The sequence below is a fragment of the Perca flavescens genome, chromosome 7, assembly GCF_004354835.1.
Source record: "Perca flavescens isolate YP-PL-M2 chromosome 7, PFLA_1.0, whole genome shotgun sequence".
In the NCBI taxonomy this organism is placed as follows: Eukaryota; Metazoa; Chordata; class Actinopteri; order Perciformes; family Percidae; genus Perca; species Perca flavescens.
The window spans coordinates 28,229,431-28,301,185 of NC_041337.1; the positions used below are offsets into that span (position 1 = coordinate 28,229,431).

General features: G+C 39.4%; 4 protein-coding genes and 1 non-coding gene across 10 annotated transcripts in view; 2 read left to right on the forward strand and 3 right to left on the reverse strand.

The window, feature by feature from the left end:
* Positions 1-10,400, forward strand: part of ptpn11b (protein tyrosine phosphatase non-receptor type 11b) — a 52,351-nt gene extending 41,951 nt beyond the window's left edge. For 2 of the 3 annotated variants that reach the window (XM_028583480.1, XM_028583481.1), the window contains exons 10-16: positions 1,758-1,889; positions 3,172-3,326; positions 4,534-4,601; positions 4,708-4,859; positions 5,167-5,267; positions 5,391-5,520; positions 7,382-10,400. In XM_028583480.1, coding sequence (XP_028439281.1) covers positions 1,758-1,889; positions 3,172-3,326; positions 4,534-4,601; positions 4,708-4,859; positions 5,167-5,267; positions 5,391-5,478 — 696 coding nt within the window. In that variant the 3' untranslated portion in view covers positions 5,479-5,520; positions 7,382-10,400. Of the gene's footprint in view, positions 1-1,757; positions 1,890-3,171; positions 3,327-4,533; positions 4,602-4,707; positions 4,860-5,166; positions 5,268-5,390; positions 5,521-5,909; positions 6,130-7,381 lie in introns of all 3 variants that reach the window. The other variant, XR_003693008.1, reaches the window with a different exon arrangement.
* trnar-ucu (transfer RNA arginine (anticodon UCU)) lies at positions 3,435-3,526 on the forward strand. The gene is given in 2 exon segments: positions 3,435-3,471; positions 3,491-3,526. It is a non-coding gene; the product is annotated as a tRNA-Arg (tRNA).
* A 1,144-nt stretch (positions 10,401-11,544) lies between the features above and the next one.
* rnf223 (ring finger protein 223) lies at positions 11,545-17,510 on the reverse strand. Its single transcript, XM_028583651.1, has 2 exons — positions 17,178-17,510; positions 11,545-13,261 (listed from the first exon to the last, which is right to left on the reverse strand). The coding sequence occupies exon 2, from the start codon at positions 13,159-13,161 to the stop codon at positions 12,436-12,438; it is 726 nt and encodes a 241-aa protein (XP_028439452.1). The 5' UTR covers positions 13,162-13,261; positions 17,178-17,510; the 3' UTR covers positions 11,545-12,435.
* Positions 17,511-34,920: 17,410 nt separating this feature from the next.
* dennd2c (DENN/MADD domain containing 2C) lies at positions 34,921-56,057 on the reverse strand. 4 transcript variants are annotated; one of them, XM_028583728.1, is made up of 19 exons: positions 55,926-56,057; positions 50,373-51,473; positions 48,868-48,992; positions 47,829-47,911; positions 47,494-47,646; positions 46,491-46,569; positions 46,194-46,238; positions 45,114-45,301; positions 44,260-44,369; positions 43,386-43,455; positions 42,632-42,709; positions 42,085-42,225; positions 41,447-41,595; positions 40,188-40,365; positions 39,883-39,924; positions 39,149-39,257; positions 38,376-38,618; positions 35,854-35,940; positions 34,921-35,763 (listed from the first exon to the last, which is right to left on the reverse strand). In XM_028583728.1, the coding sequence occupies exons 2-19, from the start codon at positions 51,269-51,271 to the stop codon at positions 35,732-35,734; spliced, it is 2,811 nt and encodes a 936-aa protein (XP_028439529.1). In that variant the 5' UTR covers positions 51,272-51,473; positions 55,926-56,057; the 3' UTR covers positions 34,921-35,731. The 4 variants fall into 4 exon arrangements, with proteins under 4 accessions (XP_028439529.1, XP_028439531.1, XP_028439528.1 ...); XM_028583730.1 differs by lacking the exon at positions 55,926-56,057 and adding an exon at positions 54,377-54,712 and having other exon boundaries at positions 45,114-45,298; XM_028583727.1 differs by lacking the exon at positions 55,926-56,057 and adding an exon at positions 54,377-54,712.
* Positions 56,058-58,293: 2,236 nt separating this feature from the next.
* Positions 58,294-71,631, reverse strand: ampd1 (adenosine monophosphate deaminase 1 (isoform M)). The gene is made up of 16 exons (XM_028582251.1): positions 71,496-71,631; positions 68,606-68,614; positions 67,679-67,844; positions 66,825-66,978; positions 65,843-66,008; positions 65,508-65,727; positions 65,036-65,165; positions 64,301-64,495; positions 63,706-63,837; positions 63,123-63,286; positions 62,769-62,895; positions 61,938-62,101; positions 61,644-61,764; positions 59,851-60,024; positions 59,337-59,447; positions 58,294-58,732 (listed from the first exon to the last, which is right to left on the reverse strand). The coding sequence occupies exons 1-16, from the start codon at positions 71,515-71,517 to the stop codon at positions 58,577-58,579; spliced, it is 2,211 nt and encodes a 736-aa protein (XP_028438052.1). The 5' UTR covers positions 71,518-71,631; the 3' UTR covers positions 58,294-58,576.
* Between the last annotated feature and the right edge of the window lie 124 nt (positions 71,632-71,755).

The following is a 71,755-nucleotide window of genomic DNA, read 5'->3' on the forward strand; positions in this document are numbered from 1 at the left end:
CGTTAACACGTCATCTATCTGCATCTCTATAGTGCTGCGTTGATCTCTATAGCAACAAGAACTCACACAGCTCCCCACACACTACTCACAGCTAAATAGCTTATCTAAAAGCTTGAACCCACACAAAACTGGTGTACTCTTAGCAGTGTAAAATGTGCTATTTTACCATCTATTTTTAGGAAAAATGTTTTCACGCTGCCACCCACAGCAGTAATAGTCCAGTCATTTGCGCTGTGTGTCGTTCAGTTCAGTGGTTCAGTTCTGAGGTTATTGTGAGCAACACCTGCAAAAAAAACGTTTTTTAATTAAAAACCCCACATCTATTTGGTTCTATCTGCTTCTGTTCTGAGTTGTAAGTTCTCAGTTGGCTTTTTAACTAAGTGGTTAATATAATCACATTGCAAATGATTACATTATCACATTTTGTCATACGAAAGAATGACAATAAGTCCCCTCAGCATTTATATTTGTGTCAATTTAGCTTTAGTTTTAGCTTTCAGTTTAGTTTTAGTCAACATACAGCATGCATTCTGATCGCGAACATCCTCACCAAGTTATTGAAATACAATAGAAACATTAACGTTTTGTTCAAAAGAGTCACAAATAACATTCCTGATATTACTATAGCAGCGTATAGCGCACATACGAGACTCTGGTGTCGGGAAATAGCTTTTATAGTCAGACAGAAAGTGTGATTAGTGCTCCGTTCATTTCTGTTGTTCTACACATAAAAGGATGAATAGTGTGGGCCTACATACCTTTGTGATTATAGATTATATAGATAAGTGCATGTGAGTGAATATTGGCATGCAAATGAGTTTCTATGTCCTATTCATTGTCTCAATGCGTTGTACGGCCATCATGCAAATGCGCCTATTCAGCTCCAAAGGAGAGGTGAGGAGAGTACCAACGTTAATCCTGGCAGCTGAGGGGGGGTGTTTTTTGTGAATAACTACATCTAAAACCCCTCTATTTGGTTTCCTAAATGTCATGTGCAGAATAGCTTTTTGGGAAAAGTCAGGACAGGAGGGAAACATACCAATAACAATGACAGAGCCATTTACATTTTTGAATCACAATGCCCAATGGTGTCGTCTCTAGTCTTTAGTGTTAAGGTTTTGTAATAAGAGCATGAGCGAAACAATCCACATCTAAAACATTAAATGTTAAAACACGACACTACACAGAGTCAAGTGTAATTAAGCTAGAGGTTGCCTTAATAACCAGATTGGTCACAGAGTGCTTTACAGAGCAAGAGAAGATAGCAGGACAAATAAGAACAGGAAGTGGGTAGTGTTAATGTCTCCCGATGAGCTAAATGTGTTTCAGGCACTTTCTAAGAAACCAGGGGACACCAAAAGTCCCAACTGTTTCAATTTAATGACACAATATTAAGTCCTGGTGTTGACCTTTACAAAGCTGCATTGCTCTAACTGCATGTCAACCATTTTGTTTCTGCATTCTTAGTTGAGAGACAGTACTTGATGGCATTAGCTGATTCTCAGAGAGATGGGTGGATATGCATAGTAGGGATGATGATGGTGTGTGTGTGTGTGTGTGTGTGTGTGTGTGTGTGTGTGTGTGTGTGTAAGTAAGGTGTGGGGGTGGGGAGGGAGATGGCTGACAAGGATAGTATGACTGTTAAGCTGATTGGAAAGCTGCTTGAGATAAGATGGTTGTTTCAATTGTTTAATACCCACCACCCTCCCTCTCCCTTCTCCATCCCCCCTTCTCTCTCTGTTCTTCCTCTGATTTAGAACAAATGTGTTTGTTACTGGCCCGACCTCCACGCCACTAAGGAGTTTGGTAAGGTGCTGGTAAGGAACGTGGATGAGCGGCCAGCACAAGACTACATCCTGAGGCAGCTGGAGGTGACCCGTCTAGACAGGGTAGGGAAAGCTGTGTACTCAATCAGAGTTGACCCACTGACCTGGGGTCAGATTAGCTAACTCTTGACACACACACACACACGCACACACACAATCTTACAGCACGTGCTTGTGCTTACAGAAGGATTGACTGCATGGATCTCAAATACAAGAAGCAGATAGAGAAAAAGCATGTAGCAGAAGTGAACATAGCCTTTTAATATTTCTAGTTTTCTTTCACTGAAGCCAAAAATAAATGTCAATTCTTCTTTATACATGAATACAATAATGAGCAAATTAAGGGGTTGTTGCTCAATTGTGAATTTCCCCTTGCAGGATAAATAAAGGCATTATTCTTCTTCTTCAAGTGTGCACAGTGCCATTGTCCATTTAATGCTTAGTAGAAGCTGTTGCTTTGATCACAGTAGTCAATCAGTTTAACATTCATTTAAAAGGGAGGAATTTAAAACAGTATGTAAAGTCTGCTAAAACTGTATGAGATTAATTTAGCAATATTGTCTCCAAAGAGTATAGGCCCCAAATCATGCTTCTGTTCTGTGTTTATGTGAATGGCCGCTAAATTAAAGAAAATCAACCAGCACTTTGTTTGTTAATATATCACACTCTCACAGTTAATAAAGATTCCTGTCAACGTCCTGTAAAAGCAGAGACTAAAGCGGAAAGAGTAGTCCATCCAATATGTCTGCACATTCAGGTCCACACAATGTAAAGATTTTGTTTCACTGAAATGAGAAAATGTTTTCTCCTATACACAGGAAGGGTTCCTGGTTGCTGTAATCATCTACTTTATCCTGGTCCTATGCATTAGTTCCTCAGCATGAGTCCACTGTAAAAAATTAGGGACAGAATCCACAATTCTCATTTAGCATTAAAACATATTCCAGCATTCACGACTACTAGTACTGGTGTAGTTGCAATATTACTGCAATAACAGTTACAGCAACAAAGCCTGCATGTGACTACCAGAGAGTATCCCTCCATAATAACATCACAGCAATAAACAAGTCCGAGCCAACACAAAGATGAAATGTTATACTGACTTTGGAAAAACAAAGTCTTTAAAGCCATCATATTAGCTTTGGCTGAACTTTGGGGAACCATGCTTGGAATGAGTATTGTGGATTTTGTCCCCTATTATTTTTACAGTAAGCCTGTTAACGAACACTGCAGAGCCAGTATGGAGATGAAGGAGGAGAAAGACATATTAATACTGCAAGTTGTTGTCAAGAAATCTCTTGACAACTTCAACTTATCATCTTTTTTTGCTGTAATTTCCTTGTAGAAAGAGCCTCCTAGGTACATCTGGCACTACCAGTACCTGAGCTGGCCGGACCACGGGGTGCCCAATGAACCCGGCGGTGTCCTCTGGTTCCTAGAGGAGGTCAACCGCACCCAGAGTACCATTCCAGACACCGGACCTATTGTCGTCCACTGCAGGTACAACCGGTTTTACAATATGATGTGTAGAGTTTGGGTGAAAGTTAATTCATGCTCAAGTAGAGGTAGAGGGGACGTAGCAAGACAGTTCAGGTAAAACAGATATGTGGCTCTGTGGCGCAATGGATAGCGCATTGGACTTCTAGTTAAACACAGGAGAAGTGATTCAAAGGTTGTGGGTTCGAGTCCCACCAGAGTCGAGTTTTATTTAAGTAGAACCTACTCTTTTCCTTTTTGTTCTTCTTCTTCTCCATGTTGACTAAATTTTTCCATGAGATGGTAAAATTATTGCAGACACCTGAAAATTTGCTTACTAAATAAAAATGGATGAAATAAGGCTTTCATAAAATATGGTTTCAATTGACCACTTGGGTGTGCTATAATTAAAGTAAAAACTTGTCCTTACTTAATTGTCAATGAGTCTTCACCAAACTAGCAACGGCAAAACTAATTATAAAGACATGGTTATTAATAGTACAAACACACTCTGAATTTGCTCTTAATTTCACTTAAACCTCTATGTTGCCTCTTGCAGCTATTTATTTTTTAGTAACTGTTATATTAAGCTCTGCTTTTGCCAATATACTATTACTCCATGTGCTTTATTTACATTGATCTGATTTACTTACGAAAACGAGATGATACATTTCAAGCGGTTCATCCTAATAAACAAATTTGAATATATATGTCAGCATGAACACTAACTAAACAGTACTACAAAAAGCACAATCTGTTTTAGTTAGACTGTAGTCAGGATTTTGCTTTGATGTATTTTACCATAGCAATCCCCCAAACATTTACTACTGACATGATGACAGATTGACAGAACACACATCTGACTAATGAACTCCACTGATCCGTTGGCTGCTGATACATTATGTTGTTATTGTAGGGAAAATAACACTGAGTTGAGCGGAGTTCTCTTTTGGCTTTTTCTATGAGACACAACAACATATTCAAGTTTATTGCTGTTGGCAAGTGAAAACCTATAATTCATAACCTTAGACTTTCATGTGTCACTTCCATTGTCATGTATGGGTTGAGAAAACTCTTGATGCTTATGTAACACATTTCATAACTGTCTGGATGAAATCAGATATGCTCTTAGAAGTAAGAACATCCATTTTCCACCTTGACATTGACGCTTATTTCCTTTAAGTGCTGTAACTACACATGGTTTGACTTTTCACCCTTGTTGTCCCTGCAGTGCAGGCATCGGCAGGACAGGCACCATAATCGTCGTTGACATCCTTATTGACATTATTAACCGCCAAGGTGGGAGACTCAAATATGAAACTGACACACTGGACTTTTTATATTGAAATCATTGTACTGCATCTCCGCTCATTTTTGGATGTGTGTGTACATGCGCATGTTCTAGGTCTAGATTGTGACATCGACGTCCCAAAGACCATCCAGAGGGTACGGCAGCAGAGATCAGGCATGGTACAGACAGAGGCCCAGTATAAGTTCATCTACATGGCTGTGCAGCAGTACATAGACACGGCTCAGAAGAGACTGGAGGAGGAGCAGGTACTCCACAACATTCCAATGGCTTCCAAAAGAAATGAAAGTACATCAAAAAACACTTTCTGACACAGTGATGAAGGCCTAATATAGGCATAATATTTATGTAAGATGTGTTTGAGTTCACAAGGCCCGGGTGCCAGTACTGTGTGTTGTGTCAGCAAGTTTCCAAAGTGCTGCTCCAATGCTAAATGTAGATGCCATCTGGGACTATTTAAAGTATTTTAAGGTCTTATATCGTAGCTACAGGAGAGTTTGTGAGAGCATTGTCCCGTAAACTGAATTTGCCTCTTGTGTTGTTGTCACTTTGCAGAGGAATAAGTTGAAGGAGAGGGAATATTCCAATATCAAATATCCCCAGATGACCAACTCAAGGTCCAAACCCAGCATGACATCCTCACGCTCTTCTTCTGTGTAAGTATAACACATACCATGATGGTAAAGTGGCAATTGACATGATTATTAAACATGTGATCACAGAACATTAAGCAGAAAATGGGTTAAAGTTGTTTTTTGTTTTGCTGTGTGTTATTGCAGGATGACAAATGATGATTCATCTAGTGTGTACGAGAACATAAACTTTAAAAGCCCTCAGACGTCATTTAGCAGTAACACCAGGAGGTAAAACCATCGCTGTTGACCTGAACATCTCTCTGTCTGCCTCCCTGTAAGTACTTTCGTTTACATAGTTTGCTTTTTACTGTGTGCTGCCTGTGACAAAATACATTCAGCCTCTTTTCTGGCACTTGTTTTGGTATATTTTTCCTGCAAAAGTGAACAAACCCATCAGAGCATCATCACACTTGCTGGAGAACCCTTTTTACTTTAGCACTGCAGTAAAAGGTCTGCATTACAGTAAAAGTGGTAGGGTAGGGTTATTGGTGTTATAGTTTGGATTAAGCTTTAGTTGGAAAAACTAGAGCTATGATTTAACTCCTGTGGAGTTTTAGACCTCTAGTAGTGCTACGGTTTTTCGATGAGTGGGTCCCTGTTTTGTTTATCACGTGCACGCGAAACACACAGCCCATGGTGTCACACTATTCCACTGATCAACAGGTGGCAGTAACACTCCAAGATACAGTATGCTGCATTGCGCCAGCAAAGGTAAAGAAAGAAGAAGAAGAAGAAGAAGAAGAAGAAGAAGACGACAAGCAAGCTAGTTAACATGGATATAGACAATCCTGCATCTTGAATACTTAAAAAAAATGTCTTTGTAAATGTTTATAAGGCGATGGACACAATTGTTATACCCCAAACATACACACAATGTGTTTTGGTGAGTAAAAATGAAAACATAACTTTTGTTTGTTTGCAGGAAAAGTCCACAAGGCCTTTTTACCTTCAGGCTTGACTGAATTTTCCACTAAAATCAAAACTCAAATGTGCTGTTAAATCTTTTACCCTGATTCAAGACAGAGATTTCAGTTTCTTCCAGTGAGTCGAATTAATTTTGTAAGAGTGATGCTCTCTTTTTTTATGGTTCAAATTATAGATTGGCCAGGAGCGACTGAGCTCCCTTAAAAGAAAAGCTGAGCTCCCCTTAAAGCAACAAAAGATTCAATTTAGGTTCAATTTATAATCAGACTTAATTCTCACAGGCTCATTCTTTTCTCTCTCTTGTAGTGATTAATAAAGCAAACAGGGAACCCAGCAGTGTAAAAGAGAGTGAGTCCTGGCTTGGTTTGGGTTCATCCGCATTAGACATATACAGTACCTGCTGTTTTGATCACCAGTGAATGTATATGAAATATGCATTCAATTAATTTATCATATTTTTATTTTATAAGCAGGTCTTTGTGTTTTAAAATAAGCAAATTTTAGCAAAAATTATAGGCTTCTTCTTTGGGGCCTTTTTTAAATGTGTAAGTTAGTACATAATTCTGTATGTTCTATATGTGTTTTTTAGAGTAGTGTTGTTGGAAGTCAGGTCAAGTTGTTATTTCCTTGGTTGTTATGAGTTAAATGGATATTCACCCATTTGACTCATCTTTGGGCCTCTACAAAAAGACGTTTGCTTTTGTCCCAAAAAGTTTTTTTTTGTATTTGCAGTCATACAATATGTGAGAATTGTTACTGCTGTTTGTTAAGCATTTTTCTGGCAGTTAGGTCTCTCAGAGATCTCTTTTGTAGAGGGATATGACAGATACATTGTCTGCACCAATATTAGCTTATTGCAGACATATCAGTATAATTTTATGGGACGGTAAGTAACTACAAAATCTAGCCTAGAAATGACAAATTAAATAAAATGTTTGCCTTAAAAATCTAGTATCACTGTTTTGTTTTTGACCTCACATGCAAAAGTATTATGAAGGCAATAAAGGTTGTTGATTGAAAGCACTGTAAAACATTGAACTAAACTCCGAACCTGTGGACACACTCTTGATAACCTGGCAGGTGTAGTGTATGCTCGGTAAATGCTGCTTTTAGCTCCATATCGAGAGTTACCTCAGGTAGAGGGTTCGTGATTCAAAGTGACACCAGCCATTAACTCCACTTGTCTGCCTGTCGTTTTGTGTTTGCTTCAGTTTCAGCGGAGGTGTCGCTTCATCAGCTCCTAAAAATCCCTTGAGGGAAGAGGGAGTGTGTTGCTCTGACTACACCCCACATCAGTGGACCCTGCCTGGGCAGAAGGTGGCGAGCTGACCCCTCTCTCCCTGCTGCCGTCCTGCTTGACCTCTCTGGAGTCAAACCATAGAGACAATGACTCCTCAGCATAGTGCTCTCGCTAAGGGCCCTTGTCCCCTCTTCCCCTCCCCCACCCACCGTTCCAGCCTCTTCCTCTCTTAACCAGCACGAGTGCCTTGTCACAGGATGTGTCCGTAATCTAGCCTCCCCAAACCTGCTGTTACTTCTTTACTGTTACAATTTCCAAATCCTGGAAATCCAAGTTGACGTGAGAAACATCCAGTTTCCCCTAGGTGTGACGGATAATAAACATGGAGTCTATGGAGTCTGCTGCGGCCTGAACTGAACAGAACTGTACGGAACCCAAGAATAGGTCAACGCTAAGCTGTTTGTCCGCTCTTTGCCAGAAATCAGTCTGTTCGCTATCCCTCTTTCTCTGTCTTTGCCGGCTTCATTTAAACTCGACCTTAGACTGTTTTTGCGGCATTGTGTCTCTCCAGCTGTGTTGGTTATTAATGTGGGTGCTGAGTGATAACAAGGACAGTTACGTAACCTGCTACAGGACCCTGAGGTACAGGGAAGGCAAGCAAGCCCTTTAAAAAATAATTTGACACAATAATTTCAGGTGTGAAAGTGGACTTATTTTTTTTTTTTTTTTTTTTTTAAGATGTGATTGATTTTCAACGTTTTATTGTTAAAGAGTTGTACAGTATGTAACTCCTGCAAATCAGCTGTTCTGTACTTTAACAGGACTGGAGGCCATTAATGGTTAATGGGACACATCAGTCCTGTCTGTCATCAGAACATGGCCTCCAGCTGGTGTTTTTGTCTGTCCATTTAATCAGCTTGTTTTCATTATTTCTTGGTGTTTTTGTTGATACTGTGTAACATATGAGATGTTAATTTTTTTTTTTAAATATATATATACATTGATAAAGGAGCATTAGGATGGGAGAAATCATGTTCAAGTACAAATGTCTAAGCAGCGTCTCCAGCACTAAGTTTGATTTACCGATAAATTGTAATAGTAGTTCCAAGTCCACATTTGACAGGAAACAGGTGGAGGGGATTCCTGAATGGGTGTTTTGGAGTTGAGCTCGGCTGACCGCCGTCTCTCAGCGGCGTTTGACTGGCTGTCCTCGTTAATCGGCAGGTCTGATGCAGTTCAACATCTGTCGCAGGAGATCGTCACAAGGAGACAAGAGAATGGGGGCGATTACAGTGGGCCAGATGGCCATCCGCCTGAGATTGAAGAATAGATTTGTCTCCAAAAAGTAATTTAGAAGATGACCATAATCCAGGCTTGATGATAGTAGGCCGTGTAAGCCAACGTCATCGATGTGATAACGAAGACGGTGGTGTCATGGAGCACTGAACCCTCTGCACGGTCTGGCAGATTGTTTGCTATTTTTAGCCTCCTGAATCAGCACCAAAATATCCTACTCAAATACAAGTGCACATGCGTTTGTGAAATCTAATCTAGCTTGTTTAAAATGTAATGACTTAATGATCCAGAAATCCTTAAAAAACTCTCACAGTAGGAAGATGTCATGATGATGTGTGTTCGGTCTACCTTTTTATTTTTATTTAAAGCATCAAATGAATGAACAGCACCTGTTGGTGATGTTTGTGCTCACTCAGACCATTCCTTCTTTCTCCACCAACGGAAATGTGTGACTAACCAGGTCAAGGACGCTCACAGACTGGACTCGCCTTGTTTTCTTCCTCGTCATAAATTGGCCAGTTTCTGAAGCTGCAACTCGTGATTCTTAAGAAACGTGATTCTAAAATACAGCTAAGTGTGATCAGAATGTACTTGACTAACAGTACTGAGTCATTGCACTGCAATAAACTGTAATTTGTAGTACACAAATACAGTAATACATTAACCTGCCGCAGCCATATCATCCTGTGTGACAACGCAGTTCTTTCATTTATTAAGGTCTCAGTTGAAGCTTTGTTTGTCCAGTGATTTCAGTCACTTGTCTGTCAGCGTGAAGAGTTTTCCAGGTATAAATGGTTGCCAATGTATTTTAATGGTTAATTCCTTTTGTGAATAAAAGCTATGTTTTATGAAATGTGTGGCATCGATGCCCTGTGTCAGTGAAGGCCTATGTCTGTCTAGAAATATGCTGCACCACTTGATGTACTTCAGTTGAATTTGGACATTGAAGCTGTTTGGATTCTTGTAGTTTTTCCTTTTGTCCTTTTCCCATCTGAACTGTGATCTTTGTCCGATGAATGACAAATGACCTTGGTCGTTTTGTTTCTGAACTATCTCGCGCTGTGGATAATTTTAGATTTTTATTGTATTTCACTTTGCCTCTATGGGTCAAAATCTTTTTTTTATGATGTGGTGAAACATCAATACTTGAAAGTGTGAAACTGCTGAATCTTTGGTTGTGTGTGAATGTCCATTGGCTGTGGAAGTATTTTTGGTAGTGCACTAGACTTGTCAGTGTTGTTTCTTTTTTTCTTGTCGTTTCATTTCAAATTGCATTTGAAATTGATTGTTTTGTCCACTCTTGCATTTTATATTGTGTCTGAATTATTACTATTATTATTATTATTATTATTATTATTATTGGTGTAATTTTACCATTGATAAGTACATTTTGAGTTGAACCAGTATACATGGGGGTATGCAGTAGTAATGCGGTATTTTCTTTTTGCTTGTCCTCTTACATTTACTTGAACTTGATTTTGATGTCAATTTTTGGTCGCAGTATGCCTGCAGTGAGTAGTAATATTCTGAGTGCTCCCATGTTGTTTAGTGGAGGCTCTTCCTCTTTTTCCTCTTCTTGCACTGGCTCTGCCCAGACGCCTTCTTGCTGTATAGGCTACAACTGCTGATGCAATGAACAGCCAGAAATGGCACAAAAATGGTTTATTATCATAGAGTTTAATAAAAATCTGCGATGGCACTATATTAAGTAACGTGGATTTTGCTTGTTTCTGTTGTGTTTGCTTTTTAATCTGGAGCAGTTTTGTTTCTACTGGGGGACGGCGAGGAAGAATACATTTTTGGGAAAGGTTCCTGCGCTCCAAAGTGAAAGAGTTATCAGTGTATGAAGCATGCTTCCTGTATCTTGCCTTCAGGTGCGGCCCTGTGGTGGAGCAGAGAACAAAGGACAGTGTGTTATGAAGCTGTTTGTGTTAAACCCTGCTGTGGCTCTCCATCTTATCCTCTCTAGTTGTCTCTTCAGTTGGAGAAGTGCTCTATTGCATGAACTGCATGTTCACCGAGAATATTGCTCAGTGAATACAAGTTAACTAATATCAATATTGAAAAAGCAAGGCAGGAAACGCATTCCAGATAAACACCAATTTAATCGGTAATGACAGATTATTTCATGGTTGAAGTGGCCTGTAGAAATTGTGCGTTATAACCAGTGCATGTATAACTCACGATAAAATTAAAAGAGGGGGGAAACGCAAGAATGACTTTGAAGTGGGTGCTGTTTTTGGTTTATTTTCAGCATTTTAACACAGGAGCCACATTAAGTGTTGAATAAAACAGTTTTAAGTAGCTGATAGCCACATGTGTGTAAATGTGTGGTTTAAATGCCATAGAGCAAAATGAGGCCCATTTACAAGAAACTTTTATTCATTCTTTTATGTGGACTATATATTCTTTTTTTATCTTTATTCATGTAGGGATTACTTTCCACAACCCATATCTGATTAATCATGTTTACTGGCCGGCCGTTCACATGGTGCTTCAGGAAGTAGCACTTTTATTATGGCTGCTCCTAAATGGCTGTTAGAATTTAACCATGTGTCACAAGTGAGATACTTGGAAAACCCCACAGCCTAACTGCTCCTTTATCTGACGCACCTCATCCAGGAATGAATAAAGGCAACTTCCTTTCAAGGTGAAGGAGGGCTTTGCTTTTATAGTCATGGGCTTAAGGTTCAGATAGGGAGGAAATGACAACAAGCGGTCAGTAAAGGGCTCGACTATTTTGCAACTTCACCCCAAAACTAAGCCTTTTTTATTTGCATTTAAGCACGTCGGAAGCTGTGTGTTGTTTGATGGGAATTACTCACACCTGCTGTTCACACAGATTAAACCACTGCTGCAGTAAGTTTAGTTTTTAAGAGAAAATACATGAACAAAACAAATTACAATCAAATGATATCAATCTAAATAATGAGGCTGTCATGCACAAATGTTTAGTTATTTCTCTGGAACATTATCTTTCCTCACTTTTTTATTGTAGTTCTGTAAACAAAGACATATCAAAACATACAAATCAAATGTACAATATATTTTAAGTTTGAGTTCGTAGTACAAAAGTACATAATTGACTATTTGTTGTATTCTTTTAGTTAACATAAGCATTTTAAATGTCACAGTTTGGCTTAGATACACAAGATTTTACATCAACGCTAAATGTTGACAAATCCAAATCCAATTGTTAGAATATGACAAATTCCATCAAACCAATTAGACCAAAAACTCTAATCTAATTTCAAACTACAGGTGTTGATTTAAAGGGCAGACATGTGGATTCTGTGAATGTTTTGTGACACTGAACATGATTTGAGGAAGGTGCCTGCCAGAGTTCATGTCCCACCACTCCTGGGCAGTTAACGGCTGACTACGGTTGAGAAGGATAGCTTTGTGAAGTAAAAAAAAAAAAAAAAAAAAAAAGTGATTCTAATTTAAAAACAAAACCTAATTTAACTGAGTCTGATGACATATCACAAAATAACACACAATTCCAGTAAAAATGGTTTTATCTCTGTGATAAAGTATGCCACAGTGTCGAGCTTGAACCCAACACTTGGGGGCACAAAAGCCAGACATCTAACGAGCCTGAGGTGTGGACAGTTGTGGGTGGCAATAACATTGTACACTAAGCAAAAGTGCAACTATGCACAAAAATGTTAATGTCAAATGTGCCATATACAAGATTATGTACAGTAACAGTGAAGTCCAGTCTATAAGTTATCTCTGGCCGGCCTGGTTGCCTGGGAACCGGCTGAAAGTAGTGGTAGCTGTCGTTGTGGCAGTGGGGTTGATGGGTTGTTTCACACTTTCACAGCGAATGTTCCCAGTGCTGAATATACACTGCAATGGCCACAACACAACTACAACAAGCAGCAGCATGAGCACGATAAAAAGCACCATCCTCTTCCAGTCTGCCAGCCGGCCCATCAGGCTAAAAGTCCTGGGCTGCGTCTGGATCGGAGCATCCATTGTCTTGCTGGCCCCAATGTCAATGCAGACGCAGAAGGCCGTGGGACTATCACGGGCCCCTGCACCGGTGTCGTGCTTGAGGCTTTTGTAGCACAGCTTCTCCCCCTCCAGCCACACTGGCTGCTCCTGCTGCTGGTGGCTGGGCAGCTTGCAGAGGACCTCCCGGCTGGTTGTCAGGGCCGGGGGTCCCTCCTCAGGCAGCGTGGTGGGGTGACGGCAGAAGGGGCAAGAGAGGCGAGTGCTGGCGCCCTCACTGTCATGGTCAGCCACCGAGACTGCCATGAGGCGGGAGAGGCACTCCAGGCAGAAGGTGTGGGTGCACTCCAGCAGCTTGGGGGTTTTGAAGACATTGTCGTAGGTGTTGTAGCAGATGGAGCACTCAGGCTGGCCCACGACTGACACCTTCTTTTTTAGCTCTCCAGCAGTGTCCTGGGGGGCAACCTGCATGTGCCAAAACTGCGGAGACTGTTCCATCTTTGGAAATATAAGCCTACCCTCTCCTTTGTCGAATCTCCTTTGGACTTGTCTGCCCTTTCCTTTCCTCTTCTTGGTCTGTCCTTAACTTCTGAATTATCTTAAAAGAGAACAGATGACAAGTACAAATTAGTTTTCATATTATAGATGGTATCTTACTGCATGCAGGCCTATCGTGAAAATCGTGCAAGTACAAACCATTTTTTCAGTCAATAACCATAATCCCAACACAGGATTTCAGTCAATCAGTGCACATTTTGTGCAGCCCAGTTAAATGTTGAACTTTGCACTATTTTTACCCTCACGTACTGTAGATCACATAATTTTGCAAAGCTGACAGGATTTTGGTTTGTCAATGAGTAATTCAGTCACGGGTGTGATGCAAAATGAGTTCAGTGATATTGTGGATTTACTAAAGCAACAGCAACAACCATAAACAGTGACATGCCAAGACAGGAATGGAAAGGACAATGTCCAGCCCGTATTTAGTGTTGGCAACACTGATGTCCTGCATATGCCCAGCGTTATTGTTTATATGTCACTCAAGTTATTTATAGAACACAAGAAAAGATTTTCGACTCATGATTACATTTTAATCAGGACGCAGACCCTGAACAAGAAAAGCCTAGACAAGTCATATTCGAGACCCTTTATTCCACCATAAATTATAAAAAAATTATAAACTTCTACTGACCAAGTATAAGAGCCCCTGTTGGTACAAATGGGTCAGCTGAGCGTAGAAAAATGAGCAGGCCGTTGTAAACATGAGGACACTGGGTACTTTTTACTTGCTCATAACCTGACATGAGTCAGAAAGCAAACTTTATGGTCCTCACAGTCTCAGGGAACACGATGAGGAAGGATACATTCTCTACAATGTATTGCTTGGGGCAGATAAGCCCCAAAGAGAGCAGCTTTAACTTTTTGAATACTTCTATCCAAATGTTAAGTGCTGAAAACTCAAAATCAATGTTATCTAACCAACGATTAAGCAAGCAAACGTTTTTAAATTTACACTAAAAGAGTATAGCCCACCGGCTGTCTTGCTCACTATTTTAAGCTATAGACGTTGCTCAGGAGCGTGTCTATGTTTCCTTAGCCCTAGTCTACCTCCACAGCGCTGCGGCCCTAACCCTAACCCAAGATGATCAGTATTACTCCATCAATGAATACAAGGTCACATATCCAAAACATAAAATACGACAGGGGGTGGGTATGTGGGCTGAGGGAACATAGGGATGACCCCCAAAATATTACATCAAAAGACCCCAAACTCTCATCTAATATTAAACTACACGTGTTGGTTTAAGTGCAGAAATGTGGCTCCTGTTAAAGTTTATGTGACAATGAACACAATTTGAGGGAAAGTTTGTGTGTTCAGGATGATGGATAGTCAGAGCACAGGTGTTCTCCTCTCTGTGCCCTCTGGGCTGGTCCTGCCCCAGTACCCCCATCTACAGTACACAAAGTCATTGCTTGTTCTCCGTCTAATCGCTCCATCTACCCTTGAAATTCCTACTTCGCCAACTCTCTCTCTTTGTCTCTACTGAATTCAAACATGCTTTAGTAGGATGACGACAGATTTTTCTGTATAATTACACCTGTCTTATCCGTTTAAAGCCTACCCTTATCATGGATCAACTAAGTTTCCCTATTGCTCAAACTGAAATTCTGTTATTGGGTGTGGTTATTTGCTGGAGCCTCCTGTAAGTGTTTCCAGATAAAGATTTTACTCCCAACCATGGAATATTTTTTATGAGCCCCACCTCACCAACCACTGAGATAAAAATACCTGCATCCAGTAGAGTGCAACTAACTGAAAAACTCAAGGAAGTCCTCAGAGTTTTTTAATTATTAACACAGCTGCTTCTCATTGTCAAATGAGGCTGTTTCAAGAAATGACTCGACAAACGGAAGCAAAATCCCCAAAATATCTGGAATAGTAACCATGAAATGAAGCATGCTGTGACAATTTGTGTCAATTGCCTTCTCTAACAACTGCAATTTAAATGAACTACTTTTTTCACTTTAGTTGAGCACTGGATGGTTATTTTGTTCAAATAAAATATTCAAACAGACAAGAATGAACCACAGTTGGGCATAGCTAACGTTGCCTTTGGCTCTCTTTAGCTATGTCGTTATATTTTTGAGTATAGGCCATTATTATAGTATTGACTGAGTTCATTCCAACCCATAAAAGGTATCATGTTAATCAGTAGTTATATGTTTCACATTATTCACGGGTCATAGAGATCAAGCTCAAGGTGAAAAGGAGAGACAGTTTCTCAAAGCCCCAGGCAGCGTTACCTGTAGAATGAGCACTAAGCACATAGCAACCAACTGAGCATTAAACAACACAGTCTCACATAAAAAAGTCAAAAAGCCAATAAGGTGAAAGCGTTTTTAGCAGTGGCCTCCAGCTGTGCTTTGTTGTACTCTTAATGTATCCTCAAATGTCCCTTAGTTTTCAGAATATAGAAGGAATGGATAGTCTAGATGTGAGACTTCTAGTTGTAGTTAAGAGATATGTGTCCGGTAAACAGATGTAGTTTTTTAAAGACTCTTGTAAGACTTTGACTTTAACCCTAACCCTATGTTTCGAAAGAAGAAATAACTAGTTCTTTCTTTAACAATAAAAAGTTAAATTCATGAGCAATTAAATGCACCCCTGCTCAAATGAATACACTCACACACAGGTTTTTTTTTGGTCTGGTATGACCAGTAGCTTATGGTGGCTAATGTTAGCAAACTTTAGCTTGATTCATTGTGATGTTACCGTATGTTTTAGCATGTATCATTATCATATGTATGTTTTCTCGCTTTAAGGTGGAGAAAGGCTAATTTCCTGTGTACTGCTGTTTTAAAGTGAGATGTAAAAAGCACACTGAAGCCTTGTTGTCATCTTTTTTTTTTTAACTGTCCAAAGTGCAGGTAGAGGAAATGTAATCCATAGGTCTTTTAGAGCCAAACTGAAGGGTTGTACAGTGTTCTGTACAACAGAGTCAAATATGAACTCTTTCACGTAAGTCCTTTGCTGAATCCAAAATACCAACTTCAAACGTGGTAGAGGTCCCTTTATTGTGCTTTGTGCTTTAATTTATGGTCCCTTGTCGCCATCAGTGGCACGTTTTTCTCACCTGTCCTACTGACCTATTTGTATTCAAATCAATGCTTGCTGGTCACGAGACCTAATTCAAACTGATGCGTGCTTTTCAAGCTTCATGTAAAATAATGTAGTTTTCTTTTTTCAGCCCCCATTATGTCAGGCAGAGCTGTGTGTATCTTTAGCTCAACTGTCATCCACAAAGCTGCCCTACCTGTTCTCAGTTTGAAAGGTAAATGAAACTTGATCTCTCTGCTGTTTGGAATGGGGGGTAGGGGGAGACTGCTGCGGACAGTTTAACTGAACGTGAGGCTAACTGAGGCAAAACAGACCTGAGCATGTGCAGATAAGCACATGTAAACAGACAATGCAAACGGCACACAGACACTTGGGAATCCTAACTGAATATACAGATTCAATTTCAATTCAATTGTATTTATAGTATCAAATCATAATCATAATCATTCAATCATAATCCATTATCATGGATAATAGTTATCTCAGGACACTTTACAGATAGAGTAGGTCTAGACCACAATCTATAATATACAAAGACCCAACAATTTCACGATTGGAGTTTGTTTTCCACCTCATGATGGATGTTATCCACCTGCATTGTCATTTATTTGCAACTAAATACAGTTAAGGACTTAAGGTAAAGTAAATACCTCATTTATTACAGATGAATCCAACAGTGTGGAGTTAAGTTTCATTGGTATTAGGTTTTAGGAAAATCTCTTCACTCACAGTTCTTAAAAAGAGTAATGTATGGTCTTCACTTTAAAAGAAACAGCTTAAATGAAAATGTTAGTTGCAGTGAAAAAGTTTTTAAAGTAGTGTACTACAACAACACAAAGCCACAAACTGTTACAAAAAGCACAAAGCCAACCTTTAGAGCAAAGGTTCAGTTTACCTGTTAACTGAAGAAGATGTCAGATGATCCTCTCTATCTCTCTGGGCTCAGCTTACTCCCTTTCCACTCCAAAATGCATTTTTCTGAAGTCAAAGTCAACTGACTTCTGGAATGCTGGCAGGGAGTTTGGGGTTTTAATTGTGCCTCTGCTCAGGCCAAGATCCTTCTCTGTACCGGTCTGAATGAATACTCTGCTGGAGTCACAGGTGTGTGTGTGTGTGTGTGTGTGTGTAAGTGGGTGTGTGCTCAGAGGCTGTGTTTGTGATAGCTTCCTGTATCAGCTCTTGGTCCTCCTTCCTTTGTCCGCTTTCCAGTATCACCTGCCCTGCTCTGTCAGCTCCCCTTTTAGCACCTTATGCAAATAGTGTTGAGACAGTGCCTCGGCCTTGAGGTGGTGTCTGGAGGTGGGGAAGGAGGTGGGGGAGGAGGGGGAGGAGGGGGAAGGAAGAAGCTTCAAGCAGAGTAATACACATTGTTACCCACTCACCACCCCCTGTCTCTTTCTATGTTGATATCTTTCTTTTTTTCCTTTTTTCCTGCCCCTACCCTCACAAAACACGCACATACACACACACACACACACACACGCACACACACACACACACATGTCACAAAGTAGGTCCTTTTAAAATTCCCAAGCTTGATACACACACAGAGATGTTGATTTTAGTTTTAAAATGATCTTTAAAGACTGCAGTCCCTCTGTTTTAAAGCTGTTTAACTGTCTAAAACAAGAATGTACATTTGCTGCTAGTAAAACAAAAACCATATCATTTTAAAACTAAAACCAATGTCTCTGTGTGTGTATCAAGCCTGGGAATTTTAAAGGACCTAAAATGTCTACTTTGTGACACAGACACACACACACACACACACACACACACACACACACACACACACACACACACACACACACACACACACACACACACACACACACACACACAAATAATGCAAATACCCCTCACCTCCAGCCCAATATACAGGGTAATAAATCCTTCAACTGACAGCTACATTTATTTTCTTGTCATCAATATCTCATGTCAAAAACTCTACAGGCTGCATCTGTTTTCCCCCCAGAATGACAAAATGCAAGCTGAAATGAGACAGCCGTTGGGGTGTATTACCACTGCGGTGGACCTTAAACACAAAAGACACACAAACTACACAGCTTTTGCATCAGCCAGCGTGCACAGGCTGCACAATACATATAAAAGATTCATTTCCATTTAGTGAGTGATAAGGTAACAGGTGGCGATACAGGGCTGTCTTCCCACAGGAGCACCACTCTCTGTGAGTAGTTGTTTCACTTCCTTACAGTGTTGCTGGTCAGCTTGACACATCAGCACCAGCCAGGCTGATCCACATAATGTGAATCTAGAGTAGCAACTTTGTATTATTATAGTATTTGTATTGAAACCATCTATGTTTTGAAAACCTTCCCAGCTACGCTTACCCAGGCAAAGTAATGACAAAAATGATGTCATGTTTGGTCTTACATGATGAGATCACTATTAAGCAGAAAAGACCATTTCCTTCTAATCTGCCTTTAAAAGACTTTTATAAACATTAATTAAATATTTAATTCAGGAGCTAAATGTAAAAAAAAAAAAAAACATCCACCAGGAAGAGACTTTTTATTTGACTACTCATTTTATTTTATGTTACTGACTAATGGCTCTGGGCCATTAGCAATAGTGTGTCATTGCATAACAGCTGCCTAACTGACTCAGTTCTTTAGTAACCCAGACACAAATACTGTCAGCAAAGTCATTTATTGGTCATTGAGTTGTGAGTGAGAGGGAAGAGAAGGTATACTATCAAAAGCTATTTTATTCCCCCTCCTGGAATGCATGAACTTGGCTTGATAATTAACATGTCAAAGATTTAGTGGCTGGATGGGGGAAAGTAATACACTACACTAAGTTATCTTGTGGGAAGGAGGGTTGGGTGAAGCTGCTGCTGAGGTTCAGGAGGGATACGCACGTGAGCAGGGAAGATGTGTGTGCAGGCAGGCTCTAAAATGACACATTGTTGACTGTCTCGCCACTCTGCCCGACAGTTACTAGATGATATCGTCCAAGGACAAAAACATGTGTTCTTGTATTTTTTGAGGGTAAAAAATACAATGTTACGGCAGCTGGTAGGAATGAGCATGAGGGTTTGTGTACACTGGCTTGATGGTGTTGGTCTTGTGTGTACTATTATACGTAGAAGCGTTTGGTCAATAGGCTATTGTCTATCCCAGGTATGGTTTTTTTGATCGCATTTTCAAGAACTGATCAGGATCATTCTAGCGGTCTATGGTAAGACAATCAACTGAAATGATCAGGACACATTTTGAATCCAAACAAGTGCACATGCTTTTAATTATATTGCTGACTTTTACCTTTGCCAAGGTTTCTGGTTTAATAGAGGAAACCAGAAACCAGAAACCAATTCTGGGAAGGTGACAAGGAAACCATCCAGTCAGGTGCTTTTCCATCTTCCAACACCATGTGCTTATTTACACCTCAGCAACCACCAGCATCATTACGTCAGTTTCTTTCCGATATGAAAACCACTGGCAGGGAGTCTTTATGTGAATTTTGAAACTTCAAATGTAAGAATGAGTTCCGGTAGCAAGGACAATGACATGTCTATAAACTTCCTCTCTCTGTTCTTTCTTAAATATCAACAAGCAACAATAAGTCAACTGTCAACAAGAAGGTGTCAGATCTGAAAGAAGGTCGCTGCTGACCTTTAGTAAAAAGCCCACATCCAATATGTGCTAAAGGTGAGATGTGGAAAGTTGGAAGGCATGTTAGTAGAGCAAGCAGGACGAGGGTAGTTTTGGGGTAAATGGGATATTTGTTTACTAAAATAGGAGCTTAGCGCTACAAATACTGTATATTCTGTAATTTAAGCACAACTATTGTTAATATATACAAATAATGTTTATATTTGAGTCCCTCTATGTGAGATGTAGACTCCAATAAATCACAATGCCAATAAATTGTACTATAAACAAATTAGACTGTGTAATAGATTTCAGATGAGTCACCTATTTCTTAGACAACAGAAAACATATCAAATCATATTAAATTCTGACTGTTGAGGTTCAAAAGGACTTCAAAATAAAGCAGGTACACACAGGAAATATTGATTCACAAGTTTATGAGGGTCTACTTTACAATTTGCGGTAAACCAGTACTTATCTTTATGGCCCATAACTGCAAAACAGTCACGTTCCTCTTCAAATAATCTTTGGCACATGACTGTAGCGCTCTCCGTGTTTTCTTGCCAAGTCATTTATCGAGAAAGAGTATCATTCATTTTCATTAACAAATTAGTTTACCAATCTACGTAAGTTGTGCATAGCTTCCTCAGAAAATAAGATGAGTTAAAGCAGGTTTCAAAGCTCATACTACTTAGGTTTCCGAAAGGATATCACAGTATTTCCAAAACAAAGATGCCACTTTTGAAATCGACTCATGCAATATATCTGTTTGGTTTGAGATTATCATTTTCCAGCACACTGACCTTCACTGGCAACATGCAGCTTTTATGGTTTTATTTACACTGAGTCTATTTCATGCATAATTGCATACAAGCAAAGTGACTCTTGGAAAATGATGACACGTTGTAAAAAGCACCTGTTGTCAAACACACACTCACCTCTCACCTCCACCATGAACATAAAGGATTAGATTATTATTATTATTATTATTATTATTATTATTATTGTTATTGTTATTATTGTATCATGGATTGGAAGCAGCTTATTATTTTTTCCAATACATGTTATTTTCAATCTTAAGTGGTTCCTTGTCTTTGTGTGTGTGTGTGTGTGTGTGTGTGTGTGTGTGTGTGTGTGTGTGTGTGTGTGTGTGTGTGTGTGTGAGTAACATGGATGTGATGAAAAAACTTGTTTTTGCTAATTCGGACTGCAATAGCTTCATAATCTATAGCTTTGTCTAATGTTTAGAATGGATTTCTGCGATGACAGAAAAAAAGATTGCAGAGAGCAAAAGCTGCTTGAATGTGCATATGGGCATGAGAGTATTGTCTGAAGACGTACTTGACAAAAAGTTAACCTATCCATTAAAGCAATTTTTTTTATCAACTGAGCAAGGAGACATATAAATGAGTAATGGTAAATTTCCCAAGGCTGAATTGCCAACTGGGCAACGTGGGGATCTGGCCAGGGCCTCAGGCCCTCTGGGGTTTAGGTGGTAATTAGTTTGTGGTAATTTAATTAATTTCAAATTTGTGTGATATGCACCACTAAAGCTCAGTATAAACTGATAGGATAAAGACATTACGGAGGCTCCTGCAATGTTACCTAATCTTAAGACCCTATCTTGTCAACATCTATCTGTAATACTTTTATTATTCTGATGTGCACATTGCTAAAAATGACAGCAATCCTGAGGCAGTGTAGTACTCCAACCATAGGACATAGTGTATTGCTTGGTGGCAGTACACCCATGCATAGTATCTGATGACTATGGCAACAGGGTACACAAAGGCACAGTGCAAATACAGTAGGAGAAATGTGTGGGCAGGTCAATTGAGGCCAACAGGTCATTTTAATCCAGCCTTCCAGTCTCTCCAGTAGTGGCACTTTTTGAGAGCAGATAATGCATAAATAGATACAAATGCACAAAAAGCAGTAAAACAACATGACATAAACTAAAGACTGAATGCAAAAATAGAACAAAAGTAAGAGGAAACAGGTTTATACAATCTTCATCTCGTTTATCCAGATTCTTCACTCTAAATAATTTCATATTTTGCCTAAAAGTCTTAGACTTCTTACAATGAATATGTATTTAAATGACAAGTTCTGTTATGTATTGTTATTGCATCACTTTGGTTCATATTGCAAGTCTACTACTGTCTGGCAATCCCAAACGAGGGATCCCTAATTGTTTCAGTTAAAGGTTTATTTTTTAACAAAATTAAAAGTCGAAATACAGTATGTTGTGACTGACTTTGAACATGCAGTGAGATCCAACCAATAGGCCCTGCTCAGAGACCCAACAGTAAGTGACATGGTGATGTACTGTCCTGTACTGTCGGTGCTTTGCTGTGAACCCCCTCTGCGGTGCCCAGGAAGCGTTGCCCCCAGAGGGCCAAAAGACTATTTGTCCCAGCAGACTCCAGCTGTGTTCAGATGTGCTCTCACTGACCAGTCGCAGCTCCCTCATGCATCACTGAGTGAGTTTTCCTTCTTAATTGTTGATGTGCTATTAAATATTTGAATTCTGCTGTGGTCGATGTACATCTGGTCACATTTCCATCTTATTTATTTAAGTTTGCCTTAATATGATAGTAATTATTAGGCTATTTGTTTGATTGTGCTAAAGAAACCATGCATTGGGTTCAGTCGAGACAGAAAATATACAAATGATTTGTATTTTCCCCTTAAGAACTCTTTTATGAGGCTTTTTAGCCGAACACTTTCCTTATACCAGCATTCATTCAAACAGTTGTTACAAATCTATAGAAGGCTTTAAGACCTTTCAGTGGAGCTGGTGAAAGGCCTAGCAGCAGCATTGTGTACCGTTCACAGGTAATAAAGTGATGTTTGACTGAGGAAAGTAGGAATGGATTGACAGCAACCCAAGTGGGACAAAATACACAAACGAATAGTCAGTGGTGGTTGAAGTACTCCTATTCTTCACTTAAGTAAAAGTACCATTCCAACTATGTAAAGCTACTCAGTGACTAATAACTAGTACAGTGTTGAGTAAATGTACATTACAAGTAGTTATTTTACACTAGTATGAATAATCATCATTATGCCAGAAATGAGCAGTGTGGAAGTTGTAGCATATATGTAGCAGTAACATTAAACTGGGGACAGTCGCAGTATTAATAGTGGTGGAAGTAGTAGACTCAGTCAGCAGTAGGCCTACTTGAAGCAGCTGTAGTTTTGCCTGTTACTCTCTGTGTGTCTGTCTAAAAACATTCTTTGGATTTCTGGAACAAGTCACAGCTTTTGGTCTTCTCAAGGTTGAATAATGTGAATGTAACAGTGTAAGTATGTTCACAGGGAGCTTTGACCTAATCTCTGAGTCATGAACAAAAGTAATTGTACTGCAAACACTTAAGAGATCAACGTTGAAATTTTAGTCTGGCTCTTTTTTTTTTAAATTTGGTAGACATTATGACAATATTTTCCACAAACCTGTTTGATTTATTGGCCTTGATGTGAGTTGCTATAAGTAAATCATCAGGACTTTGTATCATTTATCAAATCTCTTCTATAGTCATCCATCAAGGGAAGTGAAATGAAACTGCTTGTCTCTAAAGAATGTGTCTTGGCAGATAGAAAATAGGAGTAAATATGCATCAGGCCTCTGATATTCTCAGATGGGCAATATTCTATATTTTTGTTATTGTCCACAAATCCCATGAACAGACCAAAACCAACAATAGGTCTTTTTCACAGAAGATATTTTGAGCTGTTTGAGCTCAATTGCACCTCTGCTTTTCCTGTCTCTCAACCTGTCTGTAGCTTTCAGCTCCAAGCCTATTGGTTCCTACTGAAGATGTAAATCTTTAACAACAAACTGCCTCGATTATATATTGTTAATTTAAAGCTTTAGTGTGTAACATTTTATATTAATAAATGTTTGATACATTCAAGCCATTGCCAAATGAGTTGATACAAAACTAATTTCAGCTCCACAACATTCTCTCTGCATTTCTCAGTATGGCTATGTTTAGAAAATTGTGTCATCCGGTGACTTTTGCGCGCAGAAATTCGAGAGCAGATAATTACCTCTTCTGAGGAGTCCATCATGTTTTTTTAATCCTCCGTGTCCTCCTTGGCTACAAGCAACTGTGTGGAGGAGGGGTGGGGGTGGTGTGCGATCATAGAAGGCTTGTATCATGTGGATGTGCTGACTGTTTTCTTGTCATTACTAGAATTCCTCATGGGGGAGACAGAAACTAAGCACTAGCTTTAATAATAATAATAATTATAAATATTATTATTATTATTTCTATTTCTGTGAACTGTAGTCTTTAAGCAAGCCTTACTCAAACAGAAGTAAAATTTTAGCGGTGGATTAATCCACCAGATTTATCCTTTAACCTGAGCCTGACAAGTCTTAGTTCATAACACTGATATGTGATTCTGTGTGTTGTTTCATGCGGTAGCCGAAGTCTATCCTGTACAATTTTTAAAACCGTAATCTGATATTGTTAAACACCACAGTCAGACTCTGTGTAATTAAAGGTTAAATAAACAGTTCATTGTAGTAATAATTTTCCTCCCTCTAACACTTGTCCTATTCATGGATGGATTACTGACAGGCCTACCTAAACAACTATAAAGTCTGGGTGTCTGGTAGGAATAGGCAGGCGGCTGTGTGGACACTGGCTTGATGATGTTGGCCTTGTGTTTACTGTAATATGTAGAAGGGTTTGGTCAATAGGCTATTGTCCATCTCAAGTATGATTTTCTTTTTGATTGTTCACATTTTGAAGAACTGATCAGGATCATTCTAGCTGTCTAATGGGAAGACAATAATCTGAAATGATCAGGACACATTTTGAATCCAAACAAGTGCACATGCCTTTAATTATAATGATGATTATTACCTTATTATTGCCAAGGAGGTCATATTGTTCATGAAACTTGGTGGAAGGATGTAGCATGTGCCAAGGAAGAACCCATTACATTTAGAAGCGGAGCCGATTCACAGGGCGGATACACAAATTTATTGCAAAACCAGAAAAATCAGTTCTGGGGAGGTGACAAGAAGGTAAGTAAGGTGCTTTTCCATATTCCAACACCATGTGCTTCTTTACACCTCACCAACCACCAGCAGCATTACGCCATTTTTTACCATTGTGAAAACCACTGGCAGGGAGTCTTTATGTGAATTTTGAACCTTCAAATGGAAGAATGGGTTCTGGTAGCAAGGACAATGACATGTCTATTAACAACTTCCTTTCTGTGTCCTCTCTTTAATGCCAACAAGCAACAATAAGTCAACTGTCAACAAGAAGGTGTCACATCTGAAAGAAGGTCGCTGCTGACCTTTAGTAAAAAGCCCACATCCAATATGTGCTAAAGGTGAGATGTGGAAAGTTGGAAGGCATGTTAGTAGAGCAAGCAGGACGAGGGTAGTTTTGGGGTAAATGGGATATTTGTTTATTAAAATAAGAGCTTAGGGCTACAAATACTGTATATGCTGTAATTTAAGCACAAATATATGTGTAATCTCTCATCAGTTTATATTTTATTATATATATTTTGAGTCCCTGTATGTGAGATGTAGACTCCAATAAATCACAATGTCAATGTAAATTTATTTATTACATGTAAACCCAACGTGCTTTGCATTAAAAACAGCATACACATTAAAACAAGATAATAATAGAATAGGAATACACAACAAGACAAGCAACCAAAACAAACAAGACATACAAGTGCGACCATACTGTACACGCACACGCACACGCACACGCACACGCACACGCACACGCACACGCACACACTGTAATTAAACAAATGCCTGAGAAAATAATAAAGGTTTTGAGTTTGTTTTTTTGTATGTTGACACCGTTGTGACGGACCTCAGGTCATCAGGCAGCTTGTTCCAGAGAGCAGGACCACAGTAACTGAAGGCCCCCTCACCAGACCTGGATCTGATTCTGGGTACAGCTAGAAGGCTTCTGCCTGATGACATTAGAGGCCTGATGGGCTTGTGAACAGTGAGCAAGTCAGAGATGTACTGAGGAGCTAAACCATTACGTGCTTTATAGACTATTAGCAGGATGTTAAAAGTGATTCTGTATTGTAAAGAGAGCCAATGAAGTGTTTTCAGTCCTGGAGTAATGTGTTCAAATGTATGTGTAAGTGTAAGGACTCCGGCTGCTGCATTTTGAATGAGTTGGAGGTGTCCTACTGATTTGTGAGTTTGAGAAATGAATGTTCAAAGTTTTTATATATTATAAGTATATATAAGTGATAAAATGCTGTTTTGGTGATATTGGTGATGTGATTTTCAAAATTGAGATCAGTATAAAAAAATAATGCCAAGATTTCTGACTTGCTCACTGTATTTCAGAGACAGTGAATCCAGGTGTAAATAAATATTTTGTCTCTGATTTTTAGGACCAACCACAAGAATCTCTTCTGTTCTGTATTTAGCTGTAGAAAGTTTTTGGACATCCAGAAATTAATTTTGTCAATACAGTTTACTAGTTTGTTAACAGAGCTGAAATCATCGTAAGAAAGTAAGATGTACAACTGTATGTCATCGGCATATAACTGGTAGGATCTTTTGTGTTTCTTAATGATAATACCAAGTGGAAGCATGTACATTTTGAAGAGTAATGGTCCAAGGACAGAGATTTTTTTTCTGTAGATTTAAAACTACCTATTGAAACAATGCCAATACATTGTACTGTAAACGCATTAGACTCTGTATTAGATTTTGGTTGAGTCACCTATTTTTTTAGAGAACTGTGGTCAAATCGAATTCTGACTGGTGAATTCAAAATAAAGCAGGTAAACACAGGAAATATTGATTCACATGTTTATGAGGGTCTACTTTACAATATACGCTAAACCAGTACTTATCTTTATGGCCCATAACTGCAAAACAGTCACGTTCCTCTTCAACTAATCGTTGGCGCCTGACAGTAGCGATCTCCGTGTTTTCTTGCCAAGTCATTTATTGAGAAAGAGGTAATTATTATTAATTTTCATCAACAAATTAACATTAGTTTACCAATCTACGTAAGTTGTGCATAGCTTCCTCAGATAAGAAGATGAGTCAAAGCAAGTTACAAAGCTCATACTACTTAGGTTTCCAAAAGGTTATCACAGTATTTCCAAAACAAAGATCACACTTTCTGAAATCAACTCATGCAATATATTTATTTGGTGTGAGATTATAATTTTCCATCACACTGACCTTCACTTTCAACAGCTTTTATGGTTATATTTACACTAGTCTATTTTATGCATAATAGCATACAGGGAAAACGACTCTTGGAAAATGATGACACGTTGTAAAAAAACACCTGTTGTTACACAATCCCTGTCACACACAAACACACATACTGCACACACTCACCTCTATTGCCCATCATGAACATAAAGACTTGGCGTCTGTTATATTTTGTGCATTTCATGAGTTTTTTCCGACATACAATGCTATGACTTTTTTCAACATACTAAACTATGACTTTAAGATGACTTTTTTTGACAAACTATACTATGAGTTTTAGTTTTTACATACTACACTAAGACTTTATGACTTTTTTTTTTACATATAATACCATGACTTTTTTATGACCTTTTTCGACATACTACGCTTTTACTTATTACGATATACTAAACTAGGACTTTTTACAACTTTTTTTTTGTCTTCACTAATATGAACAATAAATACAATGCCCAACCAGCTTTACAAATGGCTCAGTGAGATAAGCTTCTTGAAATAAAATGAATATTGGAGGTTAAGGGTTCAATTCTATGACTATGACTTTTTCAACATACTATACTAAGTCTTTTATGATGTATTATACCATGACTTTTTCATGACTTTTTTTGACATGCCACACTATGACTTTTTTACATCCAATATTATTACTTTTTTATGACTTTTTCGACATACTATGACTTTTATATGACTATTTTCGACATACAATACTATGAATTTTGTAAGCCTTTTTTTTCCGACATACTATACTATGACTTTTATTTTACATACTATACTATGACTTTTTTATGACTTTTTTTCAACATACATACTATGACTATGACATACTACACTTTGACTTTTTTTGACACACTAAACTATGACTTTCTTATGACTTTTTTCGACATACTATATTATGACTTTTTTTATCACCTTTTTCGACATACCATACTTTTCGATATACTATGCTAGACTGCTTTCAACGTAAGTTGTTTGGTGGCAGTGTGGATCCGTGATTAGCACTGCTGCATCTTGCACCAGCAAGTAGGCACTGCAGACTCTCCCCTTTGATTCAAACCCCAGTCTGGGCAGTTTGCATGTTTTTCCAGACTTTCTTTGGCATACATGACTTTTTATGACTATTTTTGACATACTATACTATGACTTTCTTATCACTTTTTTTTGACAAACTATATAATCAATTTTTACGACATACTATACAATTACTTTTTTTCAAAATACTTTACAATTTTTTTTATCAATTTTTTCAACATACTACACTATATAATACTATACTATGACTTTTTTCGATATGCTTTTTACTATGACTTTTCTTTTTTTTAAACTTAAAATATTCCACTTTTTAATAATACGTTATTGGTATCGTTCAACATTTCAATGACATTCATACTAATTAAAACCATTCCCACTTTTCCAACTTTTCTCACTACTTCACCTTCTTCTTACGCCGTTACGCCAGCAATCCAGTTTGGCTTTAGCAATTTAGCTTTTCAGCATTCACAAGCATTTTCTGCAGAAAATGCACTTTCTAGTTTATTGATAGTTTGCCTTATGGCAGTAATTATTATTTACCGTAGGACCAATAAATTGTATTTTTCTCTCAAGGACAACGATATGTCTGTTTATGTTTTACTTTTTCATTGGTGGTTGAATTACTCATATCCTTTACTTAATTAAAGGTACCATTCCAACTATGTCAAGGTACTCAATTACAAGTAAAGATCCTGCTTTCAAAACCCTACGTAAGTAAAAGTACTCATTATGGCACCTGTGCTATGACTAATATCAAAATATATCGGACATTATTAAAATGTTGTATGAATAATCATCATTGTGTCAGAAATGAGCAGTGTGGAAGTTGTAGCATAGATGTAGCAGTAACATTAAACTGGGGACAGTGGCGGTAGTGGCAGAAGTAGAAGACTTAGTCAGCAGTCTCTGGCAACGCTAGCCTAGCAGTCTTGTAACACTGCTGCTTGAAGCAGCTGTAGTTTTTGTCGGTTTCTGTATATGTCCGTCTAAAAACATTCTTTCTATGGAAAGGAACAAGTCACAGCTTTTGGTCTTCTCAAGTTTAAATAGTGTGAATGTAACAGTGTAGCATGTTTACAGGGAGCTTTGCCTGTTGCTGCCTCAACAATGTGAACTGTTGCAAAGACCCAATCTCTCAGACATGAACAAAAGTAATTATACTACAAACATTTTAGAGATCCACTTTGAAATTGTAGTCCAGCTTATTTTTCTTTATTTGGTAGACATTATGAAAATATTTTTCACTAACCCATTGTTTGATTTATTGGCCTTGATTTGAGTTGCTATAAGTAAATCATCAGGATTTTGTATCATTTATCAAATCTCTCCTATAGTCATCCATCAAGGGAAGTGAAATGAAACTGCTTGTCTCTAAACAGTGCATCTTGGCAGATATGTAGAGAAGTTGCATCAGGCCTCTGACATTCTGTCAACAAATCCCATGAAAACACCAAAACCAACAATAAGCCTTTTCCACAGCAGATATTTTGAGTTGTTATCAATTACACCTGTGCTTTTCCTGTGTCTCTGTGTTTAGCTCTCAGCCCCAAGCCTATTGGTTCCTACTAAATATGTACATTTTGAACCAAAAAATGATTATATATAGTTAATTTAATAATAATAATAATTATTATTATTATTACTATTATTATTTCCTAAAACAGCTGTGAACTGTAGTCTTTAAGCAGACGTTACTCAAACAGAAGTACAATTTCAGCGGTGGATTATTCCATCAGACTTATTCTTTAACCTGAGCCTGACAAGTCTTAGTTCATCACACTGATATGTGATTCTGTGCGTTGTTTCATGTGGTAGCGGAAGTTCATCCTGAACTGTAATCTGATATTCAGTTATATTCAGTTATATTCAGTCAGACTCTATGGAAATAAAGGTTAAATAATTTCCTCCCTCTAACACTTGTCCTATTCATGGATGGATTACTGAACCGGCCGACCGGGCACAGGCCCAGGGGCTCAGAGTGTCAGGGCCCCCCTGGCCTTCACATGCAAAATGTCACTCAAAGACATAATGTCACTCGAAGACAATGATATGTCATTACATTACATATCATTTAGCTGACGCTTTCATCCAAAGTGACTTCCAAAGAGACAAAAAGCAACTATTTACAGATGCAAAATAATCACAAGGAGACAAACCACAGAGAGATCATTACAAAGTGACTAAGAACAACAACAACAAAAAAAATAGGTTAAACAACTATAAAGCCTGTGTGCTAGCTTCTATGTAGGAGAGGTGGTGGGGCCTTTTGCACGTCTGTGCCCAGGGGTCCATTGTCTTACAATCCACCTTTGGTCTTACTGAACAACTTCCATCCCTTAATACAACAGATATCTAGATATAATGATACGTAAACATATATCTTGTTTCTGATTGAAACAGAAAAGTTCCAGGAAGACTTTCAGTGCATTAAAAGCTCAGCTCTGCAGGTCCTTTCCTGTCAGTGGAAGCACATGGAGACAGTGCCCCCATGTGGTCACAGGTGTGACATACTTGTGTGATGTTGCTTGAAAAACTCTGGTATGCTATCAAATTGCTCATAGAAGATTACTGATTTTATTGACCTAAAACGCACCTCTCATTCCAACAACCTCCACTATTCAAATGTTTGTATTTTGGTACGAGTGGATTAGGGCTATATTTATAGATAGATAGATAGATAGATAGATAGATAGATAGATAGATAGATAGTCTTTATTGTCCACTTTGTTTTCACAGTCTGTACAGGGCCTCACCAATATACATACATACACATACAGTAAACATAGACACCTTCACCCCAATCACCCTATAATGCACAGTTCCCTCCAGTCCGTTGCATTCCGTATCTACGTCCTGATGGAAGCAGTGTGAAAAAGGGGAAGAGGGGATGACTGGGGTAATGTGTGATTGTCCGTGCTTTGCGTTTGGTGGCTTTGCTCTTAAGGTGTGATAGGTTTGGTTTAAGAAGAACCTGTTCTGCCAGAATCCTTGCTCCTGCACCCTGCTCTCTCAAGGTGTGCCATTAAATACACCAATCTTCTGGTGGATTGACTCCTTTGTGCAGACATTATTTTCAAACTAATTATTCAGGAGATTCCTGTTTTTGATTTCAGGCCCCTAATCGTATGAAATGGACATATTGAATGAGGTGAGATCACAGCTACTTGCTGAAGAGGCAATTTAGATAATATGCTGGGAAATGTAACTGTAGAGTTGATTTGTAATGCATTCATCATGCAAAGGGGCTTTTGTTCGAGTGCTTTAAGTGGAAAAGCATGATGGGAAATCTTTGCAGAAATCCTGCAAGTGTCATCATATACATCACTCAAATGATATAGGGTTAGTGATTAACATTTAAAATAAAGTTTGACAGCATAGAAAAGTTAGATCTGTGTTTTAATCAGTTGCCAATTTATTTTTAAGGTGCTCAAAAAAACAATATCAATTTTTTATAAATATTTTTGCCCTCACCTAACATTAGAAAAATACTAAAGATGAGATTTGTTGTGAAGATTTATTTTCTAGATAACCTTCTCAGGTTTATTGAAATATTTTACATAATTTAATTATTGGTTACTACATCTATATTGCATTCTGTTCCTTAAAGGTCCCATGACATGGTGCTCTTTGGATGCTTTTATATAGACCTTAGTGGTCCCCTAATACTGTATCTGAAGTCTCTTTCCTGAAATTCAGCATTGGTACAGAATTACAGCCACTAGAGCCAGTCCCACAATGAGCTTTCCTTAGTATGTGTCATTTGTGTGTCTGTAGCTATTGAGGAGAAGAGAGGGGGGGGGGCAAGGTGGAAGGTGGGGGTGTGGCCTTGACCAACTGCCACTTTGCTCGTTTGAAAGCCATAATGTCTCTCTCTCATGGGCAGTGTTAGGGCGTTTTCACACATACCTTGTTTGGTCCGGACTTTCTGACTTTTTAAGTTTGATCCGAACCAAAATTACAGGTGTGAAACCTCCACCGGACCGCGGTCCAGATCAAAAGACCAAATTTTGGTCCGATAGAAAGAGGTGGTCTCGGTCCGGACCAAACTAAACCATGGTCCGGTTCGTTTATAGTGTGAAAGCATTTTTTGGATGGTTCGGACTTTTGGACCAAATACAAGAAGCTCTGGCAGGCTCTCCTTGTGTTACAAGACCGGGGAAGCTCCTTTAAGGTGCTTAGTGAGAGAGAGTGACGGTGAATGCGTTCAGAGAAGACAGCTGTCGGCTATCAGAGCAGAGAATACATCAGCAGTTTATTTGTTAAGTGGTAAATGTACAGCGTAGGTTTCAGTTTGTCTCTGAATAAATGCTCCAGAAAGAAAGTTCCCGTGTCTTGCTTCTCAACATCACAACAAAACAAAAAGGGCCGCGGCAGTAGGGGGAGAGCAGCAGTCAGTAGGGGGAGAGCAGCAGTCAGTAGGGGGAGAGCAGCAGTCAGTAGGGGGAGAGCAGCAGTCAGTAGGGGAGAGCAGCAGTCAGTAGGGGGAGAGCAGCAGTCAGCAGGACGTAGGTTTGTCACGTATAGATCTTTAGTGCGCTTGCAAAACTGCAGTGTGAAACCACAACTTACCGGATCAAATGTATACAATGTAACAAAAACATGAACCTTGGTCCGGACCTTGGTTCGGACTTTCATGTGTGAAAACGCCCTTAGTCATCTTACTTTAAAAAAGTAATTAGTTACATTTACAAATTACTTCTCCCAAAAAGTAATTCACTTAGTAACTCAGTTACCACATTGTAAAAGTAATTCGTTACTCAGCAAAGTAACTATGACGTTATTTTTTATGTTCTATAACGCTATTACGTTCTATAACATCTTCAAATATGTTTATATTAACTGATTGAAGAATAAAAACACTATATACAGTATTTTAGAACATTTGGTATTTAGGATAGCTCTGAATGACTCAGACTCCACAGTGGACAGGGGTAGCATGTTTTCAACAACATACCTTGCAATCAATGTGTTCAGCTCGGCCTTGGTCACCTGATCTGACCCGAAAAATCGAGCGTTGCTTGTTTTAACAGAGTGCTCCGTCTCCTTCGCTGGAGCTCATGCTAACTGCATTTGGGCTTGGGGTTGGGTTAGCAGCAGCAACAAGTGTCGCGTTAGCATGTGTTGATGTGAGGGGCTTCATAAGATTCGAGTTGATTGAGGCAGACGTGGATAAAGTCTTTTTTCATGGGCATAGTGTGCATGTTACATAAACATTCTTGCCTTTAATTTCAATGAGGGAGAAGTAGTGCCGGTACTTCCAGTTCGAGAACGCTACCTTTGAATTTCCCTGGCTTGTCGCCATTGTCGCTGTCTTGTGTTTACTGGTAGTCAGTGTAGTCAGAGCGTGCAGTGAGACAGCGTGAGCAGGGCATACGCCCACCCAGCCAATCATCATCGCATTTGCAACGGTGTCATTATCCCCACCCCTGCTCTCTCCAGGCAGCTGGTGTGTAGCCAAAGCCTGACACCTTGCACAAATTAGTAGTAACGTGCCACTTTACATTCTCAGTAACGATAACGGCGTTGCAACGATGAGAAAAGTAATTAATTAGATTACTCCGTTACTGAAAAAATTATACTTGCCCTTATCGTCAAAGCAGAGAATGGGGGAGGTAACCTTGCTCCTTATGACCTCATAAGGAGCAAGATTCCAGATCAGCCAATCTGAGCTTTCATTTTCTCAAAGGCAGAGCAGGATACCCAGGGCTCGGTTTACACCTATCACCATTTCTAGCCACTGGGGGACCATAGGCAGGCTGGGGAAACTCATATTAATGTGGAAAAAACTCAAAGTGACATTGTAATGCCAGGGGACCTGACATTAACTTTTATATTTGCTCAAAATGACCTGACAGTAGCACATGGGTAAAGGGTTGGGGTTCCTCTGCCTCTTCCTGGTACTCTCAGAGCAGGGTGCTCCTAATGGCATGAGGAAAACAACCAATCAGAGGCGAGGAGTCTAACAGTGTCAATGACTGCCTGTAAACTCCAATCAAACTGTTAAACTATAGCCTGACAAGCCAGACCCACATCAAGATGTTGGGTCTGGGAACTGACAGCGCAATAGGATAGCGGTCGGCAAAACTCAGAACACATCTTCCTTTTTTAAGAGTGACTTCGGTGCCGTTCTTTGCTCTTTTTTCAAAGAAAAGCTTAACTCCAAGTCTTCCAGAGTCGCGGCCAAAGCTGATTCAAAAGAGCGCTGTTCCCAGCAGCGGCAGTCATAAGCCCGCCCACCGACTCTATACACGATGTGATTTGCTGTCGCTAGGGTGCATCTAGATTTCTAGGCTAGTTAAACTAGGCAGTGCTGATCTAATTTCTTTATTAGATTATGTTACTGCATTACCTATTTCTCACCTCAGATGTGTCAGGAACATATTTTAGTGTACAGTTTAGCTGTAAAATGAGTGTTTGCTCCAGCCGGTGGGCGGTGCTTGGTTGTAGCTCGACTGTTTAAATTAGAAAAAACTGAATTTAGAGAAAACGTATCTGCAAGCATGAGTTGTCAAATCGCTGAAAAGGGTTTTCTTAAGATGTGTTCTCTATTTGCATGCGTTTTCTTAATTTGCAGTGTTGAGCTCTCAGGGCCACCATATATATGGCCTACCACACAAATGCTTGTAATGAGTATTATTATAGTTAAGCAGGGTTACTGTACAACCCGGTTTTCAAGGCATTTGCATTATAAATAGCATAGTCACTAATTAAATGATGTCCTTGGGAACCCATTTATTTAATGTAAGACACATCATGCTTTAATACAAAAATATTCTAAATGCTGTACATGGGTTCTCAACATTGTGCAAAATTTAAAAAATATTTACAACTCCAGTTACAAGGAAAGTCAAGGACAGAAAAAGACGTAATTTTATCAAAATGTAAAAATCGATTGATGAGGTTTAACCTGGAGTCTTAACACTTCGAAATGTTCTGATCAGAGTTAATAAACATCTACTCGATCTGAAATGCAAACAAGTAGAAACCGTAAACAAAAAGGTTTGTGTACAGTTGTGCTGAGGAAAATGCAACATGCATAATAAAATTTTACATTAAAATGTATAAAAACATGCATCAGGTTGGAACCATACAGGCTATTTTTAGTTGCAAGTACTTAACAAGATTAAAGTTGCATTTACTGTAAAATGCACACATTGTGTAGTAGAGCTGAATCTGTGTGAAAAGGTCTTGCAAGTACACACATTTCCAGTCAAAGACAAAATGGTTACAACCACACATGTTCACGTTGATAACTGAGGTTAAGTAGCTGGAATGTTTTTTGTAGTTTTCCAAAGACACAGTGCTTCGTCTTCAAGGTTTCATAAAACAATGCTAGAAGAGAAAAAGCCTTTCCAGTTTTTGTCCAATAAAAAGTGCACTGCTCTTAGACATGCATACATGGCTATAAGATGAACCTGGCCCTCTCATACCCAAACTCTTCATCGTCCCATTCACATCTCAACACAAGACTCTCATCCACATTCATTTCCTCAGCAAGTCCAGCAGCAACAAGTGGTCTGTTTGTAATTACAAAGTCTTTCGGTTAAAAACCAGGGTGTTGGTCTGTTTTCATTTAATTTGTAGGAGTTTCATCTTGTTTCCTTAAAAAAAAAAAAAAAAAAAAAAAAAAACAATTAGCTGTTGAAAATCAACCTTTGAAAGTGAACATTTGATGAAAGAGCAACACTTACCCAGTCCTTTAAGAAATTTGTTCACACCACTCGGCTCTGGCTCAGGGTACGAATCCAGATACTCGGCCACTCTGACCTCAAAGAGACCTGGGAGAATGTTGGAAATGTTGAGCCACTGAGACAGAATGCACACAGAATTATATATGCAACTTAAAATGAACAAAATTTAGATTATCTTAAAATGCAACATGTTCATTGTTCTGGCATTTGCGTGCACGTAATTTATCTTCTTAACCCTGTTTTTTTTTTTTTTTAAATGCCCTGCTTTTAGGTCTGTGCATGCCAGGACTGATTTAACTTTGGTCACGTCTGTTTTGAAATAAGCACTACCATTTATTCATTTAACAGATTACACATCTTTACTTTAAAAAGGTCCCATGGCACAAAAATGATACTTTATGAGGTTTTTTAACATTAATATGTGTTCCCCCAGCCTGCGTATGGTCCCCCAGTGGCTAGAAATAGTGATAGGTGTAAACCGAGCCCTGGGTATCCTGCTCTGCCTTTGAGAAAATGAAAGCTCAGATGGGCCGATCTGGAATCTTCTCCTTATGAGGTCATAAGGAGCAAGGTTACCTCCCCCTTTCTCTGCTTTGCCCGCCCAGAGAATTTGGCCCACCTATGAGAGAGAGACATCATGGCTTTCAAACAAGAAAAGGGGCAGTTGGTCAAGGCCACACCCCCACTCTCCACCTTGCCCCCCCGTCTCCTCCTCAATAGCTATAGACACAGAAATGGCACATCCTAAGGAAAGCTCATTGTGGCTAGGCATGTGGCTGTAATTCTGCACCAAGGCTGAATTTCGGGAAAGAGACTTCAGATACAGTATTATGCTTATGACCTGTCTCTCTTAATTACGCTGTTATAGTTCTAGATTGCCGGGGGACTTCCTGCTCTCTCCTCTCCCTTTCTATTACCATCTGTGTGCATCCCGTCCCAGAAATGCTTGTTATTAATCCTAGCTTCTGGGGAGTTTACTCTCCGGAGTCCTTATGTTTTTTCACCCAGCATATTTCCTTGGAGACCGTTGGCACCAAGATCTTGGTAGCAGCTGTCGTCGTGGTGCTGCTGCACTTCCTGCTAAGCTCTGCGGTGCCCTGCAATGTCATGCTGCGTCCTGCTGAACCCTGCAGCTTCCTGCTACGTCCATCCATGCTCTGCTGGGCCACGCTACATCCTGTAACGCCCTGCAGCGCACTGATATGACATGAACTACTACGACTACCATTTGAAGTCACCGTCAGACACCGCCTACCAAGAGCCTGGGTCTGTCCGAGGTTTCTTCCCAAGAGGGAGTTTTTCCTCGCCACTGTCACACTGCTTGCTCTTGAGGGAATTACTGTAATTGTTGGGGCTTTGTAAATTATAGAGTGTGGTCTAGACCTACTCTATCTGTAAAGTGTCTCGAGATAACTCGTGTTATGATTTGATACTATAAATAAAATTTTATTGAATTGAATATTAGGGGACCACTAAGGCCTATATAAAAGCATCCAAAGAGCACCATGTCATGGGACCTTTAACTTTAACGTCAAATGTTTTTAGGATGACATTTTCTTCACAAACGGTGGGATTACATGCTACTCTTCAAACACCCAGCACTGATTTTACAAGCAAATTGATTGCAAGATAGATCTGGCTAATTTAGTTTTTTTGTTATTACTTCTGTCTTTTTTGTATGTGCATAAACTGTGTCTGCACAGCATTATGGGAACATAAAAAAGTATGGACATCCTAGGCAGCAATGACATCTAGATATCAAAGATTCATGTTAAAAGTTGAATACTAGTTTGAATGTTTGTTTTTATTATTATTTGTTATCTCCAAGTTAATTTTTTTCATCTTTTAAGAAACCTTTAATGGAAACAGCTGATTATAATGTCCAATAGGGACTATTTTCCTCTGGACAAAATAAACACCAACACTCACTACATTTGGCTTTTGTCTTCAGTGGGAAAGGTTACAATAGGCATTTATTCCCGAGACAAATAACTCCGCAGCAGTCTCGGGTATTTATCCGCTCCAGCTCTGATCCACAGTGATGGAAACATGACACCTGGGTGGACACACTAATATAAATACAGGCTCCTCGCCTCTGTCGGTAACTTCTGCAATGCTTTGTCATCTCAGCCACAAATTCTGTCTGTATCCATACAAGCAGCGCTCAAACATTGTTCCAAATTAGTTGGCACTGGGTTTGAAAGAGGGACTGAATAAGTAACAGATATAGAATTTAACAATCGTAACATTTTCACTGGCCTCCGCACTGCTTTCTAGAGTTTACTAACCTTGTTTTTTGGCACATTCGTGACGCCGAACATAAAAACACCATAAAAACTAAAACTGGCAATGAGAAAGGAGTCTATCCCGTTTTAGTGGGTTTTCCCACGTCTAATATACCCTGTAACATAAACACTAATTTTGATGGGAATAGGGTATATGAGAAAAGGCTTTTCTTCATGTTTTCTTTTTTAAAGAATGAACCCTTAAGGCTATTGGCACTGCTACCCTAACACAATTACCTCTTCCTCCTGCCTTGCACAGCTCTTTGTCCTGAATGAAGCCGGCAAACATCTGAGTATCCATGAAGAGCTGCAGGAACTGGCGGACTCCGCGGGAGGGGTGTGATTTGCGGAAGCTGTCGCGCTGAAGCTCCCTGCTTCCATTGGAGGACTCGACCATGTGCAGAGGATAGTGGCCCACCAGCTCCACAAAGAACCGCACAAAACCCTCAGACAGCAGAGAGCTCAGGTTAGCCTGCTGACCTGGAAGGGCCACATTTTGGATGAAGACAAAAGGGTTAATAACAGTCTCCAAAACGGTTTTAGTCTAACTATAGTTGTACTGTAGTTTTACAATAAGATTACCTAACAGATGTATTGGTTTCATAAAATACTGACAAAGACTTTGCTTCAAATTATGAGACATGCTAAAGGCTATTGCTTACATTATGACTTAATATTGGAACGTCTTTATTGTGGTGCACAAATTGATGTATTGCAAATCATAATCTAGTAAACAACCTAAATAGGTCATCAGTGAAAATCTGATTAGTTTCAACTGCCCAGTTAAAAGAAACAAGATCAATTTAACACCCTGCAGCAGTCTGCAGGTCATCAGTAATGCAGGCATGTTGTGCCGCTGACGTTTGCAATTAATTTCTAAACATCCTCAAGAAGATATAGGACCTTCGTCTGGTGAGGCTATAGCAACTGTAAGTGCTCTACTGAGGGCACAGTGAAATACCTGACAAACATGCAGCATCTTTGCTGTGTGGAACATGATGTATACCAACCTCCACAACTGTCTCTATCTTTCTCTCTCAGGATATCGTCCCTCTCCTCCAGGATCTGCTGCAGTGCTGCCTGCAGTTTACTGGGCAGGATGCAGTCTTCATCACCCAGCTGTGAAACATCACAGAACAGAATAATGCCATTTACAAACATACATGTCTTACATGTTGACCAGTGGACTACATACCTAGTACATAATACACTGTATGTATAAACATCTTTAGCTCTTGATTCAATCTTGTCAAACAATGTACTTCATGTTAGATCCTGAGGAGGGAAGTTACCAGCAATATTAAAACTAGACTTCTGTGTAACAGACAGCTAATGTTGGAGTGGCAAGTCAATCACTGCATGTCTCATTAGCTTATAGAGAGAGAGGGACTGTGCCTGAACAAAGATTAAGCTAAATGAAATGTCAAATAGGAGCCCAGTCAAATTAAGACATACATGAATATAAACACAAACTAAACAAACCTGTTTATTATTAACTGAATAGACTGACAGTTGACTGACAAACCTGCAGCACTGGATTAGCTGCAAAACATCCTTTCTGTTTACAGCATGGCCTTAGATGCCATATAGTGTCATCTCTGCAGTGCTTATGGGTGTAACATCATTTATTTTCTGTCACCCTCAAAACATTCTGCATGCAGACAAGGGACAAGTGTAGGCTAAGCCATCTCCCCTACTGGGACCACACCTATCATTCCCTTTATACACTGCTATGTGTACACACCTGAATGACAAACTTGTCTGCACACAGATCCACTATGAGCACCTGGGAAGACAGCGAGTAGAAAGAATGACAGTTACTGACGGGAAGAGTTCATTATTCTGCAACAAGAGTTATAAAAAAGGTGGCTACAGTCTCTTCAGGGGGTTTCTCCACTACTACTCACACACCTTACTGGTTCTGTTCTACTTCATTCACAATATGCAGTAAATATACAACCAAAAGATGGCACTAAAACCTCTATACAGACAAACCAGTCTATTTAAACTGCAATGATTTTAAAACGTTTTAACAGAATTCTGACCAACCTCCTCGATGGGCAGCTCCAGCAGCGTTGGCAGGCAGGGGGCCAGCACCCCAATGAGGAATGGGGTAGGTGAGCAGCTGATGTCCAACATGCTGGCTGGCAGCACAGGCACAAAGGTATGCTGCCAGGTGAAGGGGTACAGCAGCGCCAGCACTGCATGGCTACACCGAGACAACACACTGCAGTGAACAGGGGAGGAGAAAAAAAGATTAGACACAAAAATACTATTCAGTTCTCACACAGATCATATGACACCAAGTAATCAATCATAGCTTCATGAAAACAGTGTGGTCACACCATTATAATTCTATTATAACACATTTTCAACGTGACCAACTGTAAGCGCTTTCAGCAAACAGTATTTGTGTATCAAAGAATTCTCCCAAAAAGCAACTGATATATGCTAACCACTACTGCAGTATCTACTTATAATACCACCCATCAACCTCAGCACAATGGGTGCCAGGGCCTTCTCCTATGCTGCACACAAACTTTGGAGACTACCCCTTCACATCCGCATATTGGACTCTATTACAGAATTCAAAACTGCTCTTAAAACCCTTTTTAAACGACCTTTTTAAACTACTGATGCTCTGCTGCTTGTTGTATGTTTTATTACTGATATGTGATGTAAGGTGACCTTGAGTGTCTTGAAACGCGCCATGAAATAACATTTATTATTATTATTATTATTATTATAATAACACTCCTTGTCCCTGCACAAACTACTGTTATTATTAAAATTTGCTAACATTTAAAAATTAATTAACTGCTTTATAATTCTATTTCTAATAACTGTTATAGTCAGTTTTATACCGCTCTGTGGAACAGAAACTGCCTCAACATGCTGCGGACTCCGTGGAAACCTTTTAATTCTCAACCTAAGCACAGTGTTAAGCATTGCTGATATTGGCAGGTTGATATTGGCTTGTTATCAGTATAAGCAAGCACATATGTTGGCAGATATGCAAAAGGGAATTGTTTACATAATTCAATGTATTAATATATTTCTGTTGAAGATATATTTTTACTTCATCTTACAGATAAACCAGACTTAACATGCGGTTGGGAGTTTGCTATAGCTCAGCATTCAGGCCAAGGTACACACAGATAAAAAATGAAACTGGCGCTGGACCTGTGAGCATCGACAAGAGCTTGCACACATCAAAGGGAAGTTTAATTTTTGAAATCACTACTGTATATTATCCCGATATATATGGTTCAGTGGCCCTGCAGTGTTTTGTGTTGCCACAGCAGTACCTGAGTTTGTCAGCGATGAAGATGACCCTCCTCTCAAGCAGGAGGGAGGCAAACACCTGCAAGAGATTCCCAACACTGAGACACTGCAGCAGACTGTCAAAGTCCACGTGCTCCAGTCTGGAGTCCACTGGTCGACACAAAGTCAGTACCTGGCAAAGCAACAAGAGCACATGGACTTGTAGTTATACCGCTGTAGGGTGAGTACCTGAAACCTGTACGTTAAGCAAAAACAGACTCTTTAGATACATCCAGGTGGTGGATGGAGTTTAGAACCAGAAAAGTGGGAATTTGAGTTGGTGCCTTAAGAGCCACCTAACTGCTGAAAAAGAAGAAAGTAGGGATTTTGCAGCATTTCCTCTGAGTTTTGGGAAGGATCATTACTTCACTTATTTTGAGTCTGCAATATATATATATATATATATATATATACACACACACACACACACACACACACACACATACTATCTATCTATCTATCTATCTATCTATCCCAACATAAACCCTTTAGAGCTGAAGTAGCTATTCCTATTGCTTAAACAGATAACCTCCCATTCTGAATCATTCTGAGTCTGCAGAAAGGAGTGGTAAGGAGGAACAAAACTACCAATTAACATTTCCTCTTTTGGTTTTAGGGTTACCTCATTCCCAGAGCCTGGAAGGAAGCTCTTGATGGTGACTGTGCGTCCGGGGGCTGGAAAAGGGGCCTCCATCACGCTACGCATAAAAGGATACACCAGGGCTGGGGAAATCTCCCTGCGCTTCTCCACCTCCTCCAAAATCTGGATAGACAGAGACAGACAAATCGCTGTGTGTCCTGAAGTTTTGATTGAAGTCCAAACAACAGAACAGAGCCAAGATGCAGCTCTGCACGTGAACGTTTTCCTCCTGGCCATATTCACACTTAATGTTTGTTAATTTCACTCTGCCAACTGGTAAATGGGTGTGACATCTACACGCATACAATTTCTTTTTTGAAAAGCACACCCAGGGATTGTTCAGTATTATCTTCTAGAGTAGCCTCATTCCATTCTAATACATACAAGGAGTTTCAAGGCAGTGGCTTTCATACACTTCAGGAGGTTTCCCACTGAACTTTAGCAAATCCAGTTCCTTTAATCTCCCTAAATAAATAAAGGCTCCTATCGGCAGAAACAAGGGACCAAATGCATTGTTTAGTTGCCTTACCTTTGCAAAGAGGTTGAAACAGCCCAGTTTGCTGACAATGCAGTGCACCTCAGGAAGCCTCTTCCCCTTTCCAATGGGCTTAAATACACACACAGTTTTATAGGTCATTAACCAGGTAACAACAGAGATAACTGCCAAAAAACACATCAAATATTAATGCTTAAACGGTAGTGCAATCAGGTTCTCATCAAGAGCCCTTTTTCCCTTTAATGTATTTAGTAAGAGTATTTTCAATGACAACTTTGTAGATTGGAGGAGAAAAACAAATCAAGAGTCTAAAGTCTAAAACTTTACGATAGTTGTGGTGAGCTTATCTACCAACAAAACAAAACATAAAACTCTTCATGTTAGGTTTGGCCCAACTGTCTACACTAAACATAGAATAAACATGACAAAACATAGTTAAAGACAGCTTAAGAAGTCAACCACAGTATGTTCACAATAATAAAATGAAACACAAGCAAACTCGAAAAGGCAGATTTACTACATAACCTAAAAAAGTGTTTTGAAAAGTGCCTAAAAAGACCTAAAAGCAGCTCTCATTGTGAGGCAAAAGAAGGGGGAAATTATGAAATTCTTCTTGCTCTCTGTCATTGATTCAGAAGTGGTTTACGGTCTGTGATTCACATGTACTGATTCACATCCCCTCTGAGATGTTGAGTAAGCATGTGGCGAGCTGCCATGTCATCACACACAAACGCATAGGCCCTGTAGTCAATGATTCAGATGCAAATGTTAACAGATCCACACTCACCAAGATCTTACGGCAGTAACAAAACCAGCGGCTGCCGTCCTCTCCGGTCAGGACAAAGGAGAAGGTCTCACTGTAAACATCATCAATAGAAAATTATATTTAAATTATTTCAATTGACTTTTTACTGCCTAAAAAACATAGCCATGAATTTAAAAACATCTGTAATTCCTTGTATAAAAGCTGAAAAAAAGAGATTGAAAAATAGCTTCAGGGAATTACTTTATTAAAAAAGTAAAACAACAAAACAATAAATAATAATAATTAATAATAATAGTTAAATAATGCCAAGACTGTTTAATCTACGGAGATATAAAGGTAGAGCAAACAGAAACTAGGTAACTTGGTAAAAAGACAGGTCGGTGTGTCTCTTGTTTATTTGCCCTACCACAGATAGGTGTTTTAAAGACAGGGAGGCAGTGTGTAAATTGAGATCATAACCAAAATTACAACAATGAACCATAGCCGGTAGTAGTAAAAAAAAAGAAGAATGCCCAATGCCCCTAAGCACTCAGAGATTTAATTAGATCAGATGAATTTTTAATTATCCCTGTGGGGAATTTGAGTTGTTGCAGTGGCTTACGGGTTACAGCTGAGGATATGAATAGGAAAAGCGTAAATAGGGATATTAAACATAATACAAATGATAATTACAGTGCTAGAACTTAGCTAAACACTGTACAGGAAAGAACAGTTAGACCTTTATTAGAGCACATGAAAGGTGGTGTGTATGATGATAACAAAAGAAAATACTGACAGAGGATTAAAAAAAGAATACAGTATCATGTTACCATTGTGCCATTGCTATAGCTTTTGGGATGCGGTTACTTATACATCTAGCATGCTATTAAAATATTGCTGTAATGCATGTGCTAACCTTGGCATGTGTGAAGAGGGCTTCCAGTCCTGCAAGTCGGGGAAGCAGAACTTGGGAATAACTTTCAGCTGATCCTCAGCCTCTTTGGATAACCGGGATGACTTCTCAAACTGAAACAGAGGGACTCCAGTTACAGAATCAGATCAGAAATACTTTCTATTACAGCAGTGGTTCTCCAAATTACTTCTTTCAAGTGGTTCCAAGGGGACCCAGGTGAAATCAGTGGTCATTTAATTGCATTATTATAATTTAATTTAATAGAACTTAGCTTTAAGTATGATAAGAAGGACTGAGTATATATATATTATATAACTACTTGTTTAAATCACCACCAAATAACAATTAGTATCTCCCCATATAGGTGCCTGAGACAAAACCTTTTCTGATAAAAACAACAGACAATTTATTTTTAAATTCATTTTTTGGGCTTTTATTGCCATTATTTGATAGGAAAGATTAAGACAGGAAAGTGGGAGAAAGAGAGGGATGACAAGCAACAAAGGACCACAGGTTGGAAATGAACCCGTGGCCACTGCAGTAAGGACTGAGCCAGGTGACCAGGTGAGCTACCAGGGCTCCCCAAACAACAGACAATATTTTAAAGTCACTAAAATATAAATAAGAAATAATATGGAGGAAAAAAAAGCAATTTGAATTCATGAAAGTTCCTGACTTATGTAAACCTGAGAAAATCCCCTTGAAATGATTCCTCACCACTTAAGATAAGAATCATTTTCCTTTAATTTCGCCAAAAAAGATTATATTTAGGACATAGAATTATTCAGGTTGATCAAAGTACATGTATGTCCTTTGCCTAGAAAAAGGGTTGAGTTATGTTAGAAGCTTCTTCTTACCAGTTTGGGGAACTGCTGTGTGATTTCAGGGGAGTAGGTGTTTCCTGGGGGGCCTTTTCTCAGCGACACCACCACAAAGATCTGGAAAAGCTGCTGCTGCTGCAGCTGGATCAGGTCTCTCTCCAGGGTGCGGTAGCCTGGCCGACGTTTCAGTGTAGACTGGATGTAAACTGATCTCCTGGAGCCTGCTGGACACCACACAAGGAGACTATGGTAAATGCTTGTCCTGGGACATATCCCATCCAGTGGGAGAGTCAATAATAAATACTGACTGATAAAACTAGGATTTCTTACTTCATACAAGAAGACTTACCTCTAAACTTAAACCCGAAAACCAAACTTAACATAAGGGGACATTACAGACATATTGGGCCCTATTTTAGCGATCTAAGCGCAAGGCTTGAAGCGCATGGCGCAGGTGTGTTTAGGGCGTGTCCAAATCCACTTTAGCTAGTTTGAAAAAAGAGTCAGTGTGCATGGTTCAAAAGGGTTGTAGTTAGTGTCTTCATGGGCGTGTTTTGGGCGTAACATGCAATAAACCAATCAGTGTCATCTCCCATTCCCTTTAAAAGCCAGGCGCGTTTGTACCTTGGCGCATTGCTATTATGATTGCCGATTTGCACCGTTAATATTTTTATTTGGAATCTGTTGCATGTTTGTGTGCTGCTGCGCTTCCCTGTGTGTGTGTGTGTGTGTGTGTGTGTGTGTGTGTGTGTGTGTGTGTGTGTGTGTGTGTGTGTGTGTGTGTAACAAGCATAGTGTGCGCACGCTTTGCATAAGCCTAGGCGCATTTTACTAATTTGCGGTTCAAATAACCAGGTTTTTGTTGGTCACTGGCGTGATCACTTCCTGCTGCCTCAAGATAGCGATACCCCAAGAATTCACCTGAACACACCTCCCTGTAAGACCATGGGGCGCAAAGAAGGGCACAGGTGCCTTTGCTATTTAAACAACGTGGGTGCTGGATGGGAAATTGACAACTGCGTTGATCTTAAACTAGCAAAGACACTTGCGTCGGGCTTTGCGCTGCGCTGTGCCGCGCCGGGTGCAAGATAGGGCCCATTAACTCTATCGAGATACCTTTGGTGTTGTCCTCAGGGTCACTCTCTGTCCCGCTGGTCTCCTCTGTTGATTGAATTACAGGAGGGAGAGATTAGGGAGAAGCAGAGGAATGGAAAAGACTTGAGGGCCAATAATCAGGTGCAGACAGTCAGCCTTTGTTTCATAATCAGCGGCTTCGCCTGCTGCAGCTGGCCTTGTGTGTACCATCAAAAGCTGGGTCTTTCCACCAAGAGGCTCAGCTTAATCTTTTTGAAGTGTTGATGTGAGTGACAGTGTGTGTGTGTGTGTGTGTGTGTGTGTGTATATGCATTTTACCTCGCACTGAGAGTCCCTGGTTCCTTACTCTCTTTCTCCCTCGCTTGTCGTCAAAGATGGTCTCAATCTTGTTGACGTACTGTGTAGTAGAACACACACTCAGGTAACTTGCCAGCCCCATAATTTCACAGCCATTATAGAATCATGATTACAGGGAATCATGGTATAACAGCCACTAAGAACATAATTATATTATAGATATCCAGCATTTTTTTTAACCTTACATTCCTGCATTCTTCCGTTAATGCCCTGAAAGAACACAGTTGAGTATTTGGTAGTGGACTCAAGTCAACTAAGGCCCTGCGTTAATACAGAGAGTTGGCGCTCAACACACAAACAGGAAGCTGAAACTTATCTTTAAGAGGACACACAACGCACTGCCACTTGAGGAGGCAAACTTGTATCGAAAGAAAGTAAAAATGCTCCTAGATAATGGTTATTAAGAAGAAAAATAAATAATGAGGTGTTATGTCTATGCCCATTTTCATTGTTTAACATGTGATCTAAAAGAGTTTAAGCATAACATAACCAAATGTTATGTTATATTATTACTATTCTGGCTATTTATTCAAAACTATTTGTTAAAAGTTACATAATGGAAAACAAACAGGTCAACAAGGACATCTTAGCTAGAATCCTTTTCTAGTCCTCACCTTTAAAGATATATGTTAATACCGGTTTTATTACTGTACCTCATCATTAAAGTTCCTCCCTGTCCACGCTTTTCCCTCTGCCATAAGTCATATGTTCTGTCCAAATTTATGAAGCATACATGTTGCTCTACCACTATCGATTTCTTTCAGCGTCCTCTCCTTCCTGCTCAACAAGTCACACCCCCTTCTGTTTTATCCCACATGATTCACCATTCAACAGATAACATGCCACTTTGTTTGTGTACCATAGGGCAACATTAAAAAAACAAAAAACAAAAAACAAAAAAACGTCTCAGTCAACCATTGTATCCAAATACAACGACTAATGACATTATTCATGTATCATTTACCTGAGGCGTCTTCTGTATTTTTTGAGTGCTTGCCCGCTGGGGTGTAGCTGGTTTTGGAGGGTCTGCAAGTGATATGGAAGCTGCTAATGTTTGGAACCTGTTCCTTTCCACTTTGCCAGCATTGCCTTGCAACGTTTGGGGTTTAGGAGGGAGCTGGAAGACAAGAAGTGCAGAGTCCTCGCTTGGTTTTAGGTAATTACATGGTATCAAACTACAATACTTCCTCCCTTAGAATCTCAGGGTAGGCAGTGATTGATACACCCATTAACAACTACTGAAAAATACTTCCATAGTGTGAAAATGAGACATATGTAAATGGTATATCTTTTTTTTACCTTTGGGCCGTGAGGCCTTGCAATAGGGAGACACATGGGAGATAGCTTGACATCCTCATAGGGGTCATCTCGGGTCACTTCACCTGGGAAAAGACCGAGTGATGGATGGGAAAGATAAGACAGGCTGACCTGTTTTTATCAGGAGAAAGTTTCACCACACCTAATGCTTGCTTTTAAGAAAGTACTTTATATAAAAGCAAATTAATGATTATTCATTATTATTATTTATGGCCACTTCAATGAATATGAATTCAGAAAGGACTGCAACTAACAATTATTTTATAATTATAATTATCGATATATTTTTTTCTTGATTAATCATTTTTTCCATAAAATGTGAAAATATGTGTATCATTTTTTGTAAGGACCAAGGCAATGTTGGATTTCTAGTTTTATTCCACCAACTGTCCAAACCCCAAAGTTATCAGTTGGATATCAGATATAACAAATAAAAGCACGTGTGGCATTGTTGCTTGAAAGCAACAATTAATCAAATTTTCCATTGATCGACAAATTGACTAATTGTTGCACCTCTAGCAGTACCACAATGGGTCTACCAATGGCGGTTACTTATTTTTTTTTTTTACTATCTGTCTACCTGATTTATTACAAATCACTATATTGTACGGTTGTGCTCAATCTTGAATACAACTCTCAAAATATCACAATATTCCAGAAACTGTTGGAAAAGGCCCCTTGTATAGGCTTTTTTTTTTTTTTTCAAAATGCTCTTCAATGGTTTTTCCTAATTAGTTCACTGGTCTCTGTACAGCATCATTCTTTAACCGGCTCGGTTATGGTAATAAAATAAGTTCTAAGCGGAGCATTTAAGATTTGGAACTGTACATTCAACCAATGACTGTCACCTAAGTCTTTATGACTTCCTGTCTTTGTCTCTTTTTAAACAAAACACGTGCTAAGTTAAGCGTTTTAAAATGTATGACAGCCAGACAGTGAGTAATGATCAAAAGCTCCAGAAGTTCATTTAAAATCAGCTCCACAATGTCTCCGTTTATATGTGACAGGGTATTCGACTTACAAACGATGTCCTCATAAATATTGTCGTCAGAGTAGGCATGGTAAAGGCCCGATTGTGTTTCCTCGCCTCCCATAGTGCCTTGCTTCGTAGTCAGACGCGCCGCATCCTCGTACTCAAAGGACTTCCTGTGGTAGGGAGGGAAGGGAAGGCAATGAAAAAGAGGGGCCTGGCTGCTGCCCTAAAGATAGCCACCATACTATTGTTCACTCTATTGTCTTAGGTTTAGTCAGAATCTCCCCGCAACATTCCTTATGTTGATATCAAACACAGCAAGACAGTGTGAGTGTGATAAACGTTCATGAAAGGAAATGACATTTGGTACAAACGTTGTTTAAAATGTAAAAAAAATAAGAAATAAATAAAGAGTATGACTGGATTCAGATAGAGATAGCAGTTGGCAATATGACAACGTCAGCTGTCATAGTAAAAATTTGGTCATTTAATTAGAGCTAATTTACTATGATCTAGGTCTGGCTACAAGTTCAGTGCACGTTTTATGTTTATTTATTTATGTTTTTTTGCTACTTGATTTTACACACGTGCTGAAACAGAGACGGTTACATGATGTGTGATGCAATACTTAGCCCCATGGAGGAATTGTATACTGCACAAGAATGAATGACAGCTAATGACTTACTCTGAAGTTAGTAAACAAGGAGCCCTCTAGAACAGGGGCGTCAAACTCAACTTCACTAAGGGCCACACTGGAAAAAGAGAATCACACCAAGGGCCGGACATGTAGAGTTTATTTACATGCTTTTATTTAAGAGAAAAAGTCAAATATCTGTGACTGTATTATTGCACGTCTCATATAGTCTTCTCACTCAGTTTGGTTGACATAAAACCCCCCAAAAAGTAAAAAATAAATAAATAATTCAATGCCTTTTTGTTTTGGTTGCCTTTCAAATCTTTTTCGGCGATTCTTTAATATTATGGTTATTCTTAGCTATTGAAAAAAAGTGTCTGCAAAAGTGATAAAAACTTAGGTGGGCCAAAATTTATTAAGAATAATAAGAAAGAAATTAAGGGGCCGGGTTTGGCCCGCGGGCCTTGAGTTTGACACGTGCTCTAGAACTATGCCATTTCCAACTGTGTGAAGGCATGGCAGGAGGGCTGTGTGTATGTCTTGTTTTGCTAAGCCTCCATCGAATGAGAGAGAGCGAGTGTGAGAGGGTGTGTGTGTGTGCCTGTAGATGATGACCCTGGACCCGTGGCTGCTGAGGAACTAGGCCACATCCAGACAATAGAGAACAATGCTGCCAGATATCATGTGACATCACACCTGGACCCCAGCCAACAATTAGACTCCGTGCCCTCCACAAAACTGTCCTAAAAACAGTGCCGATATCTAATAAACTCTGTTTTAGCCAGAGTCTAAAGCAGGGTGTTTGTTGTGTATTTCCTTATTATGTCAGCAGGAGCTGATGATGATGATTCAGATCAAAGAAAAACACAAACACAAAGTTTTAAGTTATTTGTTCTCTGCTTTTAGTGCATTGACTCACCTGTTCTTTTTATGCCTTGAAAGCCCATTAGTCTTTGCTACAGGACATGGGGGAGGTGGGAAGCTAGGTGGGTGGGCTACCCTGCTAGTCCTCACGTTGGAGTGGTTATGAGGGGATCTGCTGTCCCGCAACACTGTGTGCCCCGTGTTGTTGTTGTTGGCTCCCCGATACTGGAATGTCCGCAGAGGTTTGGGAGGAGGCTGAGCTCCTGAAGACTCCCTGCCTTTCTCCCAGAGCAGTCTGTCCCCTTCAAGCTTACGCCAGAAACCCCGTGAAGTGTAGAAGTTTCCAGCAGGCATGTTGTCTTCTTGGTCATGAGTTGATAGAGGTAGAAGTTTAGAAACTACTTCAACATCCAAGATGCGATCCGTTTTTTGAACGCCATTAGCAGTGAAGATTTGTTTACCTGTAGAGTCAGCCGTGTTAGCCTCCACTTTGGGAGACGCAAACATTTGTGCTGCGAGTGGTTTATTTCCTGGTGTTGTGGTTAAAAATTCAGTGGAACATTTCTGCAGAGGTTCTGACTTCCTACCAACCACACCATGTCCAGCTTGTGCTAGGGATTCCCGAAAATCTAAACCCAAACTATTTGATTTGGAGAGGCTGGGTTTTGCGTGAAGTCCACCTCTCGATCCCTCGTTGGAACATTCGTTGCCCAGAACATCTCCAGATAGAGTTCGGGATACAGTCGGAGGATGTGCTTTCACCCCGGCATCCTGGCTGCTGCCCTGCTGGTGGCGACCTTCCCACTGGGAGATCTTCTCCCTGATGTTAATGCCCTTCTTGTGAGAAGGGGGCCTTCCTGACTGGCAGCCCTGCCAAGCCACAGTGGCCCCTTTCTGCAGGTGATCAACTTCACCACCCCCTCGCCTGCCCTGCTCTTGCCTCAGAGCCAGCATGTTGAGAGGGGGCAAGTGAATGCATCAGGGATTTCTTTACAAAGACAGACGGGCAAAGCCCTGTAATCTGTTGTCAATTAATCCAGAAATTATACGCTAAAGCAGGAGCGCCAAAAGATGTATGGTTGTAACTGATCCTTTAGGTCTTTAGGAGTCTTCTTGTAGCACAGTGTAATTTTCCCCTTGGCTCTTTGTAAACAACCTGAAAAGAAGACAAGACACAAAAATCACTCATCAATCACTGCACTTAACAAGTCCAGACAGCACACCGCAGGGTCAAGGGATACTGAGACAACACAGGAGGACACAGTTGCTTTTGAAACAGCACACATCTGAAGCAGTTTACAACTGGTAGGAAGGGACAGAGAGAAGGTCAGGCAGGACTGGCCCCTGTCAGGATCGGTTTCCAAAAATAAATCCAGTAAGAATAAGGAAAGACAGTGATAGGAACAAGTTTACCGCAGATTTACCGTATCTGCGTATTGAGCCGCCCCGACCCTCCTTTTATCCCCAGGGGAATTCTGTCTTCTCTGTAGCTGTCATCCTTAACAGCATAGCTGTCCAAATACGGAACGCACAATGATAAAAAACAAAGCATTAAATCTAATTTAGTATTCTTTATCTAAAGCCGTCTTTCAGATGACGGGGAAGAATGCGCTTTTTAGGTGATTTTTAAAGAGCTTTAGAGGCAAGAAAACACATGATTCTCAAGGCAAACATAAAAAGCAAGTGACAATTAGGTGAATGATGGAAAACATTTTAACCACACCTATCTATGCAGTGGAATGAAGCTCCTCAAACGGTTAAGCTATTTATCAGACACAAGAGAGCTGATGTGTGGTGAGCGTAGTTAAAAATAAAAACACAGAGGCTAAAGAATCTGATTAACTGATGTCTTTGTTCTTGGATTAGACTATGTACATGGTATAGAGCTATAATCTATTATCTTGCTCCCTCTCACCAAATCCAATCAAATACTGAGAGTTGATGTAAAGTTCTGCAGCGGCATCCACCCTGACTCCTATTCCCTGAGTCGACATCAATGCAGTCACTGTACACTCTTGTACAGCAGCTCCTGGCTTGCTGGAACCAAACCATTTGGACACGTTGCACATTAGGACCGAGGCTGAGAGAATGTGGAGAAGGGGAGACATGGTAAAATTCCACTGCACAGCTCATGATCATAATAACGCTATGAGCTGCATTCCTGCAGAGCTGTACAAGAGGGGGGTCGGGGAATAAATTGAACCAGAGACAGTCGGTCAGTCAGTCAGTCTTGCAAGTGACGCCTTTGTTTGGCTTGACCTAAAATCAAATGTATGTGTGCACTGGAATGCTGCTCGATCATTGCCAGACCACGCCATGACAATGCGACTCCCAAACTGACCCACTTGCATTATTTGTCTGTGTGCGGTATGTTGTACAGGAAGGCCTGAGTTGCACTTCCTGAGATGCAGGAAGAAGGATCAACAGACTATCCATAATTATGGGTTCAGAGAGATTTGCACCCACTAGAAACCACTGATTTGAGCTATATTTGGATCATCTATGTTCAAACCCTGTGATGGTAATCAAACATTGTCTTTGAAATACAGAAATATACCAGCTACTAGCCGGTTACAGTAACATTTGCAAACATCAAGTGACATAATTAACTTCACTGACATTTATTAGGCTGTCAACTCTGCAGAAAGGTATATTGTATTTTTTAGTAAAACTCACTGACTCATCTACATAGAAACCAGACAGAAGGCAACCCATGAAGCTCATGTACCCCGTCATCACTTGGCAGCTAAATCAAATCTAATTGCACCTTCAAAACCACCAAAGAACGCCCTCAGAAGTGTGCATGCCACAACAAGTTGTAGGTGAGGTATTGTATGACTGTGGCTTACCATCAGCAGTGACAGTTGAAACTATAATAAAAGAAAAATGTGGGTTTGCTAAATGCCAGCGTAAAAAGGACACACCAAGATTAAGTGCCTGAAAATGACTGATCCATCACCAGCTACCAGAACAGTTTGTGTGCAACCAAACATTCATTTTGACAGTCCCAGTGAAAGAGTTCCATCATTTGTTGTCATTTGTTATCTCCACATTCTTCCATAAATTCAGACCAAGACAGCTATGCTATCAAAACATGTACGCAACTGTGTCATCAAATTGAAGAGCTTCAGCATAAAATGAATGCAAATCAATTCACTGACCCTGGTGCTGATTAAACCCTTTTTCTCTGAGGGGATTATTGGAATACATCACATATGCTTTCAGTTATAGTCAGTTATTCATTAACTCAACTGCTTTTTATACATTTGACAACACCTGCAGAAGACTTCCATGTAGTAGCTGTACTCTGCATTAAGGTCCAATGGCTTTAGCTAACTCTGCGAGACTGAATTGCTTGATTAATTCCTGTTATTGCTGCTTTATGTGTGTAGGTAGATAATAAATGACTTTACTACAGAAAGTACAATGGAGATAGATCTAGGAGGAGAGAAAAACTTGCCCTCGTTCTGTTATAGAAAGAAAATATATTGCCAACCACTCTTCAAAACTATAGCTATACATTTGAAATGTTCTTCCTTATTGCAAATAAGAGTTGCTGCAATTTGGCCTTAACGAAAGGCCGAAATAAGTAGCTAACTGATATAGACTAAAGTCTATGGTTAACACTGCTCGATGCTTACCAGCTGGTTAAACTTATTCAGTTGTCTGTTGCGGTAACGTTACAGGAGCTTAGCATTATGTGTTCGTTCTCTGAAGATTTAAATTGCACTAAAAAGTAAATGACCATTTAATCTATTGGAGGCATGTCGAATTGAACATCTTGACTTATTGATAGAAATGCTTGATACTTAAATTAAAATATAAATGCAACTTTTCACTTCATGGAGAAAAACCGCAAAGAAAAAACGGTAAGCAACTGGGTAACGTTAATGCAGCAACATAGCTACTCTTCTTACGTCAACGCATATTGCTAGCTAGCGTTAACTAGAAGAGAAAGACACTAGTCAGAGGAGTTGTGTGACATGTTATTAGAACAATACTACTACCATAACACCACATGGAAAGATGCATACATCCGCTACATATCTCGTGACTTACCCCTCGTCGTTTAAAATAATGAGCAAAACGTATGTGCTTTCTTCATTTTCTTTCGATAAAATGAAAAACAAATAAAATCCGAGTAAAGTTACACTCGCTCACATCGTTCAAACCGGGGAGACGTTGACGTTAGCAGACTGAATAAGTCCAGGCGTTAGTAATTGTAACTTAATACTTAAAACTTAGTAACTTAATGTTAGAAAATTGATTCTATTGAGGAATTAAAACTTGGTCGCTATACAATAACTATACATAACAACAAAGAAAGTGTGCATAGACTAGAGAAAAGTAAAGCAGAACTCCTGGCCCTCCTTCTCAGGACAGTTGCGTCAAGTCAACCAGGAAATATATGACTTCCGGTTATAACTTCAAAAATAAAATCTTTCATTTCCTTTCCAACCGTAAAAATGTTTCAGATTTACATTACACAACATGTTATACACGCACGATACAAATCTCCGTTTTTGTGTTCTTTCCATTTATATATTTTGCTAACGTATTGTCAGTATTATCTTCTTATATATTTTAAAGGCAAATGTATTTTCATTAAAAACTGCAGATGGGTGTGTGTGCTATTCTGGTTTATTGTTTTAATGTGTGATTATGCCTGTCACTGAAGTTTGGAAACGCCAAAAATCCCTATGCCAAGTCAAGAGGAGAGGAAGAAGAAGTTGCAGAACAGGTGTGTATTCCAATCTACTGCATCGCAATCTATAAAGAATCTGACTGCAATTATACTTGTTACAGCGAACCTTCCCGGAACCTTTAGAGAACCAAAAATTGTTACGTGGGATGCTAAAGGTTAGTTGAATGTAAAACATTAACCTTAAGGGAACCTTTAGGGAATGTTCCCTGGAGGTTATTTCAAGGTTCTACAAAACTAACCTTTACAGAACCTTTAGGGAACGTTCAGAGAAGGTTAGCTGAAGGTAAAAATACTAACCTTAAGAGAACCTTTAGGGAACTTTCCCTAAAGGTTCTTTAAAAGTTCAACAAAACAACTTTAAGAAAACGTTCCAGAAAGGTTAACTGAAGGTTCCAAAATATGGAAATGTGGAAATGTTTTTATTTATTTATTTATTTGTTTGTCTGTCAGAGGCAATATGCCTAACATTGCCCAAAACTGGCCTGCACACCTACTTCGCCCACTTTTTTCTTTAAAGTCATTTTTTAGAGACGTACACCAGGCACGGCGTTATGGGTGGGCCTGACGGGCCTAGGCCCACCCACTTTTCAACAGGCCCACCCAAAACATTTCCTCAAAAAACATTAATGAATTAATATATTATAATTTGGTGAAGAATTATTAAAAATCGGCAAATAATCTCATAATTTGTGCTAAAATTGCCTAAATGTTTAGTTTTCAAAAACAATTTAAAAAAAACTGGTCATGTCTATTTTTATGTTTCTGCGCAAGTTCAGCAGACAGTGAGGTTCGGATCGGATGTAGCTTGTAGGTATGCTAGGCTAGCTCCCAGTGATCTGAGAGTGTGAAAATCATTTCCAGTAAAGGACAAGGTTGCAACAGTCGTTGTTTAGGTAGGCCTACCTTAAACGTGCACGAACGGTCTCAGAGTCATCGCTGCAACCAGGAGATGAAGGAGAGCTGAGATCCACAACGCCTAGCACATCTTTGTCTCGGCCACCGAAGGATGCTAACGCGGCCAGCGCGGCCAGCGCGGCCAGCGCCGGTGCTATAGCCTTTGCCTCTGCCTCGCGAGTGGATGATATAGCCCCTATGGATATAGCTCTGTGGATCGGTCTTCCGTGGATGAGCCCGCAAATCAGCCAGTGCTAAAGTATCCGGTCACTTCTTCTGCTGAGTTTAATTGTGTAGGACCGCCAGAGGATAACAGTAAGGTGTGTGGCTACTCTGCCTGTATTGTATTATGTCGTTATATGAGATATATGGATTAAAATAATCAATTCATAACCCGCTACAGAAGCTGCAGGCACAGTTCTATTTCTATAACAGCTTGTTACTGTTGTCAAGTTGTTGTTCCCTCATGGTTTTCTCTTGTTATGGCCAATAATGCTTTAGGGCTATTAATGCGATTTATTTATTTTTGTTAAACATGTTTATAACATGAATCATCACACTAATGTAAGGAAATAACGTGAGTCTTGTTTTACATGACAGATGACGTTGTCAATGAACACGTTCTGTGGCCGAGTATTGATTGAAACTGTCGGGCAGTGTTGTTGATCTGTATTGTTGAAAACTTAAAACAGTTGAAAAGAATTGTGAAATATTCGGCCTCATGTTATACGAGCAGAACTAAACTATGTTTTGGGGAAATATTAGATTCCCGACCACTTTTACAGTCTATAGGCCTGAGGTTAGGAGAGATGCGCTATAGCACAGCCAGGTATGGTGCGTAATGGAGATTCCAAAGCGCTCTTCTTTTGGGCAGAACCAAGGAGAGCGATCGCGGATAGGTCCGTCCATTGCACCGAAACTTTTTACAATGCAACAACATATTTAAAGAGCATCAAGCTATTACAATCTTAATTATGTAAGCACATATCATATATATAATATAACAGCATATTAGCCAGTCATTTGTATTAGGTTAAACAGGGATTTGATAACGTTTTTAATTTAAGGCCCACCCACAATTGGTCTGGCCCATCCAAAACTGGAATCCTGGCGCCGTGCCTGACGTACACAATTCATTGTAGACTCATTCCATATATCTGTCTTATTTCTAGGCAAGTCATTTGACTTCCTGTTTTATTTGGGGTATTTCTGTCGAGCTTGACGCAGAGTGGCTGTGAGAAAGTTTGGTTGAATCCTCCCGAGCCAAAAGAGAAGACGTCATCACATCAACCGCTGCAGCTGTCAACGATGAATAAATACTGTTGTCTTCAAGTGTCCTGGGAAATATAGGCACTCTGTTATGAGCTGCACCTGTGCGACACCACGAGTTAATAAATATAACTTGGACGTTACTTTCATTTATAAAGTAACGAGATGTTATGTCGCGGCGCATGCAAGTGATGGACCAATGGATGGACAGCGTTGAAACTGTTGTGAGCACCCATTTGTTTATTCAGTTCGCCTGACTCCAACTAATGTCAAAGTCTAATAAATGTCATTTTGCAGCAGAACCAGAATTTTGAAACCCTACACTGGACTGGAGCAGACTCAGAGCATAGTGTTCAGTTATTTCAGGTAGCCTAAACCGTGGACCACAACACTATATAAGCTAAAAGTAAGCTATTAGTAGTATTAAAGTATTAGTCTTGAACGACCCCTGTAATTTTGTCCTTTAGACTTTCAAAGAAACCATAGACTTCATCATCCATGCAACAAGGTCTATTTGTGAACTCTATCCAGCTAAGATATAGCAAATGTTGACTTTGCCATCCCAGTTTTGATGTTGTGTGTCTTCATGGGAAATGGTAGACATTGTGGGAAATGGTAGACATCATGGATGCTCTGTCAATAACTAATGGTAAAAGTGATGCATTATGCAACAACTCAGACTAATAATTTCATTAAATTTGCATGACTGATGCACATTTTTTTCCCCTTCATTCTGCTGATACAGCTAAACGTCTGTGCAGCTACACTTCTAAAGGAAACAACAGCCATTTGAAAACTACTTTTGGTACACAGTGTAAAATAAACAAGGCGCCAAATAAGAGTGCATATCAAGTCTCATTTACAACTTACTGGTCAGAGTTTATGAGCAGTAGCTCTGCCAAATCACAAAATCAACACAACTAGATAAGATCCTGCGGTTAAATTAACAATGTTGCAATGTAATCGGAATCAGAATCAGCTTTATTGGCCAGGTTTGCGTAAACAAACAAGGAATTTGACTCTGGTTATCTTTGCTCTCAAAGTACAACACTCACCACTCACTGATAACATTACAAAATGCATCAATGGGGAAGCTACCACACAAAGGCACTTGTTATTTCAGATTTTATTTCCTTTCATTCTTATACATGTTGTTTCTCCTCGTGGAATACACAGACTGCAGTATACAAGTCAATTGGACATTGTGTTTAGATGTTATAGAGTGATGACATTTAGCAAAAAGTTTCTTCCTCTAAAGGAGAGAACATCAATGTGTTAGAAGGTGAGTTCCTTTAAGATTCAATTGTTTAAGAGTTACTGTGAAAAACAAATGTGGAAACTTTTCACAATAGAGATGAGTTTTATTGTGTGTAAGTGGGATTTGAGAGCGTTTACTCAGACTTTAAACCCTCCTTGATGAGGTTGAGCTCATAGCACAGGGTCTCATAGCGATATGCCATACGGATCTGAGCCACATTGGTCTTACGGATGTCGTTGCCCTCTGGACCCTCCTTCAAGTAGTCTTTACCCAGGAAGTGGACCTTCTCCTGGAACACAGAAGACAAACACAAGCATGTTTCTTTATGTGGAACATGATGGGTAATCTCTTTGATTTAAGAGCAGCCTGTATGGGGTGAGGATAGAATCTGTGTGTCTTTGAGAGGATTTACCATTAAGCTTTTACGCCCAGAAACATATCTACAATTACTGTTTTGCACCAACAATGTTGCCAATATAAAAAAGAAAGACAAATCTTACACGTAATTTTATTAAATGTGTTAAAACTCCTAAAACTACTATTTCTAGTCACTGTTCCATTATCTTTTTTTTTGTGACTGTTATTGCCACTATTTATCACACCCCCAAACGGCACCTTTAGATACCGCCTACCAAGAGCCTGGGTCTATCCGAGGTTTCTTCCTAAAATTGAGTTTTTCCTCGCCACCGACGCACTAAAATGCTTGCTCTTGGGGGTATTACTAGAATTGTTGGGTCCTTGTATATTATAGAGTGTGGTCTAAACCTACTCTATCTGTAAAGTGTCTTGAGATAACTCTTGTTATGATTTGATACTATAAATACAATTGAATTGAATTGAATTAAAAAGTCAACAAAGCATCACCACATGTGTCTCTTTATCAGGTGTGTTACCTCATGAGACAAGGCGCTCTGCAGAACACTGCTCCTGGAGATCTCACACATGTCGCAGGTACTGAGCTTGAAGACCTGGGCTGCAATGGCGTACTCTTCCATCAGGGGTTCCTGTGGACATAAAGGCCAAGACTTACACTCTGATATTTGGATCACTCCTACTGTACCTCAAGTTGCAGAGGCTCAAAAGAGACCTTGTAGACACTGCTCCCACCAGCTATAGTACATACATTTGCGATTAACAGATTTTTTTGTAGCATGTGTATATGCAATTCACTTTCATGCTCTGTATGGCATAACACCAGTTTATATGCTTTCAATGCATGTTCATGCATTGAATGAACATGAATTGTAAGCATATAAACAGGAAAAAAAACATTTGAGTGCGCTTCAAATGACATTGCCTGTACAATGTGAATACAAAAACTAAATGCATTCATCTGTAGATGTAATACAATAGTCATCATACACAGCACAGTATGCGCCATTGTCCGCTATCTCCATGTGCTCAGACCTTGGTGTAGTGGAACTGCATGGGGTCGTCGGTGGACAGAGAAACCACAAGGCCTTTCTTGTGGAACTCCAGCAGCGGGTTCTTGGCGTATTCCAGGAACAGGCTGTTGTTGCTGAGAGGGGACATGGCGATGGGGATCTGGGTCAGGAAGTACAGGTACTGCAGCACAGGACTCTGGTGGTGGAAGATTGATAGATATGATCAGTTTACAAGATCCGGTTCAGTCAACTTATGACATTATTTGTCAAGGCCTGGCATTTTTATGTGTTTTTTGACTATTATTGTTGACAATAAAGCCGGCAAAACCAGCAATAAGTAATGTATTAACTGCCTTACTCATAGGATGACTCTCAGAGAAAGATTGCACTTTACGTTATTATCTGTGCAGTAGTCCAGATATCCCCTTGCAAACTTTATCTTTAAAAAACAACCTGAAATCAGTTAAAGATAACCCGATAGCATTACAGCTAAGACCTGCAGAGCAGTACAACGTACTAAGGAAGATCCAGTACAACACCCACTTTAGATCCAGATTTCAAACATTTGGCCTAAAAAGTATTTATACCATCTGGGACCTCTTTGAGAATGGGATCCTTATGCCCTTCAATCAGATGTAAAATATGATATTTTCAGAGAGAACATCTATTAGGACTTTCAGATAAGAGATTATATCATGAAAAAACTTTGTTAATTAGTTTTAATATCTCCAGTTTTTTGTATGTGGGAGCTGGGACAGAAATTGGAGAGGGAACTGGGTGTAGAGATTACAGAAGATATGTAGGAAGATTATTGGAACAATACCAAAAAAAAGCTATATAATACAACTCAAAACACTACACAGAGTGCATCTATCGCTTGATCATCTTTCCAAATATAGTGCCAGCACCTCTCCATTGTGCCTTAAATGTAAAACAAATACTGGTAGAGTTATACAATGTCTAAGCTCCCAGATGACAAACAACTGTGAAAATGCCCTGTATATAATGAACAGAACATGTAGGAAACTGAGCTTGAATTCAAATTCCATTATATTTTTTTCTTGGTATTCCTAGCATGCACATCACCAATGTACATCTCAGATAATGAAATGTCTTGACATTCTGTGGAAGGAAAAATATTTTACTTCAATGGATCTCACAATCTCTGCTTGGTATAGGACAATAATAATGGAGCATATTTCACTTCCTGACTTGTCTGATACATTCAAAGAGAAGACGCTTTCAACTTCCAGCTACGGTGGTTGTAGAGAATGGTGGTATTGGCTATGCTGAGCAGAACAGGGTTTTAATTCCATTTTGTTTTTTTGTCTTCCTTTTATTTTATACAAATTAAAACTAAATAGTAAACACATTTTGATAAACAAATGTTAGCTTTACTATTATTATTATTATTATTATTATTATTATTATTATTATATTTAATATTATATATTATTATACTGTATACTGCAACACTGTAAATGTTCTGTGCTGACTACAGAGCTGTCTCTGGCTGGCTGGCTGGCTTCCCATTCATCAACAAAGGTATCATTTCATGTACAGTATTATCTCCTCACAAGCAAACCTCTAGGATATGTTTCTATCCTAGATTGTTAGGTTATTTGATGTATACTATATATATGTGTCATTCAATGTCATATTATGCTTTAGGACAATAAAAAAACCTTGTGGTCCGTTTACAGAACACAGTCTGACACCTTGAACTGATGCTTGATCATGTGTCTGTATGTGACTGTATGTAGGAGTGCTGCTAAATTAAAGTGTTGATTTACAGTAAGTGAAGAGAGGACTGACCTTCTTGAGATTGAGGCCGTGAGAGATGTTGTCAGCAGTCATGAAGGCAGCCAGCAGATGGGTGATGGCACCAGCCTCACCGCAGTGAGGCCTGAACGTGAATGTGTTCATCCCCCTCTGTCTGGAAACCAGAAGATAAACAAGTATTATACTATGGAAAGGATACATATATAAAGTTGTAATTGCAGTGAAAAATCTATTAAAACACTGTTAAAAAAATTTATTAGAATTATCATATTCCTGTACTAATACTAAAAATGACAAATGTGTGCGCGCAGACACAAAGTTACTGACCTGCGGAGCTGGTTGAGCACAGCGATGTTGGCATACATGTAGTAGATGTAGTAGGTGTAGGAGGGGTTCTTGTTGTGGTTCCACTCCTCTGGTTTGGGGCTCTTAGTGCAGAACATATGACCACTGTGCTTGGACTCATCGTCCACGCTGTCGAAACCGGTCACCTACACACCAGGATGCCAACGGTTAATCATACAGGGAACAGAGGCCTCTCTTCTGGAAGTTATCCTTGGGTCTTTAGACAAAGATAACTGTGAAAAATGGCTTACCGTCCTTTGGGTATGACTACATTTCAGCAGACATTTGTGGTCTATTAATTTGCTATCCACATGTCTGGATATGTCAACTTTGTCTTGTCAACATGTCTCAGGTACATGTTGTGTCATTTATCCCACAACTACATCCTTAAGGGACTGTTAAAAAAAAAAAAAAAAAAAAATATATATATATATATATATATATATATATATATATATATATATATATATATATTATATGTATATAATATATATATATATACATTTCACTATTATGTTTGACAGAAATACATTATTTGTAGATATTTTGGGAGGGTATTGCAGTTTTTTTAACGGGACGGTCCAAAGAATATATCGATAATGCTGAAGAGGGTTTTTTCGACTAAATAAATAAAATAAAAAATAAGATTCAGCACAAATTCCTACCCCAGTAACTTTTAACACAGTCCCTAATTCATGCCAGGGAAATCTGTCCTTTTACCAATGTTCGATTTGGTATCTTGTTATGTCTGAATTGTTACGATCATCCCAGTGACCTACAGTATGAATGCTTTTTGTGACTGTTGCGACTCACATGCTGGAGGAAGACGCTGAGCTCTGGGTTGGCCTGTGGGTCGATAGTGGCCTGGAACACAGGAAGGAAAATGTTCTCCAACATCTTGCCAAAGTGGGGCACAAAGTCCCTGGCTCTGAAAATGTCACTAAGATAGAAGAGGGACAAAACAGATTCATTAAAATATTAATTCTAATCATCTTTCTAGCTACTCTTTCATACATTTTGAGCATATTTTCAAGCTTACATGGGAGTAAAATAGCATTTTTCTTTAACATCATATAAAGTCAAAAACTATAATTTTTATTTCCCCTCTGTCTCACAGTAGGGTGAAACTGCATAAAATAAATGATCTAAGAAAGATTGGAAACTTACTAGATCCTGGGTACTTGAATCATCCATTTGAGGTTTGGAGAGTAGACTCTGTTCTTGACAAACCAGCTGGAGAGTTTGTGCCACTCACTGGGGTTGCAGCCGTAGATGGACAGACGCGGCTCGGCATACTGGTACTTGGCATCCTCCAGGTCACTGGCTACTTCCTGGTTTACACAAAGGCCAAATCAGGCTTCGATAACATGACGTTCAGTACATAATAGATGATCCATGTGGAAAATTAGTAGGCTGCTAAATAGAAAACAGAAAGCTATATAATAGCTATATCTAGGATGCTGGCTTACCATATTGCATCATTATCTATATTATCAAGAAAAAAATCTAATAAATCCATACACACACTTACCCAATATATGGTTTGCACATTTGTACCTTCAATCTTCAATCACACCAACATTTAAAATAACTGCTGTATATATTGTCTGTGACTGTCTGCAATTGTCTGTTTGTGTATGTGTATTGTTTACTCTTTATGTCATCTTTTTGTTACACACCATCTTCGCACCAAAAGCAAATTTGTGATCGGTGATGTTTTTTATCTATTCTTTTTTATATAGAAACTAACCTTGATGATGGTGGCAAAGTACTCTCCACCGATGTGGTTCTCTGTCTTCATGTACAGGTCACGCAGCTCACTGGCTCCTACAGGGTTGTACTTGGCGTTGAACTTATCAAAACGTTGGAAGGTTTGTCTTCCCTTCAGGGTCACAACAAAGAGAAAAGAAAAGTGATTTAGATCACGGAAGTTTGACTGAGGGGATGAGACAATAGCAATGATTAATTCTAAATTCCAAATGTTGCAATAATGGTCTTTAAGTAAAAAAGTAGATTACATTTTAAAGATGTCCTTTAGATGTTTAAATTGTGGTCATTTTTAAAGTTATATATTTATTGCATTGTCTACCAATATATACAATCTGACAATTACGACAAAAAAAATTGATTTCTAACATAAAACCTTTAACCGTTGTTCTCAGCTACTTTTTTTTTTATATCTGAAACTCCTCAGTATAGGTGTACTTACAATTAGAATATCAATACCACTTGGATGCTTTCTAACACAGTCAGGGTTGGGGTTATTCTTTTACATGGCTATTCAATTGGAAGCTATGTCTGTTCACATCTAAAGCCACAAATGTTCCAACAAGTGAGTCACATACAGCGTGCACATCCAAGGAGTCCACAGTGAGGTCATAAGGGTGCAGGTTAAGGGACTCGAAGAGCTCCTTCATGGTGACCTCTTTCCCCTTAAGTTTGTGCACGACGCGGTCAGCGTCAACGCGATAAGACCTCTTGATGAAGCGCAGCAAGTGCTTCTGGTTCATGCAGGCGGCAGCGTGGATGTGGGTGTCCACCTAGAATGTCAGAGAGAAGACATTTTCAGATGAATAGTGGACCATGTAATAACTCTGCTTGGTAACAAGAGGGAGCTAAAGATAAACCCAAGTTGCATGGCACAGGCAAGTGAGGATAAGGACAGCAAACTAAGTGGGAAAAATAAGTTTAAAATTCAATTGTATAGAGACTCGTCATTTACATATAAATGTATTTTAAATACATGACGAAACTTAATTTTATAAAATGTTTTAGTACACTGACAATGTTGATTGTGACTCTTTAATAATGTTTTGACATAACACCAGACAATCATTCAATTTAACTGTTACCTACGATCTACAGTACATTCTCCTCCATTAAAGTCAATGTAAAGATTTTCAGATCAGTCTTTGTGTAAACTGTGTATATATATGTACCCATAGTACATGCATTGTTGTTACATCCCTCCACCTTAAATTGGCAAGACGTATAGTGTTAAGGTTGATTTCATTCTTTTTATTCAGCTTTTATTTTCTAAAGCTAAATTAGAAGCCATGCTAAATTATTTTCATGGTTACCTTCCTGCAGTTGTAGAAGTCCCTGTGGGGGTTCAACTTCAGCTCCTTCATCTCCTCCATTTCATTCAGCATCTCATGCACATTGAACTTGGACATGAGGAACTTCAGGCGGCGGTGAGTGTAAGTCTTACTGCAAAGCGAAGAGGAGCATATGAACACATGACCTGCACTGTGAGGTGATGCACAGGCCGATAGACATATTTCATAAGTGTTTAGAATAGGAAAATGTTGATTTGAAGCATCTTGTTATTGTTATTTGTTGACCTTTCTTGTGCCCCTGTGTGGATCCCCAGGGCCACACACTGAGAACTGAAATTACTCAACAATCAGTCAACCCTGGCAATCATCCACATGACATCATTTTGAAAGATCTGGGTTGTACAAAAATTGGATACGACTACAATTCTGAAGGGACAACAGACATAACTGAGATATTTCAATTCTAAAAGTCAACACATTTCAAAGGACTCACGTCGGGCCCTGTGCAATGAGAGCAATGAGGAAGTTCATGTCATCGATGAAGGTGTTGTAGTCGGGGCAGGGCAGGTCTTTGGGCTGATGTTTGTCAGCAGCTGCAGCATCGTTGTACACATAGATGACACCATCCTTCATACGAGCAACATATCCCAGATTCTTTTGCAGGTTCTTGGTATCAAAGGGATCTTCACCGTTCTTTGTAGGAGATTTGAAGACTGATGGATGGATGTAAGATACAAATTACTCATTTAGGGAACTGAAAACATCTTGCATAAGCTCATTTATGTAAACCCCATCACCCTATTGAGCCTCAACTCCTTTTCTTCTCACCTGGCTGCACCTGATCTTCAATTTTGAAGGTCTCTCCCTCAATCTCACGCATATACTGGGAGGCTGTCCGTGGGAAGCGCTGGAAGGCCAGCCTCATGTACTTCTCCCTGATGTTCAAGGCACGGTACAGACCCTTACAGGACAGCTCAAAGTCATCCATGGTGACCTGAATAGCAGATATAAAAGATGTCACAGATTTATCAGTTACCTGCATTGGGCATTCCTTTCAAAAACAAGATGATCCACCAGCTCTCCATTAATGCAAAAGCCTTAATACATCATTTAATTAATGATTTTTATTTGTTCGATGGAAGGGGTGGAGGCTTGATTGTGAGTTAATATAGCCTAACAAATGTGAGGTTTTGATTAGGCTAAAGCAGAAATAACAATCAGCTCCTTGAAAATGTTTCTTTCTCTGTCAAACGCATCGCGAAACTTAAACCCGGGCCTGCTCTCAGATGAGCTCCATTCATGGGCCTCTGTGAGAGGAAGGCCGTGTGGCCACTCACGGGGGGTCAAAAGGTACCGATGATCCCGGCATAGTGGGTATGGATGAGGGGCCTAATTTGGAAAATGTCCACAATTGCTGATGGTAGGCCTGAGTCCATTGACACATATACCGGTAGTCAGAGGAATTCAAAATCTGCATCCACATCAACTTCTAGCCATGATATAGGATAGTATTCCATACATTTAACAAAGTCAAACAAAGTTTTTTATAGTATAATAAAAACAAATACTCAAATTTGGTTTTTTTTAGACAAAAATGAAGGGAACACTAAAATAATTTTTCTCAGTGTAATAGTATCGCCACCAGTCAATGAGTTTGATTGCTATTTACTGTGATGATTTACATCAAAGATGTATCTAGGTGATTCTGAAAAGGTGGCTGATATTACATTTTTTTTAAAAGACAATCAAAGTAGGCTACTCCAACTTCGACTAGGGAATTTGAATTGGATAAGAGGAAAGTGAACAGTACCCCGGAGGCGTAGTCTCCGATGATGGCCACTCTCTGGAAGTCAGGCACTTCCAAGTAGGTGGGTGTGTCCACCGCCATTGACACCATAGAGGTAACGGCTGTCTGAGCACCGGCAACAGGCACAGCCATCGTGCAGGAGCGCTGGTGCCTCTTGCTGTGGATAAGGAGGGGTGATGTTTAATGGTTGGCTTCATCCATTGTCAACATTTCTGAAATGTTTGTTGTGAGAGCCAAACAAATTTTGCCTGGGAACCAGACAAATCGGTGAGCTCATATTTATTTGCTCTGGCAGATGCGTCTAGCCCCCCTCCACTTTGGACAGATTTCCAGTAACTTCAGATCTGACGGGCCAATCACAACGTCTTATCTAATATGGGACAAATACCATAAAGAGGAAACAACCAAGATGGCTGTAGCTGATGTGGAAGTTTGTGTTGAAGCTGTTTTTGTGTCAGTATTGAAGGTACTGGATGGTATATTTTTGCTAAAAGAAGAAAAAATCAACTGCACTTGAAGCTTTTCCTAATTGCCGTACTCCAACCAAATTTCGTAAAATTTTAATATACCAACTGGTCAAGCTAGTCACCAAAAAGATGGGGCACAGTGCTTAATTTCTCTAATTGGTTGTAGGTCTATCCAATTGGGTCCAGAGGCATTTTGGTCTATGCCCACTGATAGACTGAGAATAATTGCCATATGGATTTGAACTGGCTATGTCAGGCTTAAAGAAATTCCCCTCAAGAGTAAATATAAAACCTTAAAATGTATAATTTTCTCACCACATGAGTGAGAATGACATGATTTAGCTCTGCCACAAGCACAAACTTACAATACATTATTCTCCTGCCTCTCACCGTTTCTCAGAATCATCGTCAGTGTGCAGATGGTGGGCCATCTCATGGTGCATGATGGGACAGTCCTCATTCACATCAAACATTGAGATTTCATCACGGGCATCCTCAGCTTTAGTGTCCGATGCAAAGACCTGTTCCGCGAAGGCCCGCATCTTATCATCGGTCTCTGTCAGTCACAGCAAAGATTCATTCCGTTAACAGAAATGCATTCTGCTCCCATCATCACCATGCAGCACTTAACTAAACAGGCTGTGGCTATGAGGCGAGCCACAAACAGAATTTCTTGAGCGCTAAGTTATGCTGCATGAATATGACGTAATAAAGGCACATACATTACCTGCACATGCGTTGTATACATGACCAAAGATTGACTCAGCCACTACAAGTCTTCAACGCCAGTTTGGTCCCATGCACATAGAGGAACTACAGCGATGTAGCACTGACATACACTGTTTTGTACACTCAACAAATATAGATACAAGATGGTAAAGCCATTTTAAATGTATGTTTTTAACTCCAGACCCAGTTTTATTATCATCTGTTGTTGTATATTTAGCATGTTATAATTGTTTGCACCCTATCAGTAAGGATGTAAGTGGCTTTATGTGGATGTAAGTGAGATGATTTTGATTGGAATTTTAAAATTGTTGAAAAAATGACAGAAAAAAAGGGTCAAGGTCCATAATGACTGGAGTTATTAACCAAGCTATGAACAACAGTTCTTCAACAAGTGTTCATAAGAAACACAATGACACAGTAATACACAGCATAAGTGGCTTGATGCCCATCTACTCTCTAGATCAAACTATAACTGTTACATGCACTTACTAGCCAAGAGGCAAGGCTTTCTACTCTAAGACAACAACTCCAGTATCACACATACGACTAAAGAGATTTCGGGTTCTATGTCTCACCCTCCATACTTACTCTGAGGACCTGATAATGCCCAGCAAGAAAGTAGCACCAACCGGAATATAACCCAAAAAAGAGAGTTTTAGAAAAACATTGGTTAGAAAGGTGTTAGGATGACATACATTCAGAACCCTTTTCCTGTGTTTTACAGTATATGCATGACAAAATGTAAGTTATGAATACATTACATGACACTTTAAGAACAGAGACTGTACTATAACGTTTATCAGTTAGGGCTGGGTGATGTGACAATATATATCCTCATATACAAAATGTCTATTGTGTAAATTTTTCCTATATCGTTTCTTTCGTGATGTCAAAAAATCTGCTGCAAAACTGCGTTACAGCAATATTTACATAAGTTGGACAAATTTTCCATTCTTGTCATGTTATGTTAATGTTGCACTAAAGTTCCTAATAAAATGAAAAAATACTTGTCTTGTCATGTATTTATTTACATAGAAGTATACTAAATAGGCTTTACCATGTGGTTATTTCATATAGACCAGAGGACTTGTTATATTGTGATACATATTGTTTTTGAGATATGAAATGACCTATAGCAGGATGATAGATTTTGGCCAATGTCGCCCAGCCCTATTATCAGTTATTAACAAAACAGAATATAGTTTAGACATACATGCAGAGGATACGAGTGATGAAATAAGACATTGGACCAGTGCATTTGCTATATGGTGAATGAATAAGTGGGATTAATTTAACATGACTGTTAAATTGAATTTACAGCTACTTTTGAAATAACAGCAGCTGGGCAAAGAATTGGTAATTGCATCTTCATGACACATGCAGAGAATATTTTGTGTTCCCAGTGCTCCCATTGAAGCAACACATTAGGAATCAAATATCCAGGATACCTTTGTAATGTGATTCCATTACTACACCGTACCATTTCTAAACATCTCCTTGCAGGTAAAGATGCATTTCCTGTGTGTGCATAGCATTCCTTTGATGGCTCAAACAAGTCTGAATGTCAAAATCGGTCTTGTTTGTGTGCCGCTTTGCTAACATTCCCATGGTGGAAGAGTCATTGAGCTACCTGGGAGAAGTCATGTATTAATTTAACTGTTCACATTCAGTTCAGTTTTAAAGATGATGCTCTGTTTGTAAAGCAACAAAACACATTACAAATAGTACAAAGACATTATAATGAACCAGAGAACTGATATTGAATGTGAACAATAGATTAATAAATGCTGTCCATTTTCACTATATTCCTTTGCTTTCCATTTCATATGGAATAGACATTCATTTATCAAGATCGATATAACTAGGTTGCATTCAAATGCGCTTCGGAGAAAGAATGTTTGGTGATGTGACTGTATCACATCTATACAGAAAACCATGCATGTGAAATGCTTCACATCTTCCCCAAAACTTCTCAGCTCCATACTCACTTCCTCCCTCTGCTGAGAAAGCAAAAAGTCACAGTCAGGGTGGGACAGTCCAGGTTAGAGCGAAACAAAACAATGTGGTTATGTCTCAAAGCAGCAAAAAAAAAGGAAGTCAGAGACTTGTCTGTCCACAGACTGTGTATTTTTGGGACTATTCCTTTAGTAGAAAACAGTTGTTGAAAACAATGTTTTTATGACATTGTTGAGTGTTGTGCTGCAGCATAAATATAGTAAATAAAATCAAAAATATCTGCATGGCTAATTTGGGATTTGGGTAAACTGGCCCTTTAATATGAGACTCATCTGAATTTGAACACACTTGTTGTCAGCTCTCCACACATGCTCCGGCAGATCGTTAAACCTGCCTGCATGGAACTGCACGACAACACTGCCATGAAATCTCTGCAGCCACATCAGAGTATGGCAACAAGTGGAAACAGTGTCAAACATATTCTCCACAAATACCTGTTAAATCATTACAACCAACTAATCGTATTAGTTCTGAAATCTAGCTCTTCAGACAGCAGCTGTTTCGACCATTGCATTTCTATTCGTCACCCTCTTAACCGCATCATGTGCCATCATACTTGCCAGTTGCCCAGCAGTGCCTGGTGAAGGTAAGCCTATAAATAGTAACCATTACAGCATTTATAAAAGTAGTGATGATAGAGTGTTTTATACTGGGGATGAACTACACGTTCAAGTGAACTACAATAAAAAAATTGAGCATGACCTGATCTCCTGTTACACTTGACCCAGGAGAATCTCATAGCAAATCACATCCATCAAAGATACTCTCTTGACATTTTCACAGCTGCTCCTCAATCACTCACTAGATTCTGCACGGAAACACAAACCTGGAGTCTTATGTTATGAATTTAAATGCTTATAGTTGAGCTCATGAAAGACGTTGGAATCACACAAATCCCAAAGGTAAAAAACATTTTCATCAAAGATTTTTAGTTCTGAGGAGACGATGGCGCCTTGTGATGACTACATATTAGTCAGTATGGACTTGTTATTGGAACTATAATAATTTAACCCTGATGAACCTGTCATTAAAGCTGTCAGTGCCAACCATTGTAGGGAGAATGTAATACTGGCAACAGATGGGAATTTATTACCATAAGTGACTGTGGATATTACACACAGTGAGGGTTGTAATATTATGCATAATATGCATTCAAAGCATGTTTGCTTTGAATGGAATAAAGTTTTGGAAGTTCTCACTCCATTATTTCCATAAATCTCAACAAAGCAGACATGAGGGTGGCATTTTGACAGAACAGTCGTTTATTTTAAGTTTTTCATGTGTTGCCATAACAAAAATGAAAATGAATACACTTTTGGTGAAGGCTTCCTTGGTTCACCTTTATAGTCATGTGTCAATGTAAAATAACCTTTAGAAAATGCTATCCAAACACTCCTTCTATAGATGAGAGTGCACGTCCAAACCTATGGTCCAAACCAAGAGTCATTCTGCCCATACTCACCTGGCACTAAGACTTTAGGCATGGTGACGCTCTTCCAGTGAAACGCTTCCTGAGGACTGGAATATGGTGGTCAGTTACTGGGCCACTGTAGTAGGGAAGTGTGAAGCGCTGTGCTTGGTCTGTGCAATATTAAGCTCCTTCTGCCTCTCACGTGTAACCAGAACCTGGGACACGCCTAGACGTAACGGGGGTCCAAGTCTATTTTAAGTTGTCTATGTGCGCACAGGACTCCCTGACAGGCACAGTGTGTGGACAAAGAG

Bases quoted from the DNA above. Each gene is read 5' to 3' on its own strand.
- rnf223 (XM_028583651.1), bottom strand. From the start codon at position 13,161: ATGGAACAGTCTCCGCAGTTTTGGCACATGCAGGTTGCCCCCCAGGAC.
- dennd2c (XM_028583728.1), bottom strand. From the start codon at position 51,271: ATGCTGGCTCTGAGGCAAGAGCAGGGCAGGCGAGGGGGTGGTGAAGTT. The intron at 39,258-39,882 runs GTGTGTACACAT...GATGTTTCACAG, and splicing joins CAGACAAGTTTGTCATTCAG to CTGGGTGATGAAGACTGCAT. The intron at 35,941-38,375 runs GTAATTGTGTTA...ACATTCTCCCAG, and splicing joins GTGCAAGGCAGGAGGAAGAG to GTCTCTTTGAGGTCAGAGTG.
- ampd1 (XM_028582251.1), bottom strand. From the start codon at position 71,517: ATGCCTAAAGTCTTAGTGCCAG. The intron at 63,838-64,300 runs GTATGTGACTCA...GTGACCCTGAAG, and splicing joins ACTCCTTGGATGTGCACGCT to GGAAGACAAACCTTCCAACG. The intron at 59,448-59,850 runs GTCTGAGCACAT...TTATGTCCACAG, and splicing joins TGCAGTTCCACTACACCAAG to GAACCCCTGATGGAAGAGTA.